A 72089-nucleotide genomic window follows, 5' to 3' on the forward strand; every position below is an offset into this window, starting at 1 on the left:
GTCTGGATTGACCGACCTTTAATGGTTTATTATTTTTATTTATTTTAACGGAGGCTGGGAAGTGCTAAAGGACATCACAGATGTATACCAAGGACCTAACACGTTTACATTTCAGAACACACATTTACAAGATGCTAAACACTTTTACGAGCACTGAGACATTTACAAGCGACAGAACACTTTTACAAGTCTCAAAATCAATTTACAGACGACAGACTCTTCCAGGAAAGAGGGGGCACACAGTGTGGGAGCGGTTAGTGCGGGCGTCCCATGGACGGAGGCTGCTCCTTCCAGGCGGGCGGCTTCATGGGCTCCCACATCAGCGTCGTTCCATTTTCTCTCCCCTCCGATTTTTCCAATAAAAACTCCCAAAAAAGGCCAAAAAACAAATCTAAAAAGAAAAAAAACGATCTTGCCTGAAAGAGATATCAAATGTCAGAATTGATCTGGAAGGGACTTCGTGATCGGTCAGGTGGTTAGTTTTAGCGTCTGTGTAAAATGTGTTCTATGGTGTTTATGGGGAACAGATGATGTTTTATTATGAACTCACGTGAGACAGTTAATGCAAAGTTTCAATTAAAAGAGATGAAGTGACCATTCTCTCCGTCACTTCAGAGGCATTTCTGACATTTGATTTCAGTAACTGTACAGCACTTTGACTGAAAGCGCTTTATAAATAAAGTTATTATTATTATTATTATTATTATTATTGTTATTATTACTATTATTATTATTATTATTATTATTATTATTATTAATAATAATAATAATAATAATAATAATATATTTGGGTCATTCCCTTTTCCTATAAGATTCTGTTTGTCTCTGCACTCATAAATGTGAATGTTTATTTATTTATTATTTATTTAGTCCTGTGTAAAAGAAAGTTGTATTCGGGACACATTAAGGGGATTTATTTTTATTTTTTTTAGATTTCATAAATGTACAATATTTAACTCATAGATTTCTAAGAAAAGAGTCGTAAGAGAATAAAGTCATATATTTAGGAGAATAATGTTATTATATTTAGTTATAGCAGCCGCCTGTTTCTCAATGACAAATGTGTCAAGTCCTGTGAAGTCATACTTCAGGGAAGGTTTCACAGACACGACAATATGTTTTTGTGTTGTCTGTAAAAACAGCTTGTGGCTTTACATAAAGTATCAGGACCCTGAAAAAGATGCTGCAAGAACCTGTGGGCTGTTCTGAAGAAAGAACCACACTGACATGTAGGACGTTCTCTCTTTTGTGGCTTTCAGGGTTCCCCTCTCATCTGTTTCAACCTCTCAGAATAATAACTTCAACTGTAGCATTCAGACTGTAAAGTAATGAGTGTATAGCTCTTTAATCTGGAAAATGTAGTGGGGAAAAAGTGTTTAACTTGTCCCTATTACTGTATCATGGCTTTATGTTTTCCTATGTTCCTATGTTGTCTCAAGCTTCGTAAATGTTTTTCACAATTTGGGCTTGCACTTCTGAGCCTCCGTAGTTTTTTGGACATAAAACGACAGACAAATCTTACAATTACATCATTAAAAGCAAATGAGCCATTTTTTTTCCCTGCCTTACACCATTAAGCTGTAATTAAGAAATAAAGCAGAAGGACACACCGTGTTCCCTCATCAGCTCCACTTAAAGGACTGAAATTCATTCACTCTTCACAGGGTTTTTTTTTTTTTCAGACCCACAGGCTTGTTTTTGCATGACCGCCCATCACAGCAGGTGCTGATTAGCTTTGCGCTCTGTAAGTGAGATAAACTCATAGAAGCAGATGATGAATGCATCAAATATTTTGATGTATCACAGCAGCATAGGGTAAACAGCCAGTTCCTGGAAAGCTTTTATAATATTCAAATGACTCATTTCTTTTACATTTTGGAGTCATGTTTCAGAATGCCTGCTCTGTCTTTGGATGAGGACGGGCACTTTGTGAATGTCAGTGATGCAGATCCACTCGGGACAGGCAGGACTCGGTTTGTATACTGGTATATGACTCATGAGTCGTCCAGATCCCCCATAATGCAACGGGGGTGTGAGCATCTCTGTCCGGTCCTGTAAACAACTTGATTGTTCAGTTTGGTGTTCTCATAGATAATATACATAATGTGATGTATACTTTGAATTACAGTGCTCCTAACTTGTATTTAATATACACTTTAAAACTATAGACATGTTAAGATTTGATTTTATTATTCATCATGTGACTTCCTGTCATGACGTGTCATTTTGCTGATGAGATGCTGTTCCAGTTTCGTGACTTGATAACATATAAAGGAAGGAGGAAGGAGGCGACCGACCCGCCAATGGACCAAGTCCATGATGGACTTCTTGTTTCCCTTGATTTATTTTTGGACGTGTTTGTGGGGTACAAATGACATTGAACACAAATTGCACTGACATTTATACTCAGGATCAAGGCTGGATTACCCGTTGATAAAACAACACTTAGGTTTGGCGATTAATAGCATTTTGTCTGACGGGAAGTGAATGCAACATGGACTGAGATTTAGACGATCGGTTTTCTCCATCAAAACTTGTAAACTCTGGAACACGTCACCACCTGCAAAAAAATAATAATCCCAGATTACCCATGTTAACATTACTCCGTAGATCTGTCATTTAAATAAGTTCAAAAGATGTTTTATTGTCCTATTTTTGTTTATGTATTTGAATGCATCCTGTGAGTTGTACTTTTTACTCTGTTTAACCAGTGTTGGAAATCCGCCTCTCTTTAAACTATCTTGAATATGTTTAATCACGTTGTCCCTGTTAAATAAATACATTCAATGTAACAACAAAATATCATCATGAATCTTTATAAATCTGGTACGAGCGAGCAATTCGACACAATGGCGAGTTAAAAGTTCTTCCTGTGCGACTTTCACCAACAGGGTTCTGTAAGGCAGAGACGTCACCAAAAATATCTGCAAACAAGATTCTACCATCGATTTTCAAGCACTGGCATGCCTCTCAAAGTTGATTCTGTTGTTATATGTTTGTCTTTTCAAGGTTAAAAAAGGTCTTTTTATTGGTTTGGAAAGTGTGGGCGGGGCCATCTCTCTTTGTCAAGGACAGGGAGGGCTTCACTACTACATTTTTAACCTCTGAGTGAAACACAAAAACAATCTGAAGGAAGCCCCGTCCTGTCAAAGTGAACACCAAATACTGTATTGATCCCGAGGGAAATTCAAGGAAGGCAGAGAACAATGAATCCGGAGGGAGTTTGACCCCACTCTCTCTCTTTGGGGAAGTGAAATAGGACAGATTAGATTTTTTGTATTCAAAGTCAGAATGTCGCATATTGTACCTTTTAATAGGAAGAAATGAAATGTTAAGCATCAAACATATTGGTTGCTACCAACTCTTGGGAAGGCTGTCTGGCTCTTAAAGGTTCATATATTTAATTTATGTGTCTACTAAAGTACGTTCACAACAACTAATGTTCGAAAAAAGGGTCTGTTTTCTTGTACTGCCGCTCCATGCAGCCTCTTTCATCTGTTTGTGTTTCTAACACTCCCCCACAAAAAAAAAAGGTTCCCCAAGTCTGATCTGATTGGTCGGCTGATCTGCTCTCTCATAATTGGTCAGTGGTTCGGCTTTGTTCGTATGTCCCGCCCCTTTTACTATATTGGGAATGCTCAGTCCAAGGGGAGCTTGTGCTTGCTACAACGAGCCAATGGGCTTGGCTCAGTGTCATCATGGGTTTGTGATGTCACAAACCTGTTTTCAATGAGGGGGTCTAGGGACCGAGCGTAACATGCAGCTACAGCTAACAGGAGGAGGTAGGATAAGCCACATTTCTGCGGACTTTGAATTCTTACACATAGATGTGTCTAAACATGCACAAGATACCTGAAAACACACTGAAGAGCAAATACAACCAGAAAAAGCATCATGGCTTTAACCTAGAGGCTCTATCTGTTTATTTATCTGCGTGTTCCAGAGAGCAGGGAGACTGAATCTAAACAGAAGGTCGAGGCCTGTAAATGCTCAGGTTAAAGATGAGAACAAGCTTTGAAAACACGGAGTGGAAAGTAAAGTAGGGGAGTATTTTCCAATGCTAAGGTACCCCTTCAGCATCAGCTGCACACACAGCACATTAAAGAGAGAGAGAGAGAGAGGAATAATACCCATGTTTGAATGAGTCTTTGTACAGCATGCTCCACACTGCATTACAGAGAGACTGATGTGCATCATCACACGTATGCTGCATTACCTGTGTATTCATGAGATTTGTCACGCTGTCTGCACACTAAAAAAAGAAAGACCTACATTCTGCGCTGCACGTCACCGCCAGACAATATGCAAAAAGCCATTAGAAATGCAATTTGTAGCTATTTAAAAATTAAACCCAACACACTCCCTGCTAAAGCCAGATCCAAACAAACAGTGTAAGCGCTAAATCTGTGGTGTCAGGAGTCTTTGAGCTGCCTTCAGCACAGTCCACATTAATACCAGAGCTGGCCCGCTACACGTCCTTGAGGGGCCAATTCATTAGTTAGCTGGAAAGCCCAATCAATCACAATGTATCAGTGCAAGAAGGAAGGATCATAATTCAGCTCAGGTACAGGAAAGAGAAAAGACAGGAAAATGGGAGGATGGATGGATGGATGGAAAGAAAGGCAAACAAGACAGATTAGCATGCAGTGAGGAGGGAAGACGGATGATTGCAGCGTTAACCACAGACAGTTTAAGGTGGTTTTGCATGAGTTAGCTGGTGACATCACATGTCAATCATCAGATCTGCAGCACAACGCTGATTTTTTAAGGTTTTTGGATGATGGGCCACAAAAACACTCAATATTTAACAACTATAAAGACACACTTGAATCACCTGAATAGGGCTGAAAGAAGCAAAAAGGACACGTCCTCTACCAGATATATTTTTAAATCCTATTGCAGGTCGTTCAAGAGACCTCATGTTTCTTTGTTTGTTTGTAATATAAGAGCTATTCATTAGCGAGAGATTGCACAAAGAGGAAGCCTCCATGTTCCCCTTCGCCTCCCGGGAGATCTGCAGGAGAAAACATGTTCACACACACACAAGTGAGTGCGTAACCTCCAGGGGGCCGACCCAAAAGGTCTGTCTCCTCCACTTGGCTTCAATTGATCCCTCAGCTCGCCTCCATTGATCGCGCATAGATCAATGTAATAAAACAGAAACAGGTGTAGGTTTGCACCCAGAGGAAACAGCGGCACATTAATCACAGCCCCGTGCTCGGGCACGATACTGAAATCAGCTGCTGCACGCACGTGAATTGCTTTAACAACGATTTTCAAGGGCTCATCTGTCAAATCGTAAGGCTCTTAATGACCTTCAAGGCTGCTTAAATGTGAGGATTCAAAAGGACTGTGATTTAAAGCTTTTGACATGTTAAGTATAGCTAAGCGCATTAATCAGCTTCTTTGCCAAAGTGTCATTTAGAGTCAATGATACTTTGCGAAAGTATTTATAGAAAATCAAACTTAAGCCCAATTTACCACCCAGGGGTCACCGTGGAGATCAGGGTATTATACATTGAATATTTAAATCTAAGTCTTCTTTTTCTATAGCCAATGGATTAAATTACAACAACAATAACAACAAACACCACCCCAGCCAATCAGAATGGAGTATCCGTCTTGAATTTCACTCATGTATCAAACACGTATTAAGAGGACGTTGTTTCCTTTTTTTGGTCTTTGTACTTTTAGCCAGAGCTCCCCGCTGCGGCTAATGCTCCTTCACGTGGCAAAGACTTGATCTTCATCCCAAACATATGCCAGAAAACTCCCGTCTTTGATTTATATTTTAAAGCAGACAACAACAAAAAGTCCACCAGGAAGAAGGATTTCAGTAAAAATCTAAGGAATCAGAGCGGAAAAGTTAAAGTCCTAGTGTTTCCAAACACCAGACTCCAGACCAATGTCACCTTATTCTGCAGTTTCTATAAAAAGGATATTAAGCAGAGCACTTAGTACATGTTCAATACATTGGCATTCTGCTCATTTATTTGAAAGAGCAACAGGACAGATTCAAACCCAGACCTCCCGCTAAGGGAACGATTAGCCTCCATACATCGGGCGTGCCCAATAGCCAGGAAGCTAACAGTGCCTAGCTTCTGTTTTTGTTTTTTGTTTTTAATTGTGCCCTTGTGGAGATTTGAAAATGGACCTCTTAGAAAGCATAAATGTTGGCATATCATAGTAGAACAATCAAAGGCGTGCTCAGAAAGAAAATAACAAAACGGGACCCGAGCTTCTTCAAGGCTACTAGCTCAATCACTCGATGGAAACGAGCGTAATTAACAGAATGATTTTCACCTTTTCCTGCTATGAAAAATCAAAATATCTCTGCTGTGATAAATATGAGGGAGACGTCAATCAAGCGAGGTTTATACACACACACACACACACACACACACACACACACAAACACAGTGTGGATAAGACATCCAATCAGGCAACATAAGTGGAGAACACACGTGTGGGTGGACTGTGGGAGTGAAGCAGCTTTGAGGTTAATGTTGACGTGTGATGGGGAGTCAGATTCACGCGTCTTGGCCCGGTGTAAGTGCCGGGGGCAGGAATGAGTGTGCTGAATTAATGCCGTATCATGATTAAAACCTCACCTTCAACTTAACCTTGAAAATCCGGATGGTGAGGTTAACTCCCCCACTAATCCCCCAGACCGGCTCTCTGTTTGATAAATAGCCTTTAAGGTCCACAATGACAGCAGCATCACGTAATCACATGATGGCTGTTCAGTCTCAGTATCTTAGTGATATGTGTGTGTGCTGATTTTTCCTGGGACCTGTAAAGTGAGTTTAACATATCCAGGGTCTGTTTGACTTCACTCACCGTAACATACGAGATCGTGCTGAACAGTCCTACGAAGCTGCTTATCAACCTGATCACATAAAAGGGCGGAGTTATCTTCATTTAACCAATCACAATCATCATCACGTCTGCTGTCAGCAGATCATCATATCTACAAACATTATATTTACAAAAACTACAAACTTTATTTATCTAAATATGTTTAGACAAACGGGGCAATAAAAAAGGAAAGTTGGCGAATATTTAACGGTGAAAACTCGTTCCATCATTAGTTCACCTTCGAGCTGATTACAATAAGTCCTGTTTCTTCTCTGATCTGAATGTGTTGCTCTGACTCTTTAAAGTAGAGAGTAGTTTGAGAAGTTATATTTAAACTGCAGCTCTGACCATCACAAACAGCTATGGAGACATTAAACATGAATGAAAACACAATTCAAAGCCACAAGAACATATTTGTAATTGTACATCTTAAACTAAAATGTTAAGGTGCTTTTTTCAGTCTTTGTTAAAGGATATCAGTGAAACATAATCATTAACTTAACGGACTATAGTCTAATGTAAAATCATGTGAGACACATGAAGTGTCCTCCCCCCTCTCAATCAGCTCCGGGAGATCCACGATCAAAAGATCTGATTGGTCAGTGGGCGGAGATTTTCAAAGTCTGCTCTCTTATCTCCAACATAACCTGCTCCGGAGCATGTTAGGTGTTCAGCATCAGTTACCATGGTGATATACCCAGGTAAAAAGTAATCGACCCTCGTAGGACTGAACACCCAGGGTTAACCCTGAAGTTACCTCGCTAAGCTCAAATCCTGCTTCGTAGTGTAGGCCTCAGGCCTCTGATGTGCTTTTTGTTGTCTCGTGTTTAGTTTTCTTTCAGAGGCTGGGCGTGGCTGATAGGCTGCTGGAGCTCTCTGCAGTCACACACCTGATCGTCCTCAGTAATCACCAGCTGCTGCATTTACACCCTGGTTCACCTCCTCCGAGCTGCCAGATTATTTCCGCCTACACTGCGGTAGCTCAGCGAGCGTTTCAGATTCGGTCAAACTTCTGTGCTTTGGAATGTGTACATGTGACTCATTATCCTTGTCTTCTTTTATTCCCACTGCCTCTGACCAATCAGCTCCAGTGCCTCACCACTCAGCTTCTCACTCTTGTCTCACCAGCCTTCACCAGCCTCAGTACAATAAATACCTCTATTACCCACCACCCTGTCTCTCCATCTTGTTTTACGGTCCACTAACCCTCCACCTTTAAAGGCTAGAACAATATGGGAACCTTTCACTAGCATGACCCAATATGAGCCCTTAGTAACACTTCACATTAAGGTACAAATCTAAACCAAAAATAATATTCTCATTCACACACTTGTTCGCTCCATATTGCCTCTTGATAGGTCATTTTAAAGCCTTTAATTAATGTTTTTTTTTTATTTATTTTTTAATATGGACCAAAAACTACACGTTTTTGTTTCCCCTTCAGTAACCTACTGATTATACATTGAAACAGTTTGTGAATCCCTGATGCTTTGTGTGTTATGGCTGGTATGGGCCATAGACTGTAAATATGAATGGAAGACGCCTGAGTGAGGTCACCCATCTGTTCCTGCAGGGGGCTTTGGAGGCCTGTTGGTTGGTTGGTTATGCTGGAAATGTTGTCTCTTCCTACATTTCAGTCAGGGCAGGCAGAGAGCTGGAGCTGCGGCGAGTTTTAAGCCTCTTGACAAACCGTTATATCACACCCACCGTCAATCAGGTCAGCTAACCTGCCTAACTGTGTATAACTTGTATCCTTCATAAAACCAAAACAGATTATAAAAGGTTTTTCAAGCCAACATGCATGCTACTAATATGAGTGCAAAATAGCGAATAGTTTTTTTTTGTGTACCTTACATATAAAGTGTTTGGTGATTTGTTAGTTAACACTCCAAACATTACGAGTAATTAAGCAAAAGCAATTCCACAGTTAACAAAACAAATGACAGTGAATGTTGCATAGAAAAAAACATATCTCTGATGACCCATGTGATAGAGGATCAGCATCATGCAAAAAGAGTACAACTGTGTGTATCAGCCTAGCACACCGGTCACAGTAGTATCATTGAAAAGTGACCTTTTTTTTTTGTGAGAATGGGTGTCATTTTTATTCGAAGGAGGATTTGTCATTGTGATCAGGAACTCATTATCCCTTTCAGGACATTCTGCTGCAGGGGAAAAAAAAAAAAAAAAAGATTCCTAGGGCAGAATTTGAATGAGAAATGAAATTATTTTTTATGGTATGACCCTGCATGTGCTTTGAAAAGCCACCCGTGCTGTCCTTTCATACCTAGCTGCCAGGAAAGCCAGAAAAAGAGGAAGAATGGATGACTAACACGCAGTGACACACTTCTCTGCCTTCTTGTCAAAACGTGTCGTGACTCTTAAAGGTTTGCACAATGTTCAACGTCTGTGCTTTTTTATTCCTCTTCAGAAGTTGACCCCCTGTGGCTGTGACGGCCTCAGCAGGCGGGTGACCAAAAAATGGATGCTAACGTTCTGCTAGGAATGTCACTAAAAGGTGTGAAATGAGCAGCCAAGCAGCTTCGACGGGGCACCTCTGGTGGGTTTGTCCACATTTAATGAGGCAGCCGGTGGGGAGGAGAGCCATTGTTTTCCTCTCGTTGGGGATGCATCCGGTAATTTGCAGTAACCAGGGAGATGCCATCCCCTTTCATCCCTCCTCACATGGCCGCCTTGCGAGTGCGTGCCAAAATGATACGGTACCATTCCTGAGCACATTGTTGGCATTGTGCAGACATGGGCCACCGCTGCTGCAAATGTGCCTCCATTGCTGAATAATGTGTCATCCAGAAAATGACAGTGAAATTAACACAAATAACACAGCAGCATGACCAGGAGTGCAAAGGTTGATAATGACTGACATGATATACACGGTTATGCAAAAAAACAACTGTTAGCACGAAAAAATTAAACAAAGGAACCAGTGGTGAGAGATGTACAATGTTCCCCCAAAAACAGCTTAGACCAGGGGTGTCCAAAGTGCGACCCGGGGCCCATTTGTGGCCCTTGAGTGGATTTTTTTGTGGCCCTTGACTTCAAATCAAAGAATCAGAAGATTTTGGCCCCAGGCCTCATCAGCTGGTATATTTCGTTCTTTTTTTTCTTTTTCATGTTAGCGAGGGAGACCTACAAAAGCCTGACTATTCTTTCCAAAAAATTGGAACACAACAGTTTCCCACTGCAATTAGTTATTGTGTATTTACATTATATTTTGAAGAGGTCAAAATACAAAAAGTTCCTTCCAATATTTAAAAAAAACAAACAAAAAAACCCTGTGGCCCGTGAGCGATTCTAACGCGACAATTTTGGCCCGAAAAAAAAAAAAGTTTGGACACCACTGGCTTAGACACAAGCCTATTAGAACATTTACTTTGATATCAACATAACCTTTAAAAAAACTCTGCAAACATCAAGACAAATGACGTGTTTTACAGGAACCAATCACAATGAGCAGTGGACGAACATGAGGCCTGATCATTAAAACACTGTGCTTCTGCATCTAGCATTCAGCGTGGGGGTCGTGATAGAGAACGTATTCATTGATTTTAATCCATATCTCACACAATATGACTCCTTTTGCCAAAGTACTTAGATGCTATTAGGTGTAATCTTTGTGCTGCATTTACACTGAGTGTCTTAAACCTTGAAAAAAAATTTAACTGAAAATGTATTACACTTGAAATAAGAGGAAAAATCAAAAGGACCAAAGACAAATGTTGGCAGAGAAGTTGTCATTATAAGTAAAAAAAAAAAAAACCCAAGACATTTTACATTGAGACGCTACATCCCAAAACCTTTGAGGCTCTTGTCAAAACACACCTGCAGGTTACAAGACAGCCATGTTTGTTAGTCTCTATGCATCTCTTTGTTTTCTGCATCTCCCTGCTAACCTTGCTAAACGTTGCCCAGTGCTCATGATGGAATAATGCTGGCTCTTTGAAGATGACATAAGAGGGCACATTCTCGACTTCTATTCACAAATGTTCTGAGAATCCTCTCAGAGATTAGAGCTCCTTGTTTAGCCGAGGAGTGATTCAGGAACATTTTCAGAGCGACTCTGAGCGAGGAAGCCACAGACACTTTTATCTCAGTGAGGAGGTTGAAAGTTGTGACTTTTTTTTTTAAAAAGCTTTGATTGGCTAAAAAGTAAATCATAGAATCTCGTCAGACATTGTGTAACAATGAACTCTGTGGATTTAGCACGCGTGATCATCAGGTAAAGAGCCTTAATTAGTAGTTGGATGCAGCTGTGGAGGTAACCGCACTCATACATGTCTCACTTTGGACTTTGAGAAAAGACAGAGATGGATTGAAAAGTCTGCACAAATCATTTTTTGAACGTTGGGCTCAACTATAAGTCATAATGATTGTTCTTCATGTTGTGTTTGAAGAACATTTCTCATTTTTCTCCTCAGCTTGAGAAACTCTTTATCCTGTTACAAGTCCTCCTCACAGTTTGACACCTGAGGAGCTCTTTTAAGGGCTGCGACACTCTGTGAATAACTTTTATCTTTACAAGGATCTCGTCTGAACTTTGAGGGGAAATCCTGAGAAAACATCACAATTGTAAACATTTCTGAGAAGGTTGTCTGCTTTTGGTGATAAGTGTCTGAAGATAACGTTTGTTACGAGTTGGTGCTCTACACAAAAGTGCTTGACTTTCCCTCGGGATCAATAAAGTATCTATCTATCTGCACATAGAGTTTGATTGATCAATACACTCACTGATTTTAGCTTATTGAAAAATCTATCAGTCCTACTCAACTTTCTTGATTTGTTTCATTACTGAACTCCATGTGTGCATAAGTTTTGAATTCTCTTATCAGGGTTAGTTTTTCAGATTAGGCCCTGCTCTTTTATTAAGCACTGAAATCACTGAATTAAAGCTGCTTAAGTAGGGAAATTAAATTTTGTTTTTACACTTTGTTTTCTCATGCTGCTGGAGTCTGGCTCACTCCTGGGGAGGTGAGATTAATCACACCTGGAGTCAATCTGCCACTGATTGAAGCTCGTCTCTGATTGGGCCAAGAAGACAGGTAACGTAGTATAGAATGTGTGTGAGCAGTCTGGTTGGTGTGTTGTGTTGTGAAAGGCTGTGAGGAGAGCCAGTTTTTTGGTTTCTACTGATCAAGCTGCAAGTGTGTCGTGGTCAAGTTTGTTTCCACTGACACTGCCTGCCGTCCAGAACGACACTCCTTGTTCAGCGGAGGAACATTGTAGAGTGTTAGTGCTTGAATTTGGTCTTGGTGTCGAGGCTTTTTTTCCCTGTAATTAGGTGGTAAAAACCACTTTCTAAAAAAAAACAACAACAAAAAAAAAAAAAAAACTTAAGTTAGAGTCAATGTGTAGTTATTTTATATATATATTCCCCGTTATGGCATCTTTTTTTTTTATCTTTTTATTTAACTTTGATTTTTTGGTAAACATTGTGTTACCTGCACTCCCGTTAATTTAAAGTTCTGTGTGCCTTTGAATTGCCCCCTGGGGACAAATTTTTTTTTTTTTAAATTGAATCAAGTGAGTGACACGCCCCTTGGTCTTGGTTTAGTTTTGCCCAATGGTTTTGATAACTGCTTTCAACTATCTTTGTCCTGCAATACACCGGGTCAAATCATTAATATCCTCCTGCAGTGTTCTTTACTTAAAGGTCACATATTCTCCTCCTTTACAACCATATAAGTCTCAGAGCGATTTAAAATGTGTGTGAAGTGTCTTGTTGTAATTCCACTTTGATCATGTATTTGATCATGTCTATAAACTCAGAACAGGCTGTGTCTGTAGCTTTAAATATGTAAATGAGCTGTGTCTGACCACACCCCTCTCTAGAAGGGCTTGGGTGGCTCAGGCTTGCTTGTTCCATGTCCTATTGTTAACGGTGAGAAGGCAGACTCAGAGGGCAGAACAAACACCTAGCTGTGGGAGTGTCATCCACCTGGGGGAGGGGCTACTGCCCTTTGTGATGTCATGAAGAGAAAAACATCTAGTGTGTAGCCTGGCTAAAGAAGAGTTCAGAAATCAACATTTGGTGGAAAAAAACAAAAAATAGATTTTTAAGTACAACCTTCAGGCATGCTCTCATTACTCTTTCACGTCGCTGTTGGGTGATGTTGATGTTGGGTGAAAACTCGAGCTTAAGTTCAACAGAGAGTGAAATGAAAGGCGGCCCATGGCTGTGAAGATGCTGACTTTTAGAATTTCTTTTGTACATTTTTGAGAGGATAGATGCTGCTGGCATGGTTGTTGCTGCTCGTTACCCATGTGCAGAGACTGTGGACCTCCAGGCGGCTGGTTTGAATCCTACCTGTGGATCTTTCATTGCATGTCATTCCCTCTCTCGCTCTGATTTCTGACTCTGTCTCTATCTTAGTAAGAAAGGCATAACCCCCCCCCCCCCCCCCCCCCCCAAAAAAAAAAAAAAAAAAAAACTTCGAATTTTTAGGAGATAGCTTCAAAAAATATTCCACCAGATATCAATTTCTGAACTCTTTCACACACTCTGCAAATACCTAAATGATCTTATTTTGAAGTCTTCTATAAATAGTAGGAACAAAGTCAAACATTTTGTGACAGTGGTCTCTTGGAATAGATACAGGAAGTGTTTGATTAGCACTAATATGAAAGTGCAGTTCCTGGTAAGACACGTAGCACTTTGTGAGAATGAATCACTTTTGACTCTTTGAGAAACAACAGATCCTCATGAATGCATTATCTGTGCTCCTTTTTAACTGATTTTAAAAACAAAACACTCAGCAAAGAGACGACACGAGATGAGAAAAAAAAAACAGCAGTGAGGATGACAGTGAAGGAAAATATAAAAGAAAAAGTTGAAAAGGAAAAAAACTCCCTCCAGCAAACATGATACACGGATGTAATACGGAGGAGACAAAATCTAAGGTCGTGTTTTTGAGTCAGTACTTTAAACCACACACAGACATCCCCCCATCTCTCTTTTTTATTACTAGAGTGACTATAAAACTCTTATGGGGTTATGATCCAATTTCAAAAGAAGTACATTTAACAGATGAAAAGCCTGAAAGTTTTGTTCAAACTGTCATGCTGCATTCAAGTGCTATTAAAGGGGTTTGACCACCATCGCAGACGATGGTAACGCTCACTGTTCTCCAATTGATTTGTTCATCCGACAAATGATTCCTCTTTCAATTTCTTCTAGTTTTCAAGAAGACTGCGAACAATTGTTAGGTTTTTTTTTTTTTTATCTATTTTTTTTCTCACCTTGGAAGAATTTAAATGGCTTTAAAACAGAAGCTTTCAGACAGCAAAGAGGGGCCCAAATAAAAAAGAAAGTCAAGCAAATGAAGTACATCTTTGCAAATGAAGAAAACAAGGAGAGTCAAACATTGAGAACGAGGACATGTTTGGTGATATTCCAATATTTGAAGTCTCAAAACTGGACCAGAAGAAGATCAACAAATTGAGTATAAATACATCACATAATGGAAATATAAAGTGGAAAAAATAAATGCTCTTGCTCTCTGTTGTCCTTTGATCAGTTTATGAATGCTTTTCTATTACTTCTATTTTCATCATCATCAAAAACCTCTTATGCAGACTGTGAAATATCCTTCAGTGTAAAAATTCACAGACAAAGGGGCAAAGTTAAAACAAAACTTCAATGGAATGAATAAAAAGGTCGATGTTTCTTTTCTTTTTGATTTCAAAAGCCTTGAAAGATCAGTAAATCCTGCTGCAGCCCATCTTAAACTCTCTCCTGTGTTCTTGGCTCACAGCGCCCCTAGTGGCCAACCCCCCACACTTCATGCATGCTGCTCTCCTGATCCTGAACACTTCTCTCTGCAGTTTCCCCCCACCCTTCCCTAAAATAAATAAATATATAAAAGGGTTGTGTTTTCCGCCAGAAAGCCAATCAGATGAGATGATTTTACAGTTGAGAGACAGCAAAGACTTGCCGAAGTGGCTCTGCAGCAGGTGAGATTAGAACAGCAGGGAGGAGAGAGGGCAAAACAACCACCGGGCTGCTGGTACATTTTTCATTATACCAGTGTCTAGTGGGTTACATTACAGGGGGAAAAGAGAAGTCTGTGATCTCGAGCTATGCTATTGTAGCCCCTCAAGGACCCCTGAAGCTTCCAGGAACAAACTCTGCATGGGAGCCAAGTGACTGCAGCAAAAATGTTGGGTTTAAAAAAAAAATAGAAACACCTTTTCCAGCCAATTTGACTGTTTTATTAAAGTATCCAAATGATTTCTCTGCTCTCCTGTAGAACGGCACGATCGGAAATATGGGAGAGGAAACAAAGAAAAGGGAGAGTTTGGGAGGGAGTGGACATATCAGATTCACCCCCCTCCATCCCCCCCCTCCCACATCCCTTTTTTTAGTTCATAACCGCCAAGGGTATTAATAATTAATAAGGACAATTCTCAGGCGTCTGGGTGAGTCATACTTTCTGGTACTTGGTTTCCTAAAAGCCCCATAGGTTGGATTAACAAAGACAAAAAAAAATGGAAATCTGAGTTCTTTAACCCTAAAAATGGAATGGGTATGAATGTTTGATAGGTTCCTAAAAACAGATGGAGCGATGATACCTGCCGGGGGAACAGTGCCAGATGCTTCAAGAGTACCAACGAATTTAGGACATTTGGCCCCGAAAAAAACAACAACCCAAAGGCGCACAAAAACCCCCCACAAGAACACAGAATGAGAACGCTGCAACATCCATTTAAAGAGAAAAATGTGCTAATAATACATATTTGAAGCTTGATTTGTGACGTTTCTGAGCTTTACGAGAACGTTGAAACTGCGATGCAGCACATTGTTTCGGCTGCAAATGTTAGCTTTTGAGATTCACTGAAAATTATAGCTTTAATTTTATGCAACAACTCGACAAAAGCAGCGAGTTTCACAACAAAGACGCAACTCTCAACTGTGTGACAAAAGCAAGAAGAGAAAGTGTCTCGTGGTCTTAAGTGAAACAAGGAGCAGCTTCCTCAAATGAAACCGAAAAGCAAACACATACAGTGAAACGCTTGAAGGGCCGCCAGTGTTTGTGCAGTACACGAACAAAACAAGTACAGCAGCAGCAGTCTGTCACTCGAGCGAGAGACAGTCCACACTACCCAAACTTTGTTCTGTGTAAAACTCCAAGCAGAGGGTGTAAAGGAACTGGCAATTTCAGCATATGTCAGAGCAGTTGTTTCTGCACTTAAAGCACCCTTTTTATGAAGCTGCAAAGAAATAGGGGGGACACAGTGCAAAGAGGTGCTGATTTTAATACCTTGATTTCAACATGATTATACAAGAGAAAATTAACCAATATACAGGAGATTTATGACCGATAGAAAAATTGTATTTATTATACTTTCCAAGATACATTCTATTCATTTGTAATGTCAAGAAACACTCATAGTTTGAACGTAACAATACTTTTAAATAAGGACCGGATAGAGTTAGGTTGTTCAAAAGAATTTCCAAATAGAGCCTTCCTTGACAATATAACCTCAAACTAAATAAATTAAACAGAGTTATTTGAAGCCATCATGACTGAGCGTGTCTTTTTTTCTTACTAATATTGCACATGATGTTTTTTTATATGATTCTGCCCGAGGCTAGCAATTTTTAGAGCTTCAATTAGCAAGCCTTCCTACCCCCCCTTCCCCCCCCCCCGCAAACATGTCCACACCTCCACACACACATCGCCCCAAACCCCTCCATACCCCCCCCCCCCAACAATTCTGGAACCATATCAAGTTTAATGCACATTTATTTTGGTTGCATAATGTTAATAAGAAAACTTTTACAAGATAATGTGGGAGATATAAGAATAAGGAAACCGCTTGGAAACTTCACAGACTCTATCAGGCCTCGGCTTTTTGTCGTGCGACACAAGGAAAAGGAAACATCACAGACACATTTTTCGCAACCCCTTCGTCCAGCGGGTCGAGTTCTTCAGAAAAAACTGAGAGAAACCAAAACAAAAAAAACCCCGAACAACCTTAAAATCGACTCAGCAGTCACTTCTGGTTGGCCTGAATAAGCTCTGATGCATCGTTCTATCAAGTCCTTTCCACTCTGTGTATTTTTTTTTTTAAATAATACCAATAACTCTTTAAATAATCCTGCATAGAAAAATAAATTAACTATGTTTGTTAAATTCTTTTGACTACGAATTGAGAGCTGACAAAGGGAGTTGAATCACCCATCGGATTCTATTTGCGGTTCGTTTGACATTTCTGGCTTGTAGTCTCTTGATGATGATGCTCCGTCGGACAGTATTTGAGTGTGTGTGTGTGTGTGTGTGTAGAGGTGTTTGTCCTTCCTTGTAATTTACAAACCAGTCCCACAGATACAAATAATGTAAGACTTACAAAATAAATTCCAGGTTACGCTTACATAGCAAGCAGCTTTGTAAATTTGATATATCCTTGGGTTTTTCACTTCTCAGAAACATCGTCCTCTGACAGTGTATGTGCCGTTAGATCTCACCCAAAAAAAACATACAGTAACTGTAAGTAGCAACTTTAAAGAGGAACACAACTCCATTCAGAAGACACTATATTTAACATGGCTCTTTACACAAAGAGAACAAGTCAGGAAATCATTCCACAAAAAGAGTTTCTGCAGTGCCTCGGGTTACCGTGAATTGATAAAGAAAAAAACCAAAAGCCTTCCGGTAAAGAGCGGGTGTATACTGCCACACTCGGGTAATCCAGACAACATGGCAGAGATTCTGCATTGGAATCCTGAAAGCATCCCCCAAGAACAAAAAAAAAAAAGATATCCTTGGGATAACAACGAAAAAAAGTTCAAAGTAGCATCCATTGAGTCACCAACTCTGTTAAGCTCATCCCAGCTGTAGTGATACTGGAGACTTTCCAAAAACATAAGAACAACAACCAAAGTGACCTCCTTGTTGTTTTTCTCTCTTTCTTTCTCTCTTTTTCCTAAAGAGGGCCCGGAGATGGACGGGCATTCTCTCAAGCACTGTCTTCAAGACCCTTTGATTAAGTTGGAAAAAACTAAAGTAAAGGGAAAACGGCGACAGGAACCAACAAAAAAAGAAGAAAAAAAAAGGGGGAAAAGTACCAATTTTAAATGCAGCAAAAACACTACGACTGTTTGGTTGCTTTTTAGGGTGCTATCGTACGTATGTGGGCTTCATACATGTAGTGACATGAATAATCCAAAAGGGTCTTTGACTGTAATATAGATCCACGCTGAATTTAGTTATAGAATTTGTTCTGTGGAGCCATTTTGTCCATCTCTGCATTGGTCATTAAGGGTTTCCAGAAGGCACTTTTTTTTGCTGTGTGTGGGAGTTTGTGTATGCATGTGTGGTTGCAGAGAGGGAGATGAGGACAGAAAGTGTGAGATCTAGTGGTGTTTGGATGGTTTGTGAAGGCCAGATTCAAACAAAGAAAGGTACACGTGTTTGGCTGCCTGTCTATCTGCCTGTGTGCGTGTGTGTGTGTGTGTGTGTGTGTGTGTGTGTGTGTGTGTTTGACTTCCCTGTATATGTGTAATCAATGCACAAAATGGAACAGAAGAATCCCTACATTTTACTCAGTGCAGTCTGCTCCTCAAGCACCTGCAGGTAATCAGGCGTTCCTTGGAGCTTGGCTTTGAGCTCATAATACTCACTTTTCCTCTGCTCCACCACGATCTTACTGTGGTTCCCACCTATCAGCGAGGACTTCTTCATCTTTTTATCCAGTGTTTTTTCTGGGTAGCGGATCTCGTAACCGCCCATCCCTATGCTGTTGAAATCTCTTTTCCCGTCCAGGAAGTTTTGGATGAACATGCTGGGCTCTCGGTGAGGAAGGAACTCCTCGAGTTCATCGATGGTGCTGAGACGCTTGTTGCGCTCCAGGGTGGATAGCGAGTCTTTATCCTTGTCGGCGCTGTTCCGGAGGATGATCTTCTGCCTCTGTGAATCTGCAAACTTGAAACCAGCGTCCATGTCTGAGGAGCGGCCGATTCCACACGTGTGGCTTTTACCGATGTGCTCGATGGTCTGGGGAATAAAAGTCTCTGCTCCCAAGTCGTCTCCCGGGATGGAGCCTTTTTTGCCAGATTTGTGTCCGTGCCTGCGGAGCTGCAGCGACATAGAGCCGCACTCTTGATTGCCAAGCCCCTCCTGCCTGCCCACTGGTTTTTTATTCCTCCTCAAGACAAAGACCAGGAGGCAGAAGGCCACGAACACAGTCAGGATTAGCACAACGAGAATGCTGAGAATCATGATGGAGAGAGGCACAGGCCCTCCTGGTGGCGCTTTTCCAACTCCAGCAGGCGACACTGAGGTCAAAAGAGGGGTGGCGCTGGTGAGAATTAGCGGTGGTCTCGCAATAAGTTTAGGACACAGGATCTCATTTTTCAAGTGGCGCAGCTCAATGTTGGAGAACTGCACAGGGGATGCACATTTCACCTCTTTGGCAGCCACTCCATCACTCAGCTTCTCTAGCCAGAGTTTGAGGGATACAAGATCGCAGGAACACTCCCACGGGTTCCCCTCCAGGTCTATTTGGGTCAACGATCGCAGCTGGTCCAGGACGCCACTCACCGGCAGGGTCATGAAGTGATTGTTTTTCAGATTGAGCCTTGCTAAAGAAACACCCGCGAACACATAGGCCGGGAGACTCCGCAGGACGTTGTTGTTGAGATACAGAAGTTGAAGGTTTGGCATGGAGTCAAATGTGCCCGCGAGGATTTCTTTAATGGCATTGTATTCCAAATACAGGTACTGCAGATTTGCGAGGCCCAGAAACATCTCTGGGTGTAACTGTTCTAGCTGGTTACCATTCAAATACAGTCTCCTCAGATTAGTGAGGTTAGCGAACACACCTTTCTGGACCGTGACTATTTGATTGCTGCCAAGATGTAGCAGATCCAAACCTTCAAACCCTTGGAAATCAGACGGGCTAATGTCACGGATGTAATTCCCACTTAGGTGCAGTTTCTTGGCATTTGGGGGTTTGGGAATGAGATCAGCTAAATTTTTAATATTTCTCTCCTGACAGCTGACACTGATGCCGAAGTCTGAGGGGTGGGCTTTACAGCTACAGGGCTGTGGACACAGGAGAGGAGGGGTTCGTGTCTGGAAAGAAACAATCTGACTATTTCTTCCAAAGGGGGGCAAACCAGCCACGATACCGTTCCCGTAAATCTTTGATGAGTCAGTGGTTTTTGGCGCTTTCGTGGCTAGAGGGGCCACTGTGGTTGGGGACGTTTTGGAGGGTGGCTGCCCATTCTCAGGCAGTACAGGCGGCATCCGCACATCAAAGTCACTTCCTGTTCCCATGGGACAAAGCTCCTGTTTGTTGGTTTCTTTTAGGAGTCTCCCGTACAAGTCACTCGGTGTTTCACATATGGCCTCGCCAATAAAAATATTATATGGCATGTTTTCTAGCCATGCCTTCAGAGGTGCTAAATCACAGGTACAATTCCAGGGGTTGTCATCCAGCTGCAGCTCTACAATGCGCCCGATATGCTCCAGAACTCCCAAATACGGAAGCTTCTGGATCCTGTTCCCCCTTATATCCAGGTGTGTGAGCGAGGCGAAGCGAAATATGTTGTCAGGAAGGGCCTGAATTAGGTTATCATTCAAGATGAGCACTTTTAGTCTGTGCAGTTTATTAAATGCTCCCTTTTCAATGTATTTGATCAAGTTGTAGTCAGCCTGGAGATATTCCAAGTTTTCTATCCCTTGGAAAGTGTCCGCTCGCAACACCTTTAGCTCATTATTGTTCAGGTGCAGCTGTTTCAACGCGCTCATCCCCAAGAACGCTCCACCCTCAATGTTCTGCAGGTTGTTATTCCCCAGCTGCAGTGACACAGCGTGGGTGAAGTTGAGGAACGAGTTTGGGTAGAGGATTATTAAGAAGTTGTTCTGAAAGTTCAGGTGGTAGAGCGACGAGGCCGGCGGGATGAGCTGCGTAGGCCGATAGACGGTGATCTTCTCGCAGTTGACGTACAGCACGTTTTCCACAGACATGCAGGAGCAGGCGCTGCAGGTCTCCGCCATCAAGTCCGAGGCGGACGGGTCCGGCATCTGGGGTTCGTCCGACATGGAGGGGGAGGAGAGGGAGGAGGAGAGGGAGCCGGTGATGGAAGAAGAAAAGGCTGCCAGCAGGAATACGAGCAGCATCTCGCCGGTTAGAAATCCTCCCCCAGAAAACCATTTAGTAACCTTTTTGGAGAAAAAAAAAAGTTGCATGCATCAACATTCACACACACACACACACACACACACACACACACACACACACACACACACACACACAAACACAGGAATACATGTATGCAAACAAACCCACACACACACACACACACACACACACACACACAAAGAAAAACACAAAGACACACAGAAAGCAAACCATCAAAATGTATACTTGATATAGATTATGCTGATATGTACTGAAGTCTTTTTTTCTCTATTTTTAACACAACAAAAAAAAACATGTTTCCCTTCACTGACAAAATAGGATTTTTCAAATTACAAATATTTATATGCACAATACAAATTATTGATCATTTCATTAGATCAGTTCATATCATCATCAAACACTGATGCATATTTTTCTGATACTGCAGCGGAGCATTATACTACTCAAACCCTGAACTGCTGCACATCTCTGCATCTTATTTGACACCAAAAGCATCATGTAAAAAAAAAAGAAAAGAAAAAAAGACTCAAACTGTGGAACATCTACTGTATGTTGCCCCCTCCTCTCAGCTTATTCAACAAAATCATATCAAAGATTTATATAGGTTCGTTTTAAGCGAGCAGCAGCTACAACTCTTTGCAGCACAGTCTGGTTATTTAGGAAAGCAACTGTGAGAGGAAGATGAAGACTTGGGACTGTGCCCATTGCTGACATATTGAGAGGATTTGAGCGGCATGCATATATCACAGAACCTTTTTTACGTGCACACCAAAACGAGAGACGTTTTTTTTTGTTTTTGTATTCTAGAAATGAAATGAATAATTAAATGAGTAAATGCTGGCCATCATTAATGAAGAAGGATGCAACGTATTAAAACTGAGACTTACCCAAAGCTGAGGCGGTAATGAATGCGGCTCCCTCCGGAGACACGGGGCAGCTATGGTGAGACATGGATGGAGATGTGCGCAAACAGTTCTCCCAGCTGAAGTCAGACGCACGTAGTTAAGAGGGGCGCAACAAGGTTTCTCCAGCTCCTATATCCCCATGCAGGCTACTGTATATCAACTGGAGCCAGGCAAAGTGGAGGGGGGATGCGGTGGAGATGGAGAGAGAACGGAGAGGGGTGGGAGGAGGAGGAAGAGGAGGAGGAGGAGGAGGGGGGAGCTCCGATTTCACCCGATGCGTCTTTTACTGACGGGCTCCTCTTGCTTGGAAAAATCACCCCTCTGGTCGCTCGGTCCCCAAGGTGGCTGTACTACCTCCATGGGAGAGCATTCATTTGGTTGCAGGAGAGAAAAGAGAGAGACTTCAAAAAGGGAGCGAGGAGGAGAGAGAGAGAAGGAGAGAGGGAGAGAGAGAGAGAGAGAGAGAAAGAGAGAGCTTTTAGAGATCTTGAAGGCGCGTCCGGCGACTCCAAGGCATGAAAAAAGGCGCAAGGTGGTCAGTGATGCGGTGAAAGAAGTCCGTCATTTTTTTTTTTGGCGTTGTTTTAGGTAGACACTGAAGAAGGACTACTTGCAGCAGAGAGGGCTTCGGCTCAGCTCAGCAACCCCCCAACGATCCTCCGGAATAAATGCTGTTTTGTTTCGGGAGAAGTTGCGCACCGGGAGAACGCTCTCGATGGCGGCAGCAGCCAAAAAGCTCCCAATAGGTCATGTATCTTTGTCACTCATAAATCCAACAGTTTTTGTCTTAAGCGATGAGTTTAATTACGCACACACAGGCGGAAATTATGTCTTTGTCAGTGTCCATCCAACAGCAGTTATTTAAGAAAATATATACCAACGGGGAAAAAATATGGGCTTTGGTAATATCGACGCTTTTTTTCCTGGATGAAAATGAATCAGAAAAGTGCAGAAAAGAGCGAGAGCCAAGTGAGAGAAAAACAAAAAGCAGAGCGTAAAAAATGAATAATGCAGTTATTCAGCCTTTTAGTCCGCTGCAGTGCAAGAGAGGAGCCGCTGGAAACTCTGCGCTTTCTCCCGCTCCCATCGCTCCACACGAGACTGTCATGGAAATAAACTTGTAGAGATAAATTGTTATTTCTTAAAGGCAATTTAAAAAAAAACGATATCCAGTTTGTGGAAAATGGTGTGAGTTGAAGGAGAGGATGGCAGGCTTGTTTTTTTCCCCCTCCTGTAAAGACAGAGCAGTATCCGTGTCAGGCGCATAAGTATGCTGGCTCCTTCTGCAGCCGCATTCACTGAGCTTCCCACACGACTAAAAGAGGCGAATGCAGAGATGTAGAGAGGGAGGGAGTTGAGAGAGAGAGAGAGGGAGAGAGAGAGAGGGAGGGAGTAACAGAGAGTTGGGGGCGGGGGTCTGTCACATACACCGAAAAGCGACAATAAAACAGTTCAGACCTTCAAACAGGAACACTTTTTGACCCTGTTTCTGTCATTGTGATCCTCTTCATATCCTGTATTTTTATTATTATTCCAGCACAGAAAATAGCTTATTATTTTTCCCCATCCGTGTAACCTCTTCCAAGAGGATGGAGATGAAAAGCGGATGAGAAGAAATGAGGGGGTATTTGTATGAGTGTGTTTGCCGGTGGTTTAAAAAAAAAAAAAAGCTTTACCTGCCAAATCGTCGCATCGGACTTGACTTGCGCGACGCGACCTGAGCGCGTCCCCGAGGTCCGATTGGAGAGATGTTAGGAAAGGAGCGACAGAGGGTGCGTGTGTGCTTAAAAACCTGGCACGGGAGCGCGCATGTGAGCGGCATATTAAACGGAGAGCGGAGAGAGAGAGAGAGAGAGAGAGGAGGAGAAGAAAGGAGGAGGAGAGAGGTTATTATTCAAGAGTGCTGCAGTCAGACGGGCTGCAAGAAGGGGAAAAGGGAGAAAGAGGTGGGAAAGTCAGTCAATCAGGAGCTTACGCGGTTCACATGTCCTCCTCACTTTGTGTGTTTTGCAGGACAGACGGGAACGGAGAGGATGAGAGGGATGCAACTGTGGAAAGATGCAGATAGAGGAGGAGGAGAGCGCCAAAAGGTACGGCTACACCCAGTCTTTAATTTCTTTCTTTCTTTCTTTCCACAACTGTCCCTGTCTTTAGTATCTATCTATCTATCTATCTATCTATCTATCTATCTATCTATCTATCTATCTATCTATCTATCTATCTATCTATCTATCTATCTATCTATCTATCTATCTATCTATCTATCTATCTATCTATCTATCTATCTATCTATCTATCTATCTATCTATCTATCTATCTATCTATCTATCTAATCTGTTCATTTATTCATGGAGGTGACTTCGGGCTGAGTTAAGTGGCAGCGTGGCGCAGCGCCCTCGCTCTTGTCTGTAAAACTGACACCCATGGGAGAAAAGGGAGTCGGACCTGAAACCTGACAAGTGTCAGCGGCCTCACCGGAAGCCTCACCTCTGGTTTACTCTTGCTACAGGTGCCTCCGCCAAGTGACGCACACGTAACACAGGAGGGAGAAAGGGAAGACGGGGACGTATGGATGTAACAGAAGCAGAGGTGTGTTTGCTGCGTTGAGGATGGGTGACATGTTTTTTTTTCTTCCTTCATCTGATCAAAATTAAAACTTTTGTTTTTGTTTTTTTGCTGGAGGGATTAAGCTTCAGAACCTTTTTAAAAATTCAAAATAAAGTATGGTGCAAGTCATAATTTGTTTCATGTCTTTATTGTACCTTCAAACATCTTCAGACTTTTTGATTCCTAAAGTTCCTGTGGCCTAACGTCTTTATTGTTATTTCTTTATTGTACATTATAACCATTATCTACATGGAATATGTTATTGATTAGAATTCAAATACACAGAAACAGATCTCTTGTTTTTTCTAATATTCATTTTGTGGAGAGGAGTCCTTGTTTCTGAACTTGTTTTTTTTTAATTGCATAATTATTACTCATTATTGTTGAAAATATGAAAGTGCATTTTTTTTATAATTAATGTTTGGCTTATCACTGCCTCAAAGTAGTAACATCTAATTGATCATGCTGCTTTATTGAATGAACTGCTCTAAACACTATGTGGGAGACTAAAATCATCTCACTGCAGCTTCAACAAGAATATAAAAATATGTCACCAATGAGAAGGATGTTATTTCTAAAGGGGGGAAACCATCACCTTTCCAGCTCCGACAGTGAAAGAAACATTTAACAGTATGCGACATGTGTGCTGTCAGGATACATTTGATTAAGCTGCATTTATCTCTGATATTAAAGTTCATTCATAGGCTTGTTTTCTCATCATTCAATTCATGTATCTAACTCCCTTAAGCCAACAAAGCTGATTTTAACCGAGATAATGATTCAGCTCCTACAGATCTTTAGAATGAGATTCTTCCTCACAGGATCACCGGAGATAAATAAGTCCAGATCTGGAAACAAAAAAACAACCCAAATGTACTCGTTCTCACTGCGAGGAAACGGAGCAAAATATGTGTCAGCTCAGATCTAAAAGCATGATCAGTAACATGGTATGGTTTAGTGTCTTATATTACAAACTGGGATTATTCAACACATAACTGCATAGAAAAGATAAATCTCTCAACAGTTTTAGGACAAGTGCAATTCATGCTTTCTGAAATCCTCCATAGATTGTAATGTGTACTTTAGAGCTGCTTTCACTTCACACTCCACTGACATATTATGACAAAGAGTAAATACGCTCTATTGTGTTGTTTGAACAGTGAATTGTTAACACGTTTCTGCAGCTTCTGTCGGCGTCTCCCTTCGACACATCCCCCTCCCCCCTCCACAGAGCCAGCTGTTCATTAAGAACCCTTCAAACTGTAACTTATAGTCTTTTGATGGAACGTTCGCTCTCAATTATTCCTCATCCAGCTTCGACGCGATCGCCTCCTTGTTGCGATTCATCCTCGGATATTTATTAAAAAATAAAAGGAGCCCGCTCGCTCGCTGGCTGGCTCGATCGATTGATTCGCAGTAATGCATGCGAGCTGTGGTGTGGTTGACTTTTCACGAGCTGCTTCACGAGCGACCCTGCCACCTGCATGAAAAGAGCAAATCAAGCATTCCTCTTCAGCGTGGAGATTAAAATGTAAGCCTGTGTGTGTGTGTGTGTGTGTGTGTGTGAGTGTGTGTGTGAGAGTGTGCTGATATTTGACAGTCTTGGACATGTTCCTGCACTGGCTGTGAGTGGCCTGAGGGAAGCAGGCCTACTAGAGAACGAGCCAGACAGTTGGCAAGGCCTCTGCTTCCGTCTCAGCTGTCGTTGGTAGTCTGGCCATGTGGCTGAGACTCATGCTTCCTGTGTCCAAACACTGGAAAAAGCTTGCAATCTTGAGCGCTCTAATCCCATTTGTTGGATTAAAATAAAGCATCTTAATTTGTGTTTAAAAGGGATTCAGTGTCACACCCCTCATTTGCTCTTTGTTTGGTCGGTTTTTTTTTTTGTCCCACTGTGAATGTGCTGGGAATGTGGCATGTGCTGAGGATTTAGTGTTTGATGTGTCACCCCCATCTGGACAGAGAAGTAATTGCACTGCACTCATAAAACAAGCAGACAGTGCAGCACAGGAGAGGCCTGTTTCTCTCTCTCTCTCTCTCTCTCTCTCTCTCTCTCTCTCTCTCTCTCTCTCTCTCTCTCCTGGTTTTAAGTAACGTTTGATGGATTTTGTTTTTTTTACAGGATGGCAGCTCGCCATGCACACCGATCAATGGCCTTGGCTTGTTTAAATCACAGAGACCTGTTGATCTGCAGCAGATGTTTGCATGCAGCAGCACTGATGCAAAACTAATACATAGGCAGAGAGGAAATTAGCAAGAAATCTACATATTTTTAGCTCTACTTTTTTATTTGATCCAATACAAAAAAACGCAAAGTCCTGACCCTGAATTAGAATTTATTTATTTTTTGGTCCCCTTTACGTCATTTCTGGCTGAGATAAGTACTCTCACTTTCTGTGTCTCCTCACTGACTGCTCTGGTCATGATAAGATGTAGATACAATCAGTAAAGATTCTGAATGTGTGTGAACAACTAGCGAGGCCCCTGATCGTTTTGAGGGAGCACGACTTCCTCAGTGCATCTTCTCTTAGCTTTAGCCTGGCTCGTAGCTTCTAAAGAGCTAACTCATCTATAATAATGAGTGGTCATGTGACATCGTTGTAACCTCGTGCACTTCAAATGAATTATTTAGTCCCTTTTCACACCCACTCTGTGTGGACCTGCAGCTTCCTCCTGGACGCTTCAAGGCGTGAGCTGGAACGTGTCCGAGGGTCATCCTCGTACTTCTGTATATCACATGCATACACTAACCACACGGCCAGCTGCCATGACGATGGGGAGGCAGTGGCTCAGTCTGTCAGGACTCCAGGTCAAGACCAGGTCTGGTAGCTGCAGAGATGCCAGTTCATTTCCTGAGTAAGGCACCCAACTCTTCTCAGCTGCTGTGAGCCAGAGTTTTTTTTTTTTCTTCGTCTTTCATGCTAAATAAAGACTTTCACCCAAGGGCGATGGACACTTGTCAGTCAAGGACAAATCTAAAGTCATGCATTGTACTGTTAGTTTTATTTCCCTCTATGCAGCATATGACACATCACAACAATCAAATGAAAACAGGAAAAGGCATGCAGCGCTCCTTATGGAGAAGATCAAATCAAATCTCACCTCACCAAAAAAAGGGATTTAGAAGAAGTTACACTTTATTAATCCCACGAGGGGAAATTCGGTTTTTTACACTCTGTCTAATGACACACACATAGGCCGAGATACACACTCATGCACAAACAGGGTTCCAGTGACATGCATTAATGGAGAGGTCTCAGAGTGAGGGGGACCACACATCGAGCGCTCCAGAGCAGTTTTGGGGTTCGGTGCCTTGCTCAGGGGCACCTCGGCAGTGCTCAGGAAATGGACTGGCACCTCTCCAGCTACCAGACCAGTTTCCGGACTTGGTCCGTGCCGGGACTTGAACCGGCGACCCTCCGGTTCCCAACCCAAGTCCCTACAGACTGAGCTACTGCCGCCCCAAATTTTTTCAGTCCTGTACGTGTGCTGATGGTCCTGTACACTAATACAGCGTACAAGGAAATATGAGGAACAGAGTGGGTGGAAGGCGTCCTCGACAGTCTTTTAGCCTGCGGTAAATCTCGTCTCAGAACAAGACGCATCACGTGACCATCCACAGAGAAGAGGCCTGCAGTCCTTCACCGAGGAGCCCCGCTCTGCAGTTTATGAAAGTCTAATGTATGCTGTAAAAAGAGCCTGGACATGATGTAGTATTAAGATCAGTGAGATTTTACTGCTCCGAGCTGTAAATTCTACCTCTGGTGTCTGTGCTGTATGGGAGTGAAGAACAGCATGTTCTCTCACAGAGGTGGAGGAAGGTTCACTGGTTTGAACCTTCAAACTGAAGAGAAGACACACAGGCTCGCTGCACATACCCAAACACCATCGTCACATATGAGGAAAGGCTTTGTCTTCACTTGTATGAAGACGAGTCCTCTTAGAAGGATAAACTCTGTCCACACTTTCTGCCTCACACTGGGCCTCTTTTTTTGTGATGATCAAAGTACTTGATTTTTTTTCTGGCTACTGATGATCCAGATCTGTTCATTAAACACATTGCTTTATGATGTCCATCTGCAACACCTCTCAGTGTGACCAAAACCATCCAAGGAAATGTGTGGATCATACCAGGAAGCATTAAAGTTTGTTACAAGAAGTTTACAGAATGACAAAAGAAAAAAAAAATCAGACTTTTACAAATGTGACGCTGCTCAATCCTCCCTCCTGGGCCTCCGTACATGTGTGCTGCAGACACTCTTCTGTCCTCTGCGTGGATTGGACTGTTTTGTCTCGGTTGACTCGGGATGTTTCTGGTTTGTTTCCCCACCCAGCATCCAATGACAGCGTGATGGTGAGCTTCACGACACGTGATTCAAACCAGCGAATCATATGGATGTGGAGGTGAGAGCAAAGAAGAGAGAAGCTAATCACAGCGAGGGGGAGACGCAGCTCTTTCCAAAAGAAGGATGAACCTTATTGATTTTCACCCACAGACTTTATTTAAATTTGTATTTTAAACATATTTTTGGTGAAATTACTTAAACTGCACTAATGAATATTAAGTATAATTAAATAAAAGGTTGAGGTTCCACTGCTGTTTTCTCCTTGTTCTGGCCATTGGCACAGGTTTGTATTTCATTTTGCCTCCTTTCTGCTGCAGGTTGCACAGTAGGTGAAGAAGCCTCAATGGATAAACGCCTTACTCCCTTAACCTCTTACTGAAACGTGCTGCAAAGTTTCCTCTTTGTGTTTTTTTCTGAGCTCAAGCGTCTTTTTTCCGTTGTGTTCAGCGAGGAGAGAGAGTTCAGTCACTGCGAGCGATCAAGGTGAAAATCTTTAAACTTTTGAAAAAGGCGCCGTCGACGTGACTAAAACATCCCTTCTAAATGTGTGATGTTCCACGTCTTTTCGCCTCATGCAGGTCACGTCACATCCTCGTCGGTACAAATGATCTCAAATGTACAAACTTGCAGTGATAGTCGGTAATAAGGTGCACGTTGTCAACAAACAGTTGCCATAGAGACAGGAGGGACATGCAAGCACGATTCATGCAAACACTCCCGAGAGCACAGCCAGCACTCCCTTAATGCTGTTTAACTGAGATTTCCTCCTCGGTGAGTGTGTTCATCACGTTGTGCAGCTGTCAGAGTTGGAAACATTCTCATGTGTTCTTCAGGGAGAGAAGTCGTCCAGAACTTACATCTACAGAACTTACATCTACAGAACTTACATCTACAGAACTTACATCTACAGAACTTACATCTAGAGAACTTACATCTACAGAACTTATATCTACAGAACTTATATCTACAGAACTTACATCTACAGAACTTACATCTACAGAACTTATATCTACAGAACTTACATCTACAGAACTTATATCTACAGAACTTACATCTACAGAACTTACATCTACAGAACTTATATCTACAGAACTTACATCTACAGAACTTATATCTACAGAACTTACATCTACAGAACTTACATCTACAGAACTTACATCTACAGAACTTATATCTACAGAACTTACATCTACAGAACTTATATCTACAGAACTTACATCTACAGAACTTACATCTAGAGAACTTACATCTACAGAACTTATATCTACAGAACTTATATCTACAGAACTTACATCTACAGAACTTACATCTACAGAACTTATATCTACAGAACTTACATCTACAGAACTTATATCTACAGAACTTACATCTACAGAACTTACATCTACAGAACTTATATCTACAGAACTTACATCTACAGAACATACATCTACAGAACTTACATCTACAGAACTTATATCTACAGAACTTACATCTACAGAACTTACATCTACAGAACTTATATCTACAGAACTTACATCTACAGAACTTATATCTACAGAACTTACATCTACAGAACTTACATCTACAGAACTTATATCTACAGAACTTACATCTACAGAACTTACATCTACAGAACTTACATCTACAGAACTTACATCTAGAGAACTTACATCTACAGAACTTACATCTACAGAACTTATATCTACAGAACTTACATCTACACTGCATCAAAGTTTAGGAACATTAACAACATAATCGTCTAGTGCTGCTGGTTATCGACCCAACCAGCCAATTCTATTAACCACACGCCCTGGGAAACATATACATACTGTACATATATATATATATATATATATATATATATATATATATATATATATATATATATATATATATATAAGCACTAAGAGGCAAAACAACCAGGATCATAATCCTCTCGAGGTCTAAAGGCAGATTCATGGGTTGTATTTTGATTCAGCGACATTACAGTGGAAGACAAGATCTGAAATGAATACTTTGTCCCTGTGGAATATTTGTACCAGGATCCTTTCAAAAAAAAAAAAAAGATCAGCCGGCTGGATGGTCTCTTCGCTATCAGCAAGTGTCAGCAGTACGAGCATAGATGACTGCTCTTATAGTTTAGACCTGAAGCTACAGCTTCAAGGTGGGCCACAACATCAAGACGAGCTCCAGGTGTTGTGACGGCCCCTCTGCATCGATGCGTTTACTGCCGCTTCCTTTCTTTCTGCAGGGCTGCAGCACCTGGTGAGCATGCAATCAGGATATGAGACGCTCCTGTGCCCGGCGTGCCTGGTGCTTCAATCAGAGCAGCAGTCAGTCTTTGGGAGAGAGACCTGACTGAGCACACATCTTTGCTTTTTGGTTTCTTCATGTTTGGTTCCACACCTTACCCCCCCTGCAGCCCTTAATGATGCTCACTGCAGGGGCGTGAACACGTGCACACACTGGCTGCTGTGTGAATAATGAAGTCAGACCTGCAGTTCATCGAGTGTCCACTTGAGGCTGGCTGCAGACGTCATTGGTCGTGACATGAAGGAAAAGAAAATTCTTCCAGGAGAAATAGTTGCAGCCTGGTCACACATCAATGACATTTTTTTTAATAACATCTATTTTGTTTTTAATAATAATCATTTCTACTTCATTCATCTTACAAGGAGACATTTGGTTTACACTCTGTTTAATGGACATGAACACACACACAGGCTGAAACACACTCAATCACAAACATGATCGTAGTGAGTGAGGAGGCTGCCCACAGCGAGTGCTCCAGAGCAGTTTTTGTGGTATGGTGCCTTGCACAAGGGCACATTGGCACTGCTCAGGGAGTGTATTAGCATCTCTCCAGCTACCAGACAAATTTCCAGACTTGATCCGTGAACCAGCAACCCTCCAGTTCCCAACCCACGTCCCTACAGACTGAGCTACTGCCTTCTGATCGTACTTCCTCATAATAAGACACGTGGCTGACCTGATTACTGGCTCCAGGCCAACGCTCACATTCTCTTAATCAAATGGGACGGGATAACCCGTGTGTGTGTGTGTGGACCGTGTGGAATCACATCCATGTCAATAAGAATACTGCGTATAAAAAGCAGTATCTGATTTACAGCCACAGAAAGTTCTAGATATCAGATATTTTCCCCTCATTTTACAAAAAAAAACAGATCACAGTGAAATAAATGTTTCGTCATTTCTAAAAAAATAAGACTCAGTCACTTTCTTTCTTTAATCACTTTCATCGCCACAAGCTTCGTAACCAAACCCGAAGAAATAAGCCTTCACAAGCACTCTGAATCTGGATGAAACAGACTTTCAACATCAATCTGACAACGTTCAAGTCAGTTGAAAATAATTTGAGCCTCCTTTTCTTGGAGGGCTAAATAAAGGGTGACACTTATTTTGGGCGTGATAATCCAGGCAGAATGAATGTGTGTTATCAGCACTGCGGGACAGCTTTAACCCTGATAGTGACACCCGCTCGCTCTGCGCCGAGTGTGCAGCCCATTACTCTCTCAGCCAGCGATGAAAGGAAAATAAATGCTTACAATGCCGGTTGGTTTTACATAAATCGGCAGTGTTTGATAGCTCATTATTTATTTAGCAGCATGCACAGTGGCACGAGGTGCTCCACTATTTATTACAAACAGCTAAGGTGTACGGAGCATGTGGAAATATGCAAATGAAGAGTCACTGAGGTTCAGGGCAGCTTAGAGAGAGAGAGAGTGTTTCGAGTCCAGTCGAAAGGCAGGAGCGTCTTTGTCTGTGCTGAACTTAAAAACACACAAGATGCACGATAAAAAAAAAAGGGTCCATGCATTCAGCGTTCTGTGCTGTGTTTTCAAGGTTCTGCACTGGCCATGTGCGCCTGTCATGGTTCAGTCCTGGGCTCGTCTGCAGCGCCTGCAGAGACACACAAAGATATAGACAGAGGTTAATTGGGCTCAGATGCACCTCGCTGTCCCGACGGGCTCGGCCTGCCTCACAGCCAAGACTCAGTCCAAGCCCCAGTTTCCACTTGAGCGCACAGGCGCTATGTTTACATGTGCACTGTGCTCTGATAGTGGGTCACAGTCTGGTGCAGGCCTGTTTCTGAAAAGTCTGTTATTAGCATATCCAGCACACAGCTCTGGGCGATGACTCAGCAAATATGAACATGAGTCATGATATTTCAACCTGCCTTCTTAAATATTGAACTACTTTCTTGGTTGTATATTTAGAGGTTTCGAGCAGACGCTCTTCTTCAACATGTGACGAGCAGATATCTCAAATGTAAGCAGGTGGGACTCATTTATACGTGTCCAAAGTAGGTACGAGTTCATCCCAGCAGAGGGAGTATACATCAGACATCTTTCAACACCAAAGTGGTGAATGAGCTTCTTTAACTGTGTTTGCCTCCTCTGGGTCTGCTGTGCTGCGTCTCAGCTCTGTATATCGGCTCTGGCAGTCTGGAGCCGTCCGTAACGCATCGCTTTAGCTTCGTAAAGGACAGTTTATTTTCTAGAATCAAACACTGCGTTTTGACGGTTCAGAAAAATAACCGTGTTGATAAGGATTTTATAGAGTTTTATAATCTGTTTATTTATTTAATTACCACAAGAACTCCTTTGTCTCCACTCTCCAGCTGACTCCACAGATCTGGTGAAATTGATTCGTACTGTAAGTCCCACCAGCTGTTTTGTAGTCAGAGCCGTGTTTACATCATGTTCACAGAGAGAGAAGAAGACTAACACAGCTTATTCCCTGCTTATTTTTAGGGTCTTTATATTGCAGCCAATTCGTGTCAATGTATGAAAAGGTGTGTCGCTGCGGAGGGTTCAGATCAGCAGAGGCGACGTTGGTTTTTGTTTCATCCTGGAGCTCAAGGACGACCTCTACTGGATCTAAAAGTTTCCCAGCATTCTTCCTTCAAACGTCACCAACCCATCTTGCCTGCTTGCAATTAATTTACCTGAATATCTCCTGCTGTCTTCTCACATCAGCTCACCACCACGAGAAGGGTCGGTCTCCCGACTGCAACACAGGCAGCTCACCCTGATAGCTCACCTATCATGACGTTTCAGGAGTTTTGTGCTCAGTGTGAAAGCACTAAAGATTGTAAACTAGAACTTTTAGCTTAAAGTTTCTTTTTGACCTGTTCATGACCTTCACATGTTGAATGTACTTGTTATTATCGAGTCATAATGTGTGTGCCCAGAAAAGAGAAGACACTGAAACAAACTTTTAGACTGAGATAAGCAGAAAGTTCAGAGTCAGCCAATCACAACAGAGCACCACTGTTTATATAGAGTGGGGGGCTTTGAGAGGCTTTGAGTGACAGCACCACAGACACCTGAGTTCACAAGCTCTCTGTCTGTCTCTTCTTCTCTCTCTTTCCGGCACCTTTGGTCTCGTCCTCCCCATGTCTCTGTTTCTGCCCCCTCCCCGCCTCGCTGTCTTTTGATATGCCAAGTAGCGCCCTATTTATAAATCATTGCGAGATAAAACATAGTTGGTTAGGGGACAAAAAAAATAACAGTTGCCCCACGTCTCCAGCGGGAAAGAGAGGGGTAAAAAGAGAGAAAGTTGGAGAGAGAAGAGGGGATTGTGTGTGCTCAGTGGCTCCCTGCGAGGCATGTCACCCAGGTTGAATAGATGTACATATCATTATCTTTTCCACAGTACATGGAGATAATGATATAAGACAGGGAAGAGAAAAGGAGCCGTTGTGCAGCGAGGCTGTGAGCCAGTAAGTGTGGCTTTCAGGCCGACAGCCAATTCTCTGACGCTGTAGGAAAGACAGTTAACTGGTGCTCAGACATATGGTGGCCAAAATATCATGCCCTCTATTCCACTATTTATTTACTTATTTATTCACTGAATTTATTGAATTAGGACAGTGCACTAAAAGCAACATATCTCTCTTAAGGCTGGTACTGACAAAAAAAAAAAACACACAAAAAGATTTCTCTTAGCTAAGACTCCCACTTGTGAAGTTTAACGTTTTTATGCAAACTTTAAAACGGCGGTTGCTAACAAGTGGCTAAATGAGACTACAGTGGTTGTCATGGAGACATTAAACATCATCACGTCGGGAACTCTCTCACTAATCCTCCTTACAGCCTCTTGTCATGTTTTTCAGAGCCTTTGTAAATATTAGGTTAATAAACAACTTATTAAGCTAACGTTTAGCTAGCTTGTTAAAACCGTTGAGTAGATCAATGAAGCACAAAGGTCATGACGTCAAAATCAACCGACCGCGGTATAGTTAGCTTGTAGCATAACGTTAGCTTGTTACTTCTCTCGGCTGCATTAACTCTTCAAACTTCATATAAATGGTGTTCATCTGTAAAGATTATCCAGCTGAACTAAACAGCTACACATCAGAAACGTGTGTTTGACACAGAGATTATCTTCTGCAATGATCCAAAATCAAATGGAAAAAAACCCCATAGGCGAATTCTCGTCAGAACCCATGGTGAAGGTACTTCTGGGTTGGCCTACAAAAACATCTCTTTTACAGTCTATTGAGTAAATGCTCCTCTGGATTGTCAGCGAAGGCAATAAAAGTCATTGTCTGTTAAATATGAAGACTTAATGCCACTATAGAACATCAAGCATACTCCTCCTATAGTTTTTCAAACGCCTCAACCATAACCCATTTCTGTTACTGTACACACTGTTGGTATTACAGCACGACTTAATCACTCATGTTGCTGATTTGTACATCCCTCCCTCCAAACCCCTGTGTTTCTTCTTCTCTCTTTGTCTCAATAGAGAAACCACAGGGGTCCATACAAAGAGCAGCGAAGAGACGGCTCCCCACCCAGAGTCTCAACCCCTTCGGTTTCCTCACATCTTATCGGCTGACACAAGTCCATTGTTCTTCTTCCTTTAACTGCTGACCATCTTCATCCATTCATCCCTCTACTTTTACCCCCTTCCCACATCTCCCGACACTTACCTCCATCTGTTCATCCCTCCCCCCTCAGTCTTCCGATTATCCAACCTCACTCATCATTTCGCCCAAACTATTTTAAATCCATTTCTTTCTTGGTGTGAAATAGTTGAAATTTCACATTTTGTATGGACAATAAATTAATACTAACTCGTTTGGAAAATTGACGAGTGTTAAAATATGTGTGTCAACATTGAACTTCATCATAGTGTTTGATTGTCAGGCGACCTCTGGGAAATAATGTTCTGCTCTACCACTCACTTTTAGTGCATGTTTAAAAAAAAAAAAAAAAAAGACCCGAGTGAGACATACTGAGAAAGCCCAACCTCTGCGAGTATTACATATGTCATCCTTAACCATATCAAATGATACTCTCCTAACCTTCATACAGCATTCCTCTAAACTCATTCGGTGACATCTTCCTTTTACCCCAGGATAATGAAAGTAAGTCAAAGAGCGGCACAGAGAGTGTGTGCCTTGTGTGTGTAAGACGGCATGTGGTACCGATGCACACGTATAGTCTAGTAAAAGTAGAATCTCACCCAGGGAAAAGTCATAACAAAACAATTTCGCTGCAGTAAAAGCAGCCAAGTATTGTGGTTATTCGCTCAGTTGCCCTGGAGGATACAACAAAGTGGTGTGGAATTCCAATAGTGGCAAAAAAAAGAAGAAGAAACAAGCCAATGTGAGAGAGCTCAATAATCACAGAGGAAAGGAAAGGTTGGTTTATTTTCTATTAGAGAGATTGCTGAAGTCAAGTAATCCGAAGAAGGTTAGATTAGGTCACATGGTAGAAGGAGAGAGAGAGGTTTGACTGCAGACTGATTTAACTTCCTCTCAGCCAGGGAGCGATAGAATCTCTGTAGCATTAGCATGCTGCTAGTCTGAAAGGTCACACCATGTTAAATATAGTTACAAAGTTGAACCTTGTTGTTCTTTGATTCAGACACCTTTGACATTAGACTGTGTCGTCCACACAACTACTGCCTGACGCCCAGCAAAAACCATCAGACTGTGTCGTCCCTGCTACCTCCGCCTGACACCCAGCCACTACCATTGGCGTATGCTCCGACCTTTACCTCACTGGGAAGGAAGTTTAGTCAACAGGAAGGCCAGGAATATATAGATAGATAAAAGCTAAAAAACTAAAAAAACTGATTGTCAGATATGGATTAAAGTGTCCAACTCGAGGCTGACTCTGAGGACAGCATTGCAGATGAGAAGTGAGGACAAAGAAAAATGGAAGATGAGTCCAGGAGCCACTGTGTGACAGGGGAAAGGCACACAGTGACTTATACATACAAAGGAGAAATCCTCCCCGTGTATCATCTCCTATGCTCCTTTGTAATGCGTCTCAAGATAACGCTTGTTATGAATTGATGCTATACAAATAATGATTGATTGGCATGTTTTTACTTAGCTAGTTGCATGATGTCACACAGCGCTAGCTTATAATAATCCCTTATTAAAAATGATAGGGTTACGATGCTGAATGCCCAGACGAAACATGAGGTAAACAGGTATTTGAGTAATCCCAGGATGAGTCTGCAGAGGGCGCTAAGCGGCTTGCTTTGCAAATCGTGTAAAAGTTCCCTGAGTTAAATCCTAGAAATTCACGAGATGTGTTGAAGCTAAAATGTTTAAACCTTTTATAGAGAATCCCCAGCATTCAGCATTGGAGAGTAGCCCTCCCTGCCCCCCCCCCCCCCCCCCCCCCCCCCCGTAAAAAAAAAAGGGAAACAATTATAGAGACAGCAGCTGAGACGATCTGTTCAGGGCCTGAAATGAGAGTTTTTACAGATGCCAAATAAACGTTTTTATAATACAAAGCTCTATAGACTTCACAGACTGACAGCATGAAAGGTGGACTCTTTAGGGCCACTAAAATGACCCAATTTGGAAGCTGTACTAGCCTGCTAGCCTTCAATGTTTTCACTTTTTATCTCCCATTACAGAGACATCAAATGTTTTGGCAGCTCCACACAGCCTGTAGCTTCAAACTAAATTAGACTTTCTCCAGTTAAAACCCATCGACTGTTTCTGCAATGTGATATAGTGATTCAGTTTAATCTTCTCACAGCCCACTCCTTGGGTCCAGGCCCAGCCGTCTGATAAGCACTGCTTTGGATCTGCGCTTTCCAGACATTCTCCTGATTAAAGGGCCAGAAAAGATGTTATTTTCTTTTCTTCTTCGGGATTATTTTATACGTACAAAGGTCGTTTAAAGGTCCAATATGTACTAAATATACGAAATGAAATGAGGTAATTACCTTAGAATATTTTATGTATTTGTTTATTTAACAATAGATGGTCTGTTTTGGCTTCAACCAGAGAAATAAGGCGGTTTTAAGGCATCTCAACGATGCCGTTAAGGTCGCCCCTCGGTTTGCCAGGCAGAGAACAAATCAACTGGTGTTGCAGCTATAAAAGGAGGCTCACGTGGTTAAGATATAACTGATTGTACCCGACCTAAAAAGCCTCTGCATGTTTCATAAGCTCCATGAGCAGGAACGTTGTCTGACTAGGATCAATACTGGAGATGCTTTTTGAAAATAGACCGCGGTAAAAAGGCAGGACGAGCTAAACACTGAAGATTCAGTGTCTGCAACAAGACATCCTGCATGAGCGTCGACTCTTCGGAGGAGTGGGCGGGGGGAGGCAGCTCTCTCCATGTTGAATGTGGACTGCAGTACTCATTTCAGACGCTAGGTGTCATAGTTACATATTGCTCCTTTAAATATGCTTGAAAAATGCAAAACTACACAATTCTTACCATCATTTTGATAAAGGTCTCGTTGTGCTCCTTCTCAGTTCTGTGCTCCGTCTCACTCTGTGTGGCTAGCTAATACTGGCTCAAACACTTCATCCAACCTTTTCTCTGACTGGGCCACGTATGACCTATGGGCCATTCGATCCATTACTTTCTGTGGCTGGTAATACATAATAAGATCATGGGGCCATTTTATGTCCTGACATATTGAAAGGGAATCTCATTCTGTAAAGATTATCTGGTGTTAATGTGTGATGGGGTTCTGGATTCACTGAAGTGATCGCAGCATAAAGAAGTGTATCAAACATCTCCTGTGTCCTGAGCAAGTTCAGAAAGAAACATCGAATCAGTGAGCAGCTTAGTGAAGTGAATCTGCTGCTTTACTTTCTCATTAGAGAGCAGAGAATGATGACATGTGATCTCTAAAGCCCCTCTGTTCGGGATTTTAACATTTCAGGGGGCAGCGACTGCTGCTATATGAAGGCCGGAAAACATCTGCTGCTTTATCATACATGGTCCCAATGATACAAAAGCAGCATCATTTGATAACAAAGAATATTTTTCATTGAAAGCCCAAAGGAGACAAACATCTGGCCACTTTTTTTAACTCTGTTTTCCAGGAAAACAAGAACATTTTCGGGGTTTTTTTCTCTCAATCTCGACTTACTTATCTTTTTAACTCAGGATAACAACACTGAGTCTCCCTCCATAACAAGTTATTAAGATCTAGAGGAAATATCGTTAATTCGTCCCCAAGGAAAAACCACCATAGGCTTCCTGTGTTTAATAATAATAATTCAAAAAAATAAAGTAACAACAAAATGCTTCTGCTCAGAGAGGATTTTCCCTTTAATTTAAAAAATGTATTTCCACTAAATGCTTTTTTTTCAGCACCTGCATGCTGCATAACATCTGCACAGTGGGGTTAATGTTGATAAAGTGATGGGACATACAATCTGGAGTCTGCCTATTGTGTTTTATTTTGAAATTGACAGCATGCTCTGTGAGTTCCTGTGCCTGTTTTCCTGTCTGCTCTGTTCAGCTGGGTGCATGCTTGCAGACGGACACATGCCGGAGACGGACCAAACAGGAGCTCGGACTGGAAGGACCACGGGCCGTGGCGTGCACAGTGTGGAAAATGGCAGTTTGGCCTTTCATAAACTGTCTTTCAAGCCTGCATTCAAAATGTGACTCGTGACAGAATCCACTGCACATAGGCCTCTGTTGACACAGCTTTAATATGTATTCATCCTATAAAACCAAAGAATGTATCGATGGCCTCACATGTCCTTCAGATATGATGAGGATTAAAATATTCCAGTGTGTTTTGCAATAGTTTATGTTTTGTACCGTGCAATATTTATTTTATATTTCTGCAATATCATAATTTACTATGCTCCTACCTATAAATACCTCCTAACACACATAGCCCATCTTACCTGACTCAGAGCGACTTTTTTTCATGTTCTTCTTCTGTTGTTTTTCCTTTTAGCTGCGTGCACTTTAAGGTGAAGCCAAATAATTTTGTATAAAGACAGTCTATTCTATTTGTGCAGACGTGACCTTAACATCCCATGTTAATGTAACCGTCACATTAGCAAAAGCAAAGCATGAACAAAGACGGGCTAATATGAGCACGACTTAAAGCTTAGCCTCCAGCAAACAGTAGCATGTGGAGCTCCTGACCTGCTGACGTCAGTCTGTGTTGACACAAAAGCTAAACGGATACACTTGCCAACTGTTGACATCCTTCACACGAAACATCCGTCAATATGTGGATTTATGAAATATAAAGGCATGAGTTACCTAAAAAGTATTTATTTAGTAATGTGTGACACATGACAGCATCCTTATTCCTAATCTTCCCTGTGAGGCTCTGATTGGTTGACTCTTTCCCAAGCACACACGCCTTTATTTAACCAGGTCATTCTTAGTTAACAAAAGAACAAAGTGGGTTGATCAGAATCTTAAAAGAAAGCTAATGCTAATGCGGCTCTATCTGTTTCTGTCTGTATCTCCTCAAGCAGCATAAAAACTGAATTTTCCCATGATTCAACTTCACTGTTTATATTTATTTCTCTTATCTCCTCCCTGACCTCCGCTCTGACCCCCCCACATCCTCCCCACCTTCTGCATGGTCACTGTTAAGAGTGTCCTGCCAAGCTGCAGCACATCTTCGTACAGCTTCTGCGCTGCCTCAGACAGGAAGACTTTGCAGAGTGTGCTAAGGATGTCTGTGAGGGTCATGGGGGTCTCCCTCCCCTCCATTCAGGGCCTGTATGAGGACACATGCAGCAAGAGAGCCCTCTGCTTTGTGAGAGACTATTTCCTCCCTGCAAATGGACTGTTTGATCTTGCGCTGTCTGGTGTGAGATATCGCTCCATTAAAGCTCAGACAGGCAGAATGTGCAACAGCTTCTTCCCAAAGGCCACGCGACCGTTAAACAGCTTTACACCCTGCTCAGGAAATCCACACAACATGCAACTTTTAAAAATGATTGCATCCATCCATCCATTATCTATAACACTTTTTTTCTCCCCCAGTCGGGTTGCGGCGGGCTGTCATTGGTCGCGAGGCGGCGTGCAATGTGTGACTGTTCGCCAGACAATCACCGGGCTTTTTGATGCAGGAAGTGCCGAGTGTGCTGCAGCTCATAAAAAATGTTAAACGCAGACATACTAACTTCTACGTACTGCAGGTCTGTTGCTTTCTATCATCGCACATGTTGACCTGTTGCAGAGATTTTCTACACATTAAAAAAAACCAAAGACCCCTCATCATCCAGCCCAGACACCTCTCCTGCCAGACCCCAAGGATTTTTTTCCTCATCACGTTTGAGAGAGCGTACGCAGCAGGATATTTTCCTCGAGCCGAAGGGAGGGGGGAGTGTTGATTAACTGGGACTGCTGCACAGTGCATAAACAGCTGTGTTATTTTTCCTGCTCATCAGTGTGTTGTCCTCAAACCACACCGAGCCACACTCATCTGAAGGCAAATATAACGTCTTACCTCAGGATACGTCTTTTTGTTTGTGTCTCTGTCTCTGTCTCTCTCGCCCCTTTGCTCCAGGTGCTGCTCCCTGCCACTGATCAAGCCCACCTGTATCCTCTCTCCAATCAGTGGCAGAGTATAAAGAGCAGCAGGGAGCTGGCAGCCACTTAACCATTTGACTTTGTGCGTCCCTGCTGAAGTGGTTTCTACTTCTGTGGAAGGAGGAAGTGATGCTCAAGGTGTTCTGCCTTGTTTTTTTTTTTTTTCATTTTCCGGGTTGGGGGTCAACAGTGTTCCTTTGTGTTTGCTAACACAAGATTTGTAAAGAAATACTTTAAAAACACATTTTAATTTGAATTGTTACTCGTCTCGTCCTTGAGCCGTCTTTGGAAACAAAACAGCCGGTTAAGTGTGTCAACGACACTTCAGTCTATGTTAACAGACTGTTTTCTAAACGGCCCCGACACGTGATTAAAGCAAACACGAATATGCAAGTGCACTCGTCACCAGCACTGCTCTGTTTTTTTATAAATCCTCTTTCCACAGTGAGCAACATGAATGTTCTGGTCTATTTCAAACAAAGCACGCTGCATGTTGAGGGGGACATTGAAACTGCACTTCATTACCTCACATTCAGCCTACTTTCTGCAATTATTGATCAGACATCGTACAGAGGGCAAAATGATAGTAGTGGCAACACTGCGCTCCAGAATAGGACCAAGTGTCGCAGGGTGTGCGCCGTCCAACAAAGCAAAATCGCGGTGCTAACGGAACACAGGCGCACAGGCGATGGGAAATTGGAAGCTATATAGCAGCCTCTGATCAAACACCTGTTCCCATCAGCTGCTGAGTATAAAGAGCAGAAAGGAGCTGGTAGCCAATTGTCTGTAATTCGATTCATTCTGATTTTTTTGTTTTATGTCCCTGCTGGGGGGACGAGACTGTCAACATGATGTGGGACCTTCAGGATTAACAAGTGAGGCACTGCTTCGATTAGTCTGTAAATGAAGTGTTCCTTTGATGTGTTATTTCTTAACGAGTTCTCTGTTTAGCACTCTGGGCCTGTGTAACACTATATCATTGCACTGTATGTAACATAGATGTGGATGGGAGGACAACCAAACCAAGTTAAATGTGACCGTGTTCATGGATGGATCCACTCAGGACAGGTGACCATGGTAACGGCTGTGGGCTGAACCAACATCAGACCAGCTGCTGCCAACAGGTCAACTTGTCTTACCTACCTTTTTTATTTCCCTCAGTTGCTGATGGTGGCTCTGTATTGGACAGCTGGCCCATCTGGCATTCGTTAAATGTTTGCCTGATTTCCAGCCCAAACCTTTGAGTGTGACGAGGAGAACTTTGAGTTACCACTTAGTCGCAGCTTCATCCAAAAGGATGCAGCACTAAACGCCTGGAGCTGCAAACGGGCCTAATCACGACAAGTAAATACATCACACAGCTCGCTGTACATCCTGTTTGTTTAATCGAAGCGCAAACGTATTTGCACTAAATGCTTCAGTATTGGCCAATTCCTTTTCCAGTGGTTAGAAACGAGTAGATTATCCCCCTGGGCGAAGTCCTGATTTGAAGCAACAGCTCTGTTTGAAAGCTGTTACACGGCCCTCAATCTGTCAAGGAATTTGGAATGAAATTTGTTTAATTAAGGCAGTGGGAAAAAATGTGGCCTAAATGTCTCAGTTAAGTATATTGGACTCTTGTCACCTTTCTTTCTCTGGCTCTCCCTCTCTCTCTCTCTCTCTCTCCGAACCATCAAACACTGTCTTTAATATCTCAATAAAGTGCTCATAACCTATTTTTCTGAGTCAAGTATATCTGTCACTCACTTAATTAGCCTATCAGTCTCTCCCTCTCTCTCCTTTCACCTCCTGTCAGTCTCCTATCTAGCCTGCTTGTATTCGAATTAAATTTACATTATCATTAAAAATCCCAGTGCTATAATTGTCTTATTTAAGTGCACTGACACCATTTTTAATCATGTTCCACTCCTCTCTCTCTCTCTCTCTTTCTTTCTCGAGCCTCTCCTAAATTGTTCACATTATGTGTGAATCAAATTTAAAACATCCCCAAATGTCTTTTATTAACTGCATCTGCCACCTCCTTTTAATCAGCCTCTTCCAATCGACTCTTAACCTAAACCACCGCGGAGTGTCTACCTCAGCAGAATCAACGATGGAGTCTGTTTTATTGGTGAGAAGCAGCGCGTCACATCAAATATTAAACAACACGCCCGCTGGAGAGGCACGCGAGCCACTTTGTAGTCGCAGCCCGAAAACGTGAGTGAGGAAATGAAGTTGGAAGGGGCCGGTGTTTTCTGTTTGAAGAGGGGCTTGTAATCAGTGTCTCGGTTCATTAGGGTGACGTACGCTCCTGATGAATCACCAATCACAAAGTGCTGCCGTGTGGGGTGGGTGCAGTTTAGCATTCAAATGACATCATCACGCTTGTGTTTCTGCAACGCAGGCTGCTCTGATTAATGAGGAGTAAGAACACGGTGCCCAAAGAAGACTGACGAAAGGATGTGGGAAAAGTTGAAAGTAGATGAGTCTCTTGTTTTTTTTTTTGTTTTTTTTTTTATAGCTATAGGCTATGTAATAACAGGTGTAAAGGTGAGAAAGATTATTTTAGGGGTGACGATGTATGTATTCACAAAAGCAAAAATTCTCGTCTGTTACAAATGAGACATTTTGGTCCAGCATTTTTTCTTGCATGTAACATTCGTGTATCTGCCTCCTTCTGGGGCTCACTTGGTCTGAGTCTGTGGTCTCCTAACTGGAAGGTTACCAACAGAAACAAGGGGTTTTAGTTGTGTTATATTGTACTGTAGGTTTGTTTATTTGTCCTTGTAGGTACACACAAACACACACGTATATAAATGATCATTTCAAAGAACATCTTCCTGAGGCCGACCTTCAGGGATTGAATGGAAAAAAAAACCCATGGGATACAGTTATAAAAGAGTCATAAAGGAGAAACGGTTTGTACCATAGCCTGTATAAAACATGGACAGGGTCTATGTGACGTCATCCATTGGTGAAGTTTGAAGTAAAGTGTAGAAGACCGAGATAATAGTGAGGTAATGTCTCAACCAGTTACTGTAAATTATGGGCTTATAAGGTCCTACATGTGGTAAATGGACTTGAGCTCATGTAGCGCTTTTCTACTCTACTCACACCCCAGTTCATACCCACCTACATAACACCCATCATACACCGCAGAGGAGGAGGGAGAAACTTGGGGTTAAGTGTCTTTCCCAAGGACACATTGGACATGTTGCTCCAGGAGCTGGGGATTGAACCCTCAACCTTAAGGTTGAGAGAAGATAGACTCTACAACCTGAGCCACACCAGCCCTGCAAAAAACTTTGATCCCTGAAGACAATCTAAAGGGTTGTATTAAAAAATATATAATGAGTGTTGATGGGACTTTTGGGTCTTTTGCAGTCAGCCTCAAGTGGACATTCAATGAACTGCAGTTTTTCTGACTTATTTTTCAACACCGGAGGTTGCAGCGTTGTTAGTACCAAGTTCACTGCAAAACCACTCATTTAATGAATCATAAAACGTAGACATCTGATATTGTTTATCTATTTTTCCACTTTCACAAAAAGAGTCTCCGAATGGATTTATTGACTTGTTCTCTCTTACAATCAAATCAAATCGGTCTGTTGACAATTTAAAGTAGCGAATAACTAAACTCTAATTACGAGTTCAAAGACAGACAGTGTCACTCGGCCCTGTTGTTACTCAGTGCACCTACAAATGTGTGGCCTTGTCACGGTTTACCTTTAGCAAAGGGTTTTCTGTTTTTATCGTGACACATACACAGCGACGTGCTGAGAAAGAAGCACTGAATTAGAATCAGCTCAGGTGTGTGATTCAATAACTGATGACAAGTTTAAATGAAAAGAGGCATCCACAACTATAATGGCAGGAGAGTGGCTTGAAAAGTACTTTAGGAGTTAGCATAAAATCAGAGTAGAGAAGTAAAAAAAAAACAAAAAAAACAAGCTCTGCAGGGAATTTCAATTGGATTGCAGCTTATGTGTTTGATTGCATTTCCATTTGATTGTGTTAAGGGAAGGAATGATGAGAATGCGAGATGAATACAGCAGAGACACACAAGGCTATGATTAAATTTGTCTTTGCAATAGCAGTGAGGCAAGGTGGGTGTGCATATTTCACACACCTAACATAAAGGAGTGGATTACAGGTGTTTGACTGGCACGCTCCACTTTGGTTGGGTCTATCTGAAGCCAACGAAAAACACCCACTGTGTTCAGAGATAATACAGCCACAGACACAGAGACATACAATGCAGAAGATATGTTGGCGTACTTGAGCAAAGGAGTCTAACTGGCACAGTGTAACAGAAATAATGTGTCTGAGCCGATGCTTTGAGAAACTACACAGAACCAAACCGTAGCTCCAAAGGCCCAGCTGCTCGGAAATCAAAGTAATGACTGCAGGAAGGAGGGCTTTTATTATTTCATTTCACTGGTGACTTCGTTTGTCTTGAGAACACATTTTACATGGAGGGATTCATCCCAAGGAAAGGAAACCCAAACGAAAGAAGGGGGAAAAATTGAGTGGGGGTTACCAGTAGATAGAATAAAAGACTTTCCTTTCCTGTGGGGTTTTCAGGCCCAGAATGTGTCAAGTGATACATTTGAATCGTAGAAAGCTAATTAGTGGGAATTAAACTAGTCTTCCATCCTCTGAGGGACTCTTAAAATATCCTGACGATCTGAAGCCTCTAAAATCAATGATGACGAGTTAAAAGTGAAGGTGGTTCTTCTTAAAGGGGGCACAAACATTTAACCAGCAGTACTACGATCTCAACCCTACTGTACAGGAAGTCAACCCCACTGTTCTGCACCTTCACACTGCTCCTAGTGATCATGGGAATATTGCATTTTGCAACCGCATCATTTCCCTTTTGAGAACACCAAGCAGCCATGGTGGTAGATGGACTTGAGCTTTTTTCACACTTTTCTATTCTTCTGACTTCTCAAAGCACTTTCACACTTCAGGACACACCTACACATTCCCACATGTTCACACACTGTTGGCAGAGGTTGCTATATAAAGTAGCAAACAAGTTAATCCCATTCATACACATTCAAGTGTCTTGACTACAAGAACTCCACGGACGCTGGCTGGGGCTCGCACTCTTCACCTTCTGATAGACAGATGACTGATTCTACCAACTGAGCCACAGCCACTCGAGCAAATGCAGTGCAAAAAGCACGATTTTTTCCGTGTAAAATCATTTGGATTCGGGATTCCAGCGTCACCGTTTGCTGAGACTCTGAATAAATTGAATTGATTATGAATCTTTTTTTCAGAATTAAAACAACCCTGTCCCTCTAATCTGTCAGAAATTGCAGCCAAATACAACGTTCCCTCCTGTTAACATGCATCGAGAATGTTCTTTAACTTTGGAGAAATGGATCTGTCTTCTATGGTTCATCAAGTTTTTATTCCTCAAGCTGAATCCATCTGTGTGATAGCCTAAAACAACATCACTGTCCCTGCTCGTCTTCACATGTCCTTTAGACAAATGGATGGATACTGACCTGAACAACAATCGACAGAAAACACCCCCCCGTCATTTGGAATGACATTTCTTTCAGAATGAGCAGGATCTTATCAGCCTCTTCTGATCGATGTGTTTACATAAAGCACATTAATTCTCATTAGGCTTGCATTGTTTATTTGAGTCCATGGTGTTATGGATCAATTCCGAAGAGAACTAGGTCATGGATTTCCTTGCTTAGACGCCGTTGACTGAAGTTCTCCTCACCTGATGGATGACGACAATGCGCTGATCAACGGGAGGCTGGACGTCTCTTCGCTCAGATGGTTGGATGTATCTGGAGAGTCAACACCATCAGGTGGCTTTCTGAGTTTTTGTTGTTGAATGAAGATCTCAGTTGTGGGTGTGTCTATCTTCTTAATATTATTAGTGCTTGGATTGTTCAGGTATGTTCTTACCGTTCTTACTTCCGCACCGTAAGTATTTGTTTTGTAATGGCACATCCTGAGCTGCTGATCCAAGAACAGAGTCTTTCCACAAACTGTGTGCACACTGTGGTCTGTCAGCGCGTCGTTTACTCCCACTCTAGTCAGTGATTGTGTTTCTACAGCGGGTTGTTATCCACAGCCTGCCATCACTGCTACTTCGCTCGGCTGCAAGTCTGTTTTTGACGGAGTACAAGCTGCAACCGTGCATCAAGCTAAACAGAAAGGAAAGACCAGGACAGGAAGTCAGACACGGCAACGCAGAACATCCGCTCAATTTCAAAATAAAACTCAATATATGGACTCACGTCACTTTATCAAGATAATGTCAACACAGGAAGACACAGCACCATGTTTCTTCCCATGTGACCTTGTGGTTCTGTGATGTGTATACCACAGTGGGGCAGGGCATCGATGTCAGAGTAAAACCATGGTGCTTATGGACGGCAATGGCACACGGCACCAAGGACAATGAGGAAACTGGTGGCATGGTCCAAGACAGACACAAAGAAGTGGCTCTTAAATAAAACCTTGAGACCCCCAGGTGGTAGTAAATGATTCAACCTTTCTCTAATCCTGAATATTAAACAAGGCTTTAGAACACTTTACAGAAAACACATTTTGGCCCTTTGACTGCTGGAAAAAATAAGATTGAACCAACACATGGACAAACGTCCAGCCGCCACACATCAACCGTGTCTGCTTTAATCACAGCCATTCACCTTCTCTTCAAACCATGCAAGAACCAAGGTAACACAGGCTTCAATGCATAACATAAACAAGTATGCGGACGCCTCAAAGCACTTACACAAATGCACACAAAAACACAAGGAAATGCACACACACACCAAGCTCATCCAGTGGACACAGTGCTTACACACTCACCACACAGAGATCTGAGTATAATTTACACCTTTTCCCATGTTCACTGACTGCATGCCAACGTGTACATGTTATATGTGAATTCAAAGAGAAATACCTGGAGCTGTAATTGGAACACATTTAAACATGTACATGGTGAGAGACATCCAGATAGAAGGATTCAGATTCAGGTTCAGATGCAGACGACTTATTTTATCCCAGCAGGCTGATTTTGGTTTCACAGCCTAGCAAGTCATGAAGAAAGAGATCAAAACAAATTCAAAGGAAAAACCAGCGCTGAAAAAAGTCTCTTGTCAAAGACCTCAAGGTAGGGGGGCGAGCAAGAGAGAGAGAGAGAGAGAGAGAGAGAGCAGGCTTGAGTGTAAATAAACCTGGAGTCATTATTATGTAACATGATGAAGATGTTTTCTATGACAAAAAAAAGGTTTTTTTTTTCCCTGTTACAAAGTTAATGGCAGGCTTGGTCATTTTCAAAAAACTAGCATGATTTTTAAAATAGTATTCCCTCAGTGCTCCTTCAAAAGCCACGCCCCCTCACTTACATGCACAAGTGCCGTTGGTACAGAAGGGGACTTCAGCTCAAGCTTTGAGTGTGGACTTCTGCATGCATGATGTGGAGAACGAGCAGGGAGACAGGGAGGCGTGTGATTGGTTCTTCAGATTGGTACCAGACATCGGTCCAAATCGTGAAACTTTTAGCTGCTACAGATGACAGATTGTCTTTGTTCCTTTGTCAGAGCTCATGAGTTATTCATGTCTGTCAAGACAGAAATACAATTTCAATTTAAACCAAAGTCTTATAAGGTGTACCTGCAGGAAAGGACCAGCCCTGCCTTTAAATATCTTTTCATCGGTGACCCAATACCATGGATAATAACCGATCAGAAAACATGTGTTCATCTGCTGCTTCAATCACATGACCAGTCCTCCACAAGGCTCTCTGAAGATCAGCGGGTGTTAAGCGCCGTGTGCTCGTATGTTTGGGAAGTTGTCTCTGAGTTAAGGTTAAGGTTTTTAAATTCCTCCTTCACTCTTTGTGATATCTCCTCTGTCAGCCTGAATAATGTTTGTCAACCTTTTATCTGGTTAAAAAGTCAAGCATGAAGATCAGGGGAGAAACATATTCACTTATTCTGCTCTGGTTTCCCCGTTTAAAGCTTGCTCTATAATAATAATGGAATTCCTTTTTTCCCACATTAACAGTGTTTGAATAATAAATTGCTGAACATATTTGACCAAATTCTAGCTGTCAACATGTGCAGAAACTGTTTTCTCTCTCTCTCTCTTATACACACACACACACACACACACACACACACACACACACACACATGACAGCAGGGGAAGCTGAATGAAAGGTCAGCTCTGACCTCTAATAGCTTTGACTTGCCGACATTTACTGTCCAGCCTCAGAGAAACTAGAGGGATTCGAGCACACACACACACACACACACACACACACACACACACACACACACACACGCAGTATGCTTTCCAGACAAACATTCTGAATGTACATATCAAGAGGGTCATTCCTTACGTGTACAGAGAGTCATACAAAGGCTGACTTGTATTTGAGGGATGGAAACACTGCAGTAACCGCGCAGCAAGCTTGACAAATAAAGTCCCCAATGTTCCCACTGTTTCATCACAAAGTTTCACATTTTAATTATGTTTCTATATGCGATGCTTCAGAAAACCAGTGACAATGATGGAGAGGCAGAGAGGAAGCCGACGCCCCCCATTCCCCCACTCTCCCATGGCTCGTTCCTCTCTAATGTATCACAGTTGCTGAAATGTCAAATCAAGCATCAGCGTTAAACACTGAAGGGCCTGTGAGCGGATCCTGTCTCTCCTGCTTCTCATGTGTGACTTATAGCTCTGCCAGGGACGAAGACGTCTAAACGTTTCAGATATTTGATGAGCAATGTGAGTAAGAGGCACTTGTGAAAAGTATTTATCAATCTAACACAACTTGTTGACTTTCAATTAGGAGACACGTGCTGCAGCAATCGTACTAATTACAACAGCAAAGTTTGAAGTACAAGACTCCAAATCTGTAGGATCAGGAGTGCAGTGGCGATTCCGGGGTGTGTTGGGGTCCGAGGCAAAAACTTGATTGGGGGGTCCGTTCAACCAGCGTTCATCATTGTCAATGTCCTGACGCTTACTCGTCTTCCTCTTCGTTCTCTCTAGACAGGTTTCCTACGGTCTTGCAAAATCATCACATTTTGAGCCACTGCCCCCCCCCCCCCCCCCCCCCCCCCACACACACACACACACTCCAGGTCCCAAGCAGTCGCCTCTGATGAAGGGTTGAGATGTTGAGGTTTCAGTGGTGAAAGTGACTCAACACTGCGGTCCGTCTGCGCCACCGTTTTGTTCCGTCGGATCACAGGAGAACTACTCTGATCAGAGAAATACTCCGTTCAGGTTGCGTGCATGAAATATGTGTGAATCCGCCTTTAATGTCCGCAACGCAGACGGCGTTATTCCTTGGTCTGTAACATCCTGGAGTAACAGCTCATTGTAAATCAAAGGTTTTAAGGCAGGTGGTGGTAATGGAGGAAGACCAAGAAATAGAAAAACTGGTTAATCCATGATATACGAGCAGTGTGACACTGTGTACCGACTGCAAAGGGAATAATGTGGCTCAGCAGTCTTCACCGGTCTTTACTCAAGCCGTCCACTGAACACACACCCTGCCAGAGAGAAAACTGACAGTGACATCAAACGCATCATAAACACCCCGAAAAATAACACCACCACACTCATGAAGATGTTTAGGGTGTCAGCTGTGTGTCACCTTGTATTCAGACGGACTGTGAAAGATTTATCCATGCCGATCAGAGTGTACATATATACAGCTCCACAGAAGGAGAATAGCTCGCTGACAGTTGCGCTAGGAATGCCACCGTCCACAGTCCTAAGGCCACCATGCTAAAAACTGAAGCAGGCTTCTTTTCAACAGTGTGCAGCCATTGGCCGGCTGGAGCTCAGTCGTGGAGTTGTCTGTCTCTCAACCGAAAGATCTGGGGTTCGATCCACAATCTCATGTCAATCACATGGGCAGGGGGTGTATGGGTGTGTTGGCTTTAGCACTTTATGCAGCAGCCTCAGTGAGAGACGCACAACTTAGCATTTCTCATGATTCTGAAGCTTTGGAAGGGGAATGTTGTTGTTCTTTTAAATAGCTTAATATTTAATCAAATGATGGACGCGCTTAGCTTGCACAGCACAATTGTGTGACCTCGATTGCAACTAAAAGATCCCAGATGGTTAAAACAGCAGCTGCAAATATTCACGAACCAGCCTTAAAAAAAGCTGTTTTTAAACACAATTGTTCCTTTCAGATGTGATGGGCGGGATGAACTGATTGGTAAAAAGTAGATATTTTCCTAATGGGGATTTATTATATTAAGAAATGAATACTTTGTAGTAACAGGAAACAGGTGTCCAAGTGACTACAACAAAGGAAAACAAAATCTGTCAATGTGTCGCCGTGCTCCCAAATCTGATCCTCCTCTCCATTTGATGTATTCAGCTGGGCCCCACTGTTGAGTGGGAGGATTCACAACCGTGCTATCACTTCTTTCCTCCTCTCAGTCCCTCTTGTCAGAATCTTCCTCATACTTGTCTGTCATTCCTGTTCTTTGATCCCGAGTGAGTTGTCAACAGGTTCCAGTCTTGAGTGGGTGTCTCCGCATGCTGTCATTTAACTGGAACACTACTCATTTCTCCCCGGTGACAACCACGTCTTGCCTGCATTTGCCTCTCTGAAACTGTACTGCAGGCTATCATCTTTTTTTAACATCGTTTTACTTTCTAGGAGTTTTGCTGCGGCGGAAGGTTTCTGCTCAACATTTCACAGAGGTATCATTTCAAGCCAAAAGATCCTCAGCTCCATGTTCGGTAACAAACTGTTTAACACTTAAACAGCACATTTACACTAATGTATATCACAATAAGGGACATGTTTTCCTGGCAGCTAAAACATTAGAGGAGATCATGGGCATAACAAGTCAGTGACAGGACACAGACTCTAGAAACCAGTGAATAAGTCGACCATAAACTGGAGGACCTGCAGTTTATAGCACTTCCATGTTGGCTCTACTTTTTAGCCCCAGAGTAACAGTAGTCAATATGAACATGCAGACATGACTGTTCTGTTTGAGTGCCATTAAGGACATGGAGATCATGCTCATTTGCTGGGTCCAGAACAGAACAAATCATCCTCTATACTAACTACTCTGCCTTTTATACAACCGCTTGAGTTATTGGCAGATGGGCGCTCAGTTTTCTTCTTCATCAGAGCAGACGATACCATGACGTCTCCAGGCTCTTTCACACCTGTTATATGTTCTTAGTATGAGACAGTTTGTTCGATTGAAATGCACATTGCAGGACTATGAGCACAGGTCTCACTGGAGGACGCCGTGCCCTTATAACACGCTCATGGAAGTTGACAGTTGGGTCAGAAAAATGCACATTAGTAGACTGCTGGAGGTGATTTTCAAGGGCTCTGATGGTCCTCAGGTTTCTCTTTGCACATGAAAGCAGATACCAGTCCTGTTGCTGGATTGGTGCCCTTCTACTGTCCAGCTCTCCTCATCCTCCGACTATTAAGACTTTCCTTACAAACCTTGCATCTGAACGTATGGATGTTTTAGATTTAGCCCAACGTTCGGTTACGTTGTGTGTGCAACATACGGAGGCTATGGGCTGGTGAAGCCCCGCCTTTCTATTCCAGTAAATGGGACCTCAATATGAATTTCTGATGTATGTACATGTATTTCAACGGTGAGATCGAAATTATTTTCTGGTCCTGTTTGAACCGTGCCATGAATTTCACGTTTGTGGTTTTTAAAGATACATTTTCACGCAAAACTACGATTTAGTTTGATAATGGTAGGTTTTGTGTGAGCTCTTTGCTGCTCTCGACGCAAGTGATCTGCATCACCACCCGCACTTCGTACGCTGCTGATACCGACATGGCTGTTTTTCTGCTCCACTTTACTGCGTTCTTCCAAGGGGAGAATAGCATCGAGAAAGGTGAAAACCATTACAAGTCGGCGCAGATTCGGGGAGAGTTTGACTCATGCCGATGAGGAGATTGTCTTTCAAACGCTGTGAGAAATGGTGATGACGCAACATGTAGTCTTTCTCATTGCGTTTTCTTTAATGAAGCTTAGCGAAAGTTCAGTAAGGAGGACTATAAGTGATCCACAATCAGGTTTCTCAGTCACCCCTTTTCACGCTATCTCATTTCCGCTGTCATTCTCGAGCTGTCAGTTTGGGCTGTCCGCAGGTTAATCAGCTGTCTGTCACCGGACCTCATCTAACCAATGGCGCAGCGTTCCTCCTTCGTTTTCGGCCTATCATCGTTCAGCTCTCCTTTTAAATATGATCCTTTTTCTTCCCTAGTTCTTTCAAGCTGGCTTCGTGCACATCAAGCGATTCATTAATGGAAAATTTAAAGCTTTCTTGTCTAGTGTTCATCGGGTTGTCTGCTCTTCTCATCATGTCAGAATCAAGCTCTGACCAAGAGTTTGGAGTAGCGCTCGATTCAACCCAATCTCCTCAAACAGCTCGGCGCAGCACCCGAATTGCTACCAGATGTCAGGAGTCCGAAACAGGGATCACGGAGAGGCTCAGAGCTCACGGAATCAATCCGGCTCCGGGTCTGGAGCTTTCTCAGTTAAATGAGTTAGCACACGAAATTGTCTCCGACACCCCCCTCCGGAGAGTACCCACGGACATCACCGTCTCATCTCGAGCTCCTTCCGGCAAACGATCTAAGAAAACTAAGCATTCAGGTCAACCTCCTGCAAAACGTAAGACTGCACCCGCCTCCACTACTCATGTTGTGTTTCCTGCTACAGCCTCTCCGACTCCCGAGAATTCAATTTCTTCCACTTTACAATCCCTGGCCTCATCACTGCAATCCATAAAACCATCGCCTGCTCTCACTGGAAAATCAAAACACGGCCTCAACTTCAACATCGCAAGCCTTCCAGCTCACATCATCCCAAGCACCGAATTCAGAGTCGATTCAGCAGGCTCCGGCATCCATCATAAGCAGCTTAAACCAGCCTCAATACACTCTGGCTTCCGCTGTTCCTGCTCCACCGATAGGTAGGCCATACACCCCTTTCGGGGCCAACATCTCTCCCCGCTTAAGGTCAAAAATCCTACAAGGCAAAGATATTAATTTAATCAGCATCATTCTTCCGTCAGCCCAGTGCGAAAGCAAGGTCGTGTCAGGGGAAGATCTTACAGCCGTATTCAAATCTGCAGACCCCAGACTGGCAAAAGATTTGTCTATCGGCGAATTCATAGTTGCCTTCAGCATCTACAGGGAGGTAATTTGCTCCGTGTTTCCCGAGCGCAGACAAGAACTGGACAATTATCTCACTTTAATTGGAGACCTCAACTTGAGGTACGGGGGAAATTTATTCTATCAGTATCATAAACGTTTTTCCAGTAAAGCAGCCCTTCTCGTCTCTCAAGCAAACACATGCCTGAATTGGTCAGTACTCGACAAAGAACTTTTAGTCATGTTAATGGGAGGATTTCAGGCTACATCTTGTGGCATGTGCGGACAAATAGGGCATTCAGCTTCCCTCTGCCCCCAAGTGCCTTTCATTCCTCGTGAGTTCAAAGCACCTTTCAACCCAGGCACCTCATCGTCAGAGAGCAGAGACCGCCATGGCCGCAAGGTGCTCACGTTCAACAAAAAACCCATTTGCAACAATTTCAACGAAAATGTCTGCTCTTACCGTAATTGCTCATTTCTTCATATCTGCAGCCATTGCAAAGATGCGCATCCAAAATCTGTGTGTCTCAGAAGGTATCGTCCGCCAAATCATCATGGTTCAAAGACTTATTAAAAATCCACCCTTCAACTCCATTAAACATTCCGGCTTTGGCATCAGAACTGTCTTCTCATCCTGATCATGTTTTTGTTGATCACTTACTGACCGGCTTGTCCCAAGGGTTTCGTGTAGGAGTAATATCATCTATGGCTTCCACTTATGTGTGTAAAAACCTCCAATCTTCCCTCCAGGATCCAGATACAGTGTCATTACTTTTAAAAAAGGAGCTGGACAAAGGGTACCTGATTGGCCCTTTCGTTTCGTCTCCTTTTTCAGTGTTTCGCGTTAGTCCCATTGGCATAGCCACTAGAAAATATTCCGGGAAGAAAAGACTTATATTCGACCTCTCAGCCCCTCACAACGGACCAATTCCCAGCATAAACAGTCTCATTCCAGCCGAAACTTTTTCTCTCCATTACTCCACCGTAGACAACGCCATGAAGATGATTAAACTCGCAGGCCAGGGTGCGCAGCTATCCAAAGCCGACATCAAAGATGCCTTTAAAATAGTCCCAATTCACCCCTCACAGTGGCATCTCTTCGGCTTAAAATGGAAATCAAAGTTATATTTTGCCGTGCGTCTCACGTTCGGGTGTAAAAGCAGCCCATCCATATTTAACCAGGTTTCCGAGGCTCTATGCTGGATACTCCTAAATAGAGTTAGAGTACCATCTCTCCTCCATCTGCTTGACGATTTCCTGCTTATTGATCCTCCACACGACAATTCTGGCTCATCTTTGTCCAAACTGAAAAGGATGTTTAATCATCTAGGAGTCCCACTATCAGAAGAAAAAACAATCGGCCCCGCGACTTGTCTCGAGTTCCTGGGCATCACACTGGATACAAACGAGATGAAAGCCTCACTGCCATTCGAGAAGCTAGAGCGCATTCGCGAAGTTTCAAAATCTTTAATCTCGTCTCATGAAGTCACAAAAAAGCAAATGCTGTCTCTCCTCGGTCACTTAAATTTCGCGATGCGAGTAATTCCTCAGGGCCGCTCGTTCATTTCAAGGCTGCTGTCAATGGCCTCTTCAGTGCCCAATTTACATGACGTCATACAAGTAGACGAAGGGTGCCGCTCGGACTTGAGCTTCTGGTCCAAATTATTGAGTCATTGGAATGGGGTGTCGTTTTTTTATGACGATATTGTGCACTCCTCCGACTCCATAAAGTTTTTCACAGACGCAGCGCCCTCCGTAGGTTTTGGAGGTTATTTTCAAAATCAATGGTTCGCCAGCAAATGGCCTGAGTCCTTTCCCAAACTCGAGTCCTCCTCAGCTCTATTCGAGATTTATCCCATCGCGGTAGCCTGCTTCGTGTGGGGAAAACACTGGTGCCGCAAACGCATATCAGTTCAGTGTGACAATGAAGCAGTCGTGAAGATCTTAAACAAAGGTCGCTCTTCTTGTCCAAAAATCATGCCATTCATGCGATGCATTACTTGGCTCTCAGTGCAGAGTAATTTCATCATCACAGCTCGTCACGTGCCAGGCCATTTAAATATCATTGCTGACTCTTTATCCCGTTTTAAATTACAGGTTTTCAGGAGCCTTTGCCCAGAAGCCAGCTCCTCACCAGTTCCAGTTCCACCTCTAGAATCATTAGTCCTTCACTAAACCAGCATTGCTTAGAATCTTATCTAGATAAAGCTAGATTTTATATGAGGAAGGGACTAGCTGCCTCGACCATTAAATTGTATGATTTTGCTTGGAGGATGTTTGCTTTTTTTTGCAGGTCATTGAATGTTCCACTAAAACCTGTCACCATTAATATAGTTTGCGCTTTTATCTGTCATTGTATGGATGTACGTCACTTTAAACCCCAGTACATAAGAGGTCTTGTTGCAGGTATCCAGTTCAATGCTAGATGTTCAAACCCATCTTTTTCCAGCTTATTCTCCAACTCGGCAATCAAATTATTGCTTAAAGGGATTTCAAAAGCTGCCCCTCCAATCAGAGACAACAGACTCCCTATCACTCTCCCTATGTTGCATTCAATGCTGTTAACTCTCAGACAGGGCTGTTTCTCACCCTATGTTGATTCCCTCTTGGATTGCAGTTTTCTGCTAGCATTTTATGGGTTCCTTAGAATAGGGGAATTTTGTACTGCTGCTGCTTCTTTTGATCCTTCAAAAGATGTCACGATGTCTGATATCCAGTTCCACCCACAATATTTCATTTTGTTTCTAAAACACTCAAAAACAGGCAGTCAGTGCTCCATAGTCGTGGCTCGCATTAATTCAGAGTTTTGTCCCTTTAAATCCATGTGTAAATACTTAAAAAACAGGTCTCCAATTCATCCGCAGGCTCCTCTTTTTCTCACTGATAATAATAATCCCATGTCAAAATCCTGGTTCTGTTATCACTTAAATCAGACTCTCTTAAAATGTCACATATCACCAAAGCACTATTCAGGCCACTCATTCAGGATAGGAGCCGCTACCTCCGCCGCAATGCAAGGCCTGCCTACAGCTTCTCTACAGCAAATGGGGCGCTGGTCTTCCTCGGCGTTCACCTCCTACGTGCGTCCTGAAGCATCTTCTATCATCAATGCACAAAGATCTCTAAAACCTTGACAGCAAGGGTAAGCTATGCATATACCTGGTGGTGGTGGCTTCAGAAATTTATCATCCGTTGTTTGCTTGAAATCTTGGTCTGTTAAATTCATTAATCAAATATTTGGAATTTAGACTATGTTGGTCTACTCACTCTAATGTAAAGTGGTCCCTCAGTGCAAATGTTTAATGGCTTAATTATCTCTAATCAACTGTTGTAAAGGTCTAATTCTCTCACCATTTATTTTCAGCAAATACCATATGTGGGGGTTCGCACCTACTTTTGAGGATGGGTTGGCAGTCCCTGAAAGTTTTTTTTATATATATATATATATATATATAAATGTATATATATACAAATAAATACAGCAAATTCAAGAAAAGCTTCTGTATTTATAAAAAAAAAATAAAAAATTTATAATTCAGTCACAGCCATAACGTTGGCATCAGCATCAGTTTCAGCCATAACGTTGGCAGCAGCATCAGTCACAGCCATAACGTTGGCATCAGCATCAGTCACAGCCATAACGTTGGCATCAGCATCAGTCACAGCCATAACGTTGGCATCAGCATCAGTCACAGCCATAACGTTGGCAGCAGCATCAGTTTCAGCCATAACGTTGGCATCAGCATCAGTCACAGCCATAACGTTGGCATCAGCATCAGTCACAGCCATAACGTTGGCATCAGCATCAGTCACAGCCATAACGTTGGCATCATCAACAGTCACAGCCATAACGTTGGCACCATCATCAGTCACAGCCATAACGTTGGCATCAGCATCAGCCTCAGCCATAACGTTGGCAATGCATCCCAATGCAAGCAAAATGGTAAGCAGCCTTTCAATAATCACCATTATTTCAAGCATTCTTTCGTCCAGTAACTCATAATTCACGGAGAGTAACTGTTCAGCTGATAATGTTCTTCTGCATAAGTGCTTAAATTATTGTCTTGTTCTTTTACAGGCAGAAGCCAAGGGATCATGTTTATGTTTGACTGGTGGAATAATTATTTAATAAGCAGCGAGTGTGTTACATTGCCAGAGGGCATTTATGTAAAAACTTGTTTTAACTGTCATGTTTTCATTCATTCAGCAGATTAAGTCAATTATTTCATTTTGACCGATTCATCATGATCAGTAAGTAAAACTTTTCTTTTGGGGGACTCTATGGGCCGTGCTACTTTAAGGGGTCTGCCCCCTTTTCTTTTGGGGGATCTATCCTAATGACGAGCAGGACTTCATCACAAAAAATCGCATCTCCACCCCATAGAGTCCAAGCGCCAAAACATTCTGTCAATCTTATTCTGTCAATCACTTTTTCATTGTAATAAATTCATTCTTAATATCACTTGTCTCTCCTGATTGAAATGAAGCTTAGCGAAAGTTCAGTAAGGAAGACTATAAGTGATCCACAATCAGGTTTCTCAGTCACCCCTTTTCACGCTATCTCATTTCCGCTGTCATTCTCGAGCTGTCAGTCTGGACCGTCCGTGGGTTAATCAGCTGTTCTGTCACCGGACCTCATCTAACCAATGGCGCAGTGTTCCTCCTTCGTTTTCGGCCTATCATCGTTCAGCTCTCCTTTTAAATATGATCCTTTTTCTTCCCTAGTTCTTTCAAGCTGGCTTTGTGCGCCCCTCCACCTCCCCATCACCGCCATCTTCAGGAGCAGAGGCAACTCCCATCAATCTTTCCCCATCCGGGCTCATCAAATCATCAGTCCTCCACCACCAGGGTCTGGACTCCATGGGGGGATCTATCCTAATGACGAGCAGGACTTCATCACAAAAAATCGCATCTCCACCCCATAGAGTCCAAGCGCCAAAACATTCTGTCAATCTTATTCTGTCAATCACTTTTTCATTGTAATAAATTCATTCTTAATATCACTTGTCTCTCCTGATTGAACTACCATAAACTGAACAAAAGCACAATAAGTGGGAGTCTAGAAAAAGGGGCGGGACTTCCACACACCGTAGGCCTCATTGCAGCAGCCGTAGGTGCAAAGTCAGCCTCAGGCATTTGCACCCCCAAAGAGTTTTTAGCTTTCTACTGGTGTCCTGTTTTTCTGTCATTGTAATGTGGAATATCATAGCCTGTTATTACAAGCCAGTTTCCCATTGGATATTATTGGGTACAATATAGTGTATCTATGAATCTATATGTCTGTCTATTTATTTAAGCACAGCTTGTTCAAACAAGCACTAGCCAGAAATGGTTTGTCAAAAGTATGTGCATGTCCTATCCTGAGCCCAGGTGACTACTGACCAATAGGCCGTCCATGTTGAAAAGTATACATCCTTGCTCACTTGCCAAGTTAATAGCGAACTGTAAATGTAATGGCGATCCATTTCGTGAGTCAGCTTGTCTGAAGTGCACTTTTTCCCCGATATGGTTGGTTTGTTTTTACACAGCCCTTTCTCTGTTTATGCATTCACAGCCGCTATACCTGCATCATTTGCTTTTTACTACCACACGAAAGCAAAATGCTTTGCAAGCATTTCTCACCTGACAATTTAAAGGTCTCATCATCAAGTGGAGTACGAAGAGAGACCCTTACACAGGCAAATTTCTACTGAAATACTTGGTTGTGTTTCTTCTTCATGCATCACTTTTAAAGCAGAGTGTCCTTAAAAATGCATCAATCCCTACATTTTTACTGCAGAAAAAGCAGTCCAAGGAGGCAGCGGGAGTGTGGGGCTCCCACTCGTACTATTTATCCTTTAATGTTTCGTGCAGTATCAGTTGTTGTTAGCCTTTTTCAATATAGAGAGATAGAGTTGATATGAATCAAAAACATATCTTTATGAGGCTCAAATGCAGGAATAAAACCTTTGAGATTTGATCTGCTGAAATCGGGTTTCTTCAAAGGGAATCAGGAGACTGCGTGGAAGGACAGAAATCCCCCTGAGGTCTCAACACCAGTCAAGCTGAAGGGACCAAAAGGGATTGCTGGATCCTTTCTGCTCGGACAGTCTTGAGAAGTAAAGGTTGAGATGGAGGAGAAAATGTTTTGCAATTGCATCAAAAGGGCGATTAAAAATAATAATAATTGTCTTCATTGTCCTGTTGAGTTCACCCCATTATGTATATCCTCCTGCATATATCTACTATTACTATTTTCACCATTATTTATCTTACAATTACATTCTGTTTCGACTTTTTTATTTCTGTATTGCTGCTGTAATACCTGAATATAACCCTGGGGATCAATAAAGTAATATTTTCGACTCTGAGAGAGGACACGGTTTGAAAGTCGTGTCCTCTATGACCAAACTAAGGCGTGAAGCCACCTGAGTGTCAACCCCACTGAGACCTTCCACCATGTCCGTCTCCAGTCCGTTCAGCCAACAGAGCTGTTAGGTTTGACTTTATTCAACGTGTGTGCACAGAACAAGCAGGACGGGAAGTCAGACACCATCCAATGATAAAACATCCAGTTTATTTTCAAAATAAAACACTCCATTTTGAGGAATCAGAAAAATGATCATGTGTTTGTTTATGTTTTTATACCACGTGTATCGACTGCGAGTGAATCTGTACAAATTTGCGGGATTTCTCTTTCTCTGCGCTGCAGCTCTCCGGAGAACGCAGACGCTGAGTGCTGACGGACGAAGGTGCACGGAGCCGTCAAACACGGCGGACAACCAGTGCACACGGATCTGGTGGAAGTTCTGAGTTATACAAATTCATTTAATGAGACACAGTTCTTGCAACAACACCAGATGTAAGTTTTGCTGCAATTCATTAAGAACTATTTGCTACAGACTCATTGAACCCACGACAGATATATCTCTCGTCATCCTTCTGCTCTGTTTTAATTCTTGAACTCACTAGACTTTCCTTGTAAATGCCATCTGTTGTGAGATGCAACACCATGTCATTTAATTGGATAAGCCCTGTGCTTATAGTCTGAAATGAATGATTCTGGTTCAGAGCTCATATTGAGGAACAGTCTAAGGAGTTAAACTGCTAAGACTCCCACTCTGTCTTCTGCTGTTTCTTCAATCTTCCTGGAGCTTCCTTCGTTGCAGGTCGTCTTCTACCAAATAATTCATGCATCTCAAGCATTGTGCATGCCATTAGCTGATCAGCACCTGTCGACAGCTCCTCAACTCACCTGTGTTGGATGAGTGCTCCACTTCTCTCTGTTGCTGATTGAGACCTTATTAATGCTAGATTCTTAATGGTGGCTCAGTAATGACAGTAAGCTAGCATGCACAATGCACGGCTCTGAGCCTATCTGAGTATCTGAACTAAACAGAATGCAGCCCTCTTTCGACGCTACACTTTTACTTTTCTCGCTGTGACGAGCCCAAATGTCTGCTGTGAAAGGGCCGTTTGACTCGGCGCTTCACTCTCTCGCTCTCTGCCACTTTCACTCCCTCTCTCTGTCTGTACTAACCCGATCTGCAAGCTATTTCTGAATTATGCCTGGCTCAGTGTTTTTATTTCTTTTTCACACTCCTGAATAAAATATGTCTACTGCGTTGGGGTTGTTTTAGTGTTTTCCAGCAGAGTCCCCATGAAGCTGTAAAGATTAATTTAGGAAACATCAGCCAACACACGGGCGCCCTTTCCTGCCAAAATCAAGATGGAAAACAATTTGTCGCAACAAATGGTGCACACTTTTGTGAAGGCTTGATGACTGAAGTGAGTCTTGAAAAAACAGGATATGCAGGGGGGCGGTGGAGGGAAAAAAAGGTTGCAAATCTGAGGAGGCTGAGGAGATATCTACATTTTTCCACTCCTCCCCCCCACCCCCGTCACTCTCCGCCCTTTCTCGTTTTCCGTGAATGTCCCGCTCCATCAGAAGAGGCACTGGATGACATATGGCCGTCCATAATTCAAGATGATTTGAGTACACATTTCTGGGATTTACAAGGGCTGAGATGCAGTTTTCACGGTCATAAATCCAATTTCAGGAACCCAGCCTCCAGAGCTCCTGATGCCTCCGGAGTCAGACTTTTTTTGGATGTACACTTGTGTTAACCAAGCCAATATGACTGAGTACAACATGTTTACACAGCGAAATGAACTTGATGTTTTTCAGCATTTCATTGTGTACTGCCTTGTGAATAAGGCTGTAGCAGAAAAGGTACAGTTTAAAGGAGCGATGTGTATCTGTGACTCCTAGCCTTTAAAATGTATACTGCAGTCCCAATTAATTTAAAACATTGGATATCATTGATAGCTGTCTGCCCCCTCCTCTTTAGAATGGATGCTCACACAGGTTGTCATGTGGTGGACACTGTAGCTTCAGTGCAGTGATTTAGGCAGAAATGGGAAAACAGGGGGTGCAAAAAAAAATACAGGGGGTGCAAAATTTTTTCAGTGTCACTCACGGCGGCGCGGCACGCCGGAGCGGAGGTTATGTGCTCCCTAACACACTGGTTTTGAATAAGTCTCTAAATGGTGCATTCTGTTTAATGAGATGCATTGTTACACATTTTAGTTTTCCCAAGCTTGATAATGTTGATTTACTGTACAGCCCCTGCCCTGACACACCCCTTTGTCATTTGACTGCAACTCACTTGGTTCATGTTGTCTAACCCCTTTGTTGGCCCACTGCTTCTCTCTGCACTTTCTTTAAAAAACAAACAAACACATAAATTCATAATATTACATGTGTCATCCAGTAATAATAGATCCCTAGACCTTGATAAGTCAATCATCCTTCAACATGTTCGAATGTGGCGCTGACCCGACAAGGTGGAGCTAAACCCTGCAGTCCGTTGATTGGTTGAAAAAATCGTCACTTCCCGTGTTACGTCGGTAAACAAAACTCCGCCGTGTTTAAAGCATTGACTGTAACACACAGCTGATTGTTTACGTGTGTATTTCTCCTCGCCGATCACAGCCTTCTCTGAAACAAAGCTTGATTGAGTTCTTGTAATAAAGAGTCACATGTCAGTGACAGAGAAGATGAACTGCTGGATGTCTTCCAGCGTTGGTTTTGTTTATGTTGCGTTTTTCTCCTTTGTTGAATTCATTAGTTAGCGGTTAGCTGCTATCATATGACGCTATTTACATAGCGGCTATCGTCATCCGGCTGACACGCCGTCTACCAAATAGGGCACAGGTGGCTGTAGAAACGCAAACAGGATCAGGTTTAAGCTTTTCAGTACCGGTATTCGGCAAACATATTTTTTGCCAGAATTAGAATGTAGCCTAATCAGATATTCAGCGCACCCGTGTAGTAAGCACGTCTATTAAATGTAGATATTTGCACGGCCTAGGTCAAGCCGTGCAATAATTTCAAGGCCGTGTTTTTTTTAAATAGGCCGTGCAAAAAGCGGTTTCGCGTTAGGCTACCTAAATCTATGCTTCAGTGTTTAGCCAGCTCTGCATGGGTCTGTAAAGCTTTCTGCGTTCTAACCTCTCTCCATGTTTCAAAAGCATCTCCAACATTGATCCTAGTTTGAGCAGCTTTCTGCTGCTGGAGCTTATTAGAAACATGCAGAGGCTTTTTAGCTCGGGTACAATCACTTCTATCTGAAGCAGTTCACTTTAATAGCTGCTACTCCTGTTTTGCCAGACAAACCGAGGGGTGTCCAAAATGGCCATCTGGGGGCGCCTCCCTTCTGTGGTCCCAACAAATCCAGACCATTTAGGACCCGAACCTAAACTAAGAAGGAGGACATAGTGGCTGATGCATTGTTGACGGAGAAGGCAGCACTTCAACACCTTCATGTCTGATCATACAGTAACGTCATTAAATGATTTCATTCAATACATGTTTTACAGGCCCTTTAACTAAAGCTTTCAAAGGCTTCTCCAAAGAAATAGACAGGAGACATTCAAAACATGGTCAAGTTTAGCTGGCAACATCAGCTTCTTTGATTTAAAAAGAAAAAAAAAAACATTAAACGTGTAACTCATGCAGCTGATAGTCAATAATTAAACAAAATACTTTATTCTCTTCAACGTTCATTTCAGAATTCACTCAGACATCCCTGAAGCAGACGTTTATGAGAATGTTTTCACTCTCCTCTACGATCTGTCTGGATTATAAACACAGTAGAAACATGGTGGATAAACTGTTGTACATGTTCCCCTCACAGTAACAAGGTTCTGGAAACACTCAAGTGTATTGAGGCTGCAGGGTCGAGTTTCCATATCCCTCTTACGATAGGCTGTTCTCTCGGTCTGCTCACTTTCTCACATGATGTAAAAATGTTCAAATCAGGAGAGCGCCATCATCCCCAAGTGAGGAGAAAACTGGCGCCGTGTTGTCATCTTTACGCCATCTAACTACTTCCCCGATGACATTCACCCCCACTTTTCACATCCTCCATGCGTGCCGCTGTTTTGCACCATCACAGGAGAACCACAACACAGGTGAGTTCTTCTGTGATGTGTGTACAGCTGCTTAATAGCTTTGCTCTGCTGCGCTGACCTTCTATCAAATAGATCTGATCAAATAGAGCAGGGCACGCGCCATGCGGCAGAGCAAAACTGTGGCTGTTACAAACTGTTACACATATCACACAAACTTATGAGTAAGTGTAAATTGGGGGTGAGGTTTAACAACCCATTTAAAAGTGGTCTGAAGCTCGGCTCACACTGGAGGATAATCACGCCAGTTGGATCCCTGATTCCTCCTTCAGGACCGATTATCCGCACACACTATCTTGTAGTGTGAGTGGTAACAAGTTCCAGTCTTAATCTCCCTGATCCCCTCGGCCTGATTTATTTCAAATATGTTGATGATACTGAGAATGTGAAGCACTTTTCTGAAACACTACGTCTATATTTGTATCAACTTTTTACAACAATATCCTACAGCAGCTTCCACTTCCTTCTCTTTCATCCCCTGGTGTCATGATTTCATCTTGTCTTTAGTTCCCTTTTAGTAGTGTTTCCCTGTCTGTAAGTGTTTTCTGATTTATATTTAGTCCTGGTCTTTAGTGTGTTCCTAGTCTTTGTTCTATGTTGTCTGTAAGTTTGGTTCCTGTGTTACTTGTGTTTTAAGGTTCTTCGGTTTCTAGTCTTTAGTGTTTCCTGTTTTATTTTGTAATATCTTGTTAAAGTTGTGTTTTCAGTGTCTGGTTTTACTTTGTACTTGTCCTCAGTGTTCTGGTCTTGTGTTCTTTGTTCCTTGTGTTTCCCGCCTGTGTGATTACCCTGATTAGTCTCACCTGTGTCTAATTACCCCGTGTCTATTTAGTCTTTGTTACCCTCTGTGTCAGTTCATTGTTGTTTGGAGTTTTTGTCATGAGTTTCATGACAACTAAACTTGTTGATCTAAACTCGCTTGTGTTTAGTCTTGGTAGGTTGTTTTTGTTTTTTTTTTACATTGAAATAGGCCATCGCTTCTCAAAATTAAGTTGTTTTTGACCAAAAAAAAAAAAAAGTTGCCAGATTTAGCAGGAAACACTAGTCCTTTAGGAAAACTCCACCTTTGCCCTGAACCACATCTCTTTTTTTTTTCCAACGCCTCCAGATGCTAATGATGCTGCAAGCTCCTTTTTGCTATTTAACCGATGCAGGTGCTGGCTGTAAAATCTGTCAAGGAGAAAGTAGGAAAGACACCTGTGCTGGGTGTCAAGATGCTATGGCCCCTGATGGCTGATCAGGGAGCAGCAGGTGCTGTAATTTTGCCTGAATAAAAGAGCAGTGACAGTAAAGTTACTTTACAATGTATTTCAGAAGATCATAAAAAGTACCAGATGCAGCCACCTCACATGCACTTGTTTCGAAGCAGACGGCACCATTTGTCAGAGCTCAAGCAGTACAGCAGCAACTCATTTCAATAATGTTGCCTAAATTCTTTACACTGGCCTAAAAATGGTAAGACTGCACTGAGCAAGCACACACACTACTTTGACCCTGAAAAGCAATTTACTTAAATGTTTTCAGACCTGCGCCATCACGTAATGACAAACCAAAATATTCTAATCCAGTTTTAATACATGATTGGAAAGAGGATTGTAGACACTATGAGGCTTTGTACGAAACAGTTTGAGGCCTCAATATACTATATATATATATATATATATATATTTTTTTTTTTTTTTTAAACATTTTATACGTACACGGACAAAACTTTGAACAATTTAACCCCTTAAACAAATGATTAAATGATTTGTGGCTGTCAAAAGGTTTTTGTTGATGTGTATAGTTGCAGTAGTTATACAGTATGGATTATCAATAAATCGTGATACAAAAATAAATACTTCTATCAGTTACATACTATCATGTAACTGCTGAAACTGCACCTGGTTTGAAAAATGAGATAGAGGAAGATGCAGGAAGAATGTAATTTAAGTTTATCTGAAAGATAAGCTACAAATGGAACATTAATGGAACTATAAAGATGTCACGTCTGACTACCAATAACAAAACATTTACACAAATGATCAGTTTGTTTTCATTTCAAGTTTTTGTGACATTCACAGCAAGCATTAGCCTCAAGAAAAAGGTCTTAAGTAGCAGCTGTTTGACCCTTCTCCCCTCATGTAGTGTCTCCAGCTCTGCCCAGATGAAGCGACTGATGACTCAACCAGGTGCACCTGGCCGCGGTGCTTTAAAGCCTGAGCTGAGTTCAGGAGGCGAGAGTGGATCAGCGCTATATGCGGATGATGGAGCTATATGGGTCAGAGGACGAAATCCCAAAAATGTGACGGATAACATTGAAGAATCAATAAGAAAAGTTGAACAATTGTCTTATAAATGGGGCTTTAAGCTTTCATCAAGTAAATCCTGTCATATGTTATTTACCAGAAAAAAAGGCATAGACAAAAATACATTTAAGTTATATGGACAGGATATGGAAAGAGTAGATCAGTTTAAATATTTAGGTATGTGGCTCGATCAAAAGGGTACATGGAAAATTCATGTGGAAAAAGTAGAATCTAAATGTAAGAAAATTATAAATGTTATGAGAGCAATAGCTGGACAAGAGTGGGGATCTGATAAAAGATCGCTCATGTACATATATAGGGCTTTGATGAGGTCAACTATAGACTATGGGTGCTTTGTGTACAGAGCAGCAGCCAAAACTCATTTATTAAAAATAGATAGTCATTAATAAAGCACTAAGGATGTGTGCTGGTGCAGTGAGATCAACTCCAATTCAGGCATTACAGGTGGAGTTAGGAGAAGCCCCCTCAGACCTAAGAAGTGAAAAACTCATGCTATCATATTGGAGTCGGTTACATGGTAGTGATAGTTCAAATCCTGCTAAAAGTGTAATAAAAGATTGTTGGGAATATCATTATTTTAAAGGTAATGGATTTGGTTGGGAAATAAAAGCAAAAGTAAAGGAATATAAGATTGAAAATGTATGCATTACATCTCCTACTCCTATCAGTAGTGTTCCTATTTGGATGTTTCCGGCTACTGAGGTAGATTTGAGTTTGATGGACCTAAAAAGAAAATGGGGAGACAATGAGAAAGTAATATTGGTAAGTCAGTATATTAAAAATAAATATTACAATTATATATATATATATATATATATATATATATATATATATATATATATATATATATATATATATATACAGACGGATCTAAAGACAAAGAGGATAGGGTAGGTATAGGAATAAGCATACCATCAATAAAAAATAAATATTGGTAAAAGATTACCTGATCAGTTGTCAGTGTATACGGCAGAAATGATGGCTATTGTTGTGGGACTTCAATGGGTGGAGGAAGTGAAACCAGATAGAGTGGTGTGCTGTGTTGATTCCTTATCCGCCCTCTATAGTATCCAGAATATGAAATCTGATAGAGAAGATTTAATGTTAGAAATTCATCAAAGTTTGTTTAGACTACATAAACTTCTTATAGATGTGAGATTCTGTTGGGTACCTGCACATGTAGGAGTTAAAGGAAATGAAAAAGCAGATAAAACAGATACAATTTCTACTAAAATCTGAGAATTTATAGATGCACCTTTTGGTAAAGGCGAAATTAAGACATTGATCAAAAAAGAAATGACAAAGAAATGGCAAGTCAGATGGGACAGGAATAAAAATGGGAGGAAATATTACAATTTCAGAGAGGAGACAACGGTGATCGTAGTAGTGACGGGAGAATGTGGAAACCACGGGTTGCAAACGAGCTGCACCGTGAGTGTAGCAATGGGTGACACTTCGGATGGTGACGGATGGACCTCACAAATGGAGTTTAGTCAGAGAAAAGTAGCAAGGGGGAAAAAAATCATGGTCTGTAGCGATTACTGGAGAAGAGGGCTCCACAAAACGAGTTACAAAAAAAAACAACCTAAAGGCTGGACCTAATGGGAGAAGTAAACCACAAATTGAAAAACAGGAAGAATTGAAAGTAATCATTACGTTGAGTAATGATAAAGGACACTTTTATCCAGTCCAGGTGACTAAAGCAATAGAGAAAGAAAGAGGGAAGATGCTAAACTGTTGGGTAACAGAAGATGTCTAATCTCAGCAGCGAACAAGAAGCAAGAAGAAAAGATCATGAAAATGAGTCATCTTGATGGAGGTCAGATGAAAGTGCATTCAGCAGGAATGGCTGTGAAGACGAGAGCTCGGAGTGATTTCAAATGGACCTCTGGAAATGACCATGGAAGAGGTGACGAAAGAGCTACAGGACGGTAAAGTGATAGAGACGCTGTCAAAGTTGACAGTTTGTCTGTGCTGCTTGTTTTTGAGAAGATAATACCTCTTAAAGTCAAAGTACGATGGTTCTACAACAAAGTGAGGGAATCTAAGAGAATGGTTCACATAGCACAACAATGGAAATGGAAACAAAGATATGCAAAATGTGGAGAAGAACATGTCTATGGCAAATGTAAAAAGGATGCTAAGCTAAATTTCTTATAAGGAAATAAGGATGTGTATAATATAATGTTCTTTGGATGCTGACATCAACATATCTCTCTCTCTCTCTCTCTCTCTCTATATATATATATATATATATATATAGAGAGAGAGAGAGAGATTGTGGATGCTTTATGTACAGCGCAGCAGCCAAAACACATTCATTAAAAATCATTCATAAAGCACTGAGGATTTGTGCTGCTGCAATGAGATGAAGTAAAACCAGAGAGTAGAGTAGAGTAGTATGTTGTGTTGATTCCTTAGCAGCCCTCTGTAGTATCCAAAATAGGACATTTGATAGAGAAGATTTAATGTTAGAAATTCAAAAGAGTTTGTTTAGACTCGGAAATTTAAAAAAAAAGCAGATAATATAGCAAGAAAATTCTATCAAAATCAGAGATTTTATGGATTTACCCTTTTTTTAAAGGTGAAATTAAGACACTGATCAAAAAAAAAGAAATGCTAAAGAAATGGCAGGTCAGATAGGACAGGACTTAAAGTGGAAGGAAATACTACAATTTACAGAAACCTATTAATGCACATGGTGTAAATAGGAACAATAGAAGAGAAGAGACCATTTTAACTAAAATGAGGTTTGATCATACAGGGTTGAATTAAACAATCTTTATGTTTCTGTTAGGTAAAGGGGAAACAGAGTCATGTGAGGAGTGTAAAGTCACAGCAAACACCGAACACGTAATGTTTCATTGCACAGAATATGGAGGCGAGAGGATAAGGCTAAATCAAAAGATCAGAGAGGCAGGGAGGAAATGGAGCATTGAGGGATTACTTGGAACAACAGGAGAGGGAATCAAGAAAACACAGACAGCTGCTATTGAATACTTGACAGATGTAGAGATATATCATAGGATTTAGTTTATGCATATTTTGTTTATTTATTCTTATTTTATTTTTTAATGTTAAATAGTGACATATAAGCTCAAGCTGCATACTCCGGTACAGTAGGTGGCAGTATGCACCTTTTATAAGTTATGTTTGTAACCCGCCATTAAACTTAAAGAAGAAGGAGGTGTGAGGCGTTAGAAGTGGGGACGGGTGTGCTGTTGATTCAGGCCTGTGTTGACATTTGTCTCTTCCTATTGACTTTGTTGAAGTGTTTTAAATGCTCTATTGGGTCAAACTGTGAGTTCTTGTTGGGCCCATAGGGCCGCCTCATGGTGGGGTGGAACAAGTAAAATAACAGAAGTCTTAGCCACTCTGACACTAGACTGGTACACTACAAAACATCTCAGTGTATTTCTCAAATGTTCGATTCCAACAGTATTCCACTTCTCGCAATCCTCAGATCCTCCACAGAAGACACGATAAACATTCAAATGTCAAAAGGCAAAAATAAAAAATGACTTTCTTAAAACAAGTAAAAATACCTACCAAGGCAGCACATCAGAAGAATTAGCCAATCGTCTGATTGAATTTATTCCGATTTCACTGTTAACATGGACGCTTCACAACATGATCAGATTGTGCCGTGCGTGTTCATACATCAGCATTAAATGAGAATGGGCACACTGGTAGCCTGTCATATTTGCCGGAACACATCGGAAGAAGAAGCGACATTTCAGCCTGTGTTTGTAAAAAAGCATCACTAATGACCCGTAAAAAACTTCAAACCACTCTGCTCTGTTTTACACCCTGAAGGTGGGAGATATATTTCCTCATCGTTTAAAAAATAATGTGAACTTTGTAAGACACAGAGGAGCAACTGAGTGAACAGAGAAAAGGTTGTTGGAGGGTCAGGAGTCAAGGTTTGCCACCCAATACTTCACAACGTCGCCATTTAACAACCTCTTCATTGGACAGAAAACCAACAGCAGGCAGCATGGACACACAGTCCAGTGGCCATGAAGAGAAATCCAATCACATCTGAAATCATTAGAGCACATTGTTGCTGGAGCGTGCGGCGCTAGAAAGCGAGTGTGCTTTTAATACTCCTCCATTATTATCACACATGGCTGGGATTTCGATACTGTGTGCACACACTGTCTTGAAAAGCCTCGTGCCAGTATAGTCTATTGCGTAGAGACAGTTAGGATCAGTTAGTAGAGAGGAAATGAGAATGCCAGTCCAAGTGCTTTATGGGTAAATAAACAAGAATGACATTCAAATGAGAGAGCGAGCCTGACACTGTGTGTGTTGTGTGCAGCCTATTAGATTCATAATAAGCAAACATTTGTGAGTCAGAGGCTTTTTATTGGTGATTGCTGATGCTTGTAACACTCAACCAGTGGCCTTTATTCAGCTAAATTGTATTATTTATTCACTCCAGTGAACAAGAATGAATATAATTGAATTTGCCTTCATTAAAAGTAAATTTCAAAGTGAAAACTGTC

At 42.1% G+C, this 72089-nt stretch overlaps 1 protein-coding gene across 1 annotated transcript; it reads right to left on the minus strand.

The window, feature by feature from the left end:
• Positions 1–16067: 16067 nt before the first annotated feature.
• Positions 16068–23517, minus strand: slitrk4 (SLIT and NTRK-like family, member 4). Its single transcript, XM_079352975.1, has 2 exons — positions 21909–23517; positions 16068–21041 (listed from the first exon to the last, which is right to left on the minus strand). Exon 2 carries the CDS (start codon positions 20997–20999, stop codon positions 18408–18410), a length of 2592 nt encoding a protein of 863 aa, XP_079209101.1. The 5' UTR covers positions 21000–21041; positions 21909–23517; the 3' UTR covers positions 16068–18407.
• Positions 23518–72089: the final 48572 nt, after the last annotated feature.

Source organism: Symphodus melops (assembly GCF_947650265.1).
Source record: "Symphodus melops genome assembly, chromosome: 9".
NCBI classification, from domain to species: Eukaryota; Metazoa; Chordata; class Actinopteri; order Labriformes; family Labridae; genus Symphodus; species Symphodus melops.

What these genes read in the sequence shown, in the direction of transcription:
- slitrk4 (XM_079352975.1), bottom strand. Translation starts at nt 20,999, where the DNA reads ATGCTGCTCGTATTCCTGCTGGCAGCCTTTTCTTCTTCCATCACCGGC.